Genomic DNA, 72,089 nt, shown 5'->3' on the forward strand with positions numbered 1-72,089 from the left:
CCAATTTAGAAGACTTGGTAGTTTCTTAAAAAGTTTAGAATTAATATACCATACAATCCAGTCATTATACCCCTGAGTATATACCAAGAGAAATGAAAACATGTTCTAATAAAGACATTTACATGAACATTCACAGCAGGACTATTTAGTAATTAAAAAGATCCATAGAAATAATCCAGATATCCATCAATCAGTGAATGGATGAACAAAATGTAATATATCTAAAGGATGGAATACAACTCATCAATAAAAACGGAAAAACTATTAATACATGCTACAAAAATGAACAAGTCATTAAATATGCCAAGTTTAAATAAAAAGCACAAAAGACCACATATTTTATGATTCAATACTTCTGTTCTGTTCAGGAAAGGCAAAGGGAAAATTCCTAGAAAAGAATATAAAGTAATAGTTTCCCAGTCCTGGAGAAAGGGAATAGAGACTAACTTGAGCATATGGGGTGGGAGCCTCAGTTGGTAAAGCGCTTGCCTCCCAAGTATGAGGACCAGAGTCTGATCCCAAAGAATGGACAAATGCCAAGCATTATGGCGGGCACCTGTAATTCCAGAGCATGAAGGTGGGAGACAGGAGGGTCACTTGAGAGCCTCACATACATGGATTCATGCCCATATACGTACACATACAAAGTACATACACATACACAAAAAAGAATCTTACTGAAGTTTGAAAACTATGTTTCAAATGTTGTAATATTATGTTATGGCAATGGTTTCATAATTCAGGAGTTATAAAAAAATCATATAAGCCTTAAGTGGAAATATGTTATTTAACGTAAATTATATCTCATAAAAGCTGATGATAGTTCCCTGAAAAACATGAAGGACTAAAGACATAACTGGGAGAGAAATCATGAATCCTGACTGGATCCTAAGACAAGAGAAAAACAGCTATTAAAGCATTAGGAGACAACCGAGAATATGAATTTGCATTATTTGCAAATGAGATAGCAGACAGTACTGTGGAAGCATTACTTTCTTAGGCTTTAGAATACAGTAGTTATTTAGAAACTGCCTTTATGCTCAAAAGGAAATTTACCTTGAAGTCACATTTATAATTCTTATAATAAAGCATTCTCGGCATTTGACCTTATGCTAAGACAAATAAGAAAATAAATAATATGCAAAAATAAAGATTATTTTATACACACAGAATTGCTTAGACAAAGTATCCTAGCAGATGAGAAAATATAGAAATTATACCTATTACAAAGGCTACCAGCAAAAAGTTGGACAATAAAGTGCTTATACATATGGAATAAAATTGGAAAGACTGCTAGTTCTTCCATATCTTCAACAAAAGAAACAGGTAACTTAGGAGCTACTTTGTTAAGTCAGCAGATACATTTCAGTGTTAAGACATTAACATAAGCCCCTAAGCATAAGCACTCAATTATTAATCAATTAATGAATAGATAAAGCATGGCATGGTCACACAATGGATTGTTCAACCATATGAAAGGAAATATTCACATATGTTACAATGCAGTGAACGCTGAAAATCAAAGATACAAAAGAGCACCTATGGAATCCAGGAACATCAGAATAGGCAAATCTGTAGACATGAAGTACGGCAGCCAAGGGCTGCAAGGCAGGATAAATCTGCAAAGACAGCCAGCAAGTCAGAGCTGCTTTCTCCTTAAGGGCAATGTTCTAGAATGAGTGGTGAAGGTAACACATCTCTTTGACTATACTAATATGAAATGTTAAAAAGAATGAGTTCATGGTAGTTGAACTACATTTTAATAATGGTTTAAAAAAAAAAGAATTAGCCCTTTCATTGCAGAAAGTGGGAAAAAAGAATGGAAAAGCACAAGTTACAGAAAAGCAAAGCATATACAAATCTCAAGCAACTTTAACAAGACATATATAGGCTTAAAAAAAACAAATACAGGACTAAATTTTCTGAACTGAAAAAACAGCAAGAATAAGAAGAGATCAGTTTTTCATTTATTTGGGACTAAATAAACAACAAATAATAAAAGTAGAAGTAATAACATACAAGGTGAGAGACAGAGTGAATTATCCTAATTGTGGCACACGGAATCGGGAGACCTGGGAGACGAGTAGGGCCGTGGGAAAGGCAGCAATTATCTAAGCACGAAGTGAGCAGGGCTAATGTCCCAGAAACCTAAAGCCTCGGCAGACAGAGATTTTCTTTCACAGACCGAATGCCTTAGGCAAAAAAGATGAGTGGAGCCAAGAGAGGTGATGCATAGCAGAGGCAGGGACCACAAATTCCAGGCCAGATGTTCTTGAAAAACAAAAGGGTCATCCACTTTGAAAAAAAAAAAAGAAAAAAAAAAAAGAAAGAAAGAAAGAAAGAAAAAGAAAAAAGGAAGAAGAAAGAAAGCAAGGAAAAGTAAAAACAGATTTCTCTGGCTAGAAAGCAGTGAAGAGGAAGATAAAAAAGAAAAAGAGAAAACAATTTACTCCAAACTCTGTACTAGGACAGCAACATGTGTCAAAGAGTGACATCTGAGGTTCTTCAACCCCATCCAAGTGAAATCCAGGCCAGTGAGGCAGGCAGTACAATGCAGAGAAAATGACTACACAGGTCACAGGAGAGCAGAGGCACAGCAGGACATGGACTAAGATGTTTGCCAAGATGCTTTCAACCTAGAACACTAAGAGATTATTAACACCCTGACAGCATTCCTAAGGACAGTAAAGATAATACAGGCCAGTGCAGATATATCTAGGGATAAGCTGTGCAGACCAAGGTCCAAGAAAATAACTGCCTACCACTTAGCACTCCTGGGAAAGGAAAGATTTAAACTAAAATGGGATATGGTCTGAACACTCACACATGGACTTACATAATCTTGAAATTGTAAGAATCTATATACCTCAGTGATAGAGCACCTGCCTAGCATATACTAGGTCCTAGATTCAATCCCAATTACCACACAAAGTTATTCTGGTGAAACATAGTGGTGTATATCCCAGTATTTGTGATGTGGTAGCAGGATAAGAAGTTCAAGGTCATCCTTAACTCCATAGTAATACCAGGGGCATGTTTTCTGTATGAATTATACAGCAGTGAAATAACTCTCTTCTGGCCTTGGAAGACTGAGCATTGGTGTGTACTGCCTACTGTTATAGCTATACATCATTCCAGGCAGACGACTGGGCCTGCATAAATAAACTGAAGAAAGGTTAACCTCAAAGCCAGGTGATGCAGGTCCTTGGATAATCCTGTCTAGAACTACCCCATAGTTGTTACTCTAGGTTATCCCTAGATACACTCATTGGATTACACATCAGCTTTGCTATATGCCCTAGAGAACCAATGATGCAAGCCAGAGTCACAGCAGGATAAAGGGAGCTTCAGCTTAAGAGGCTGAGAGAAGATAACATCAAGTCTAGAAGAATGCCAGAGAGAAGCTAGAAGAAAACAGGATCCATTTGTAACTGGGAAACCACCAAGCAATCCTAGCCTTACTCACCATTGTATTCTGTTGCTCCCCTCACCCCAGAACCCAACCTTTATGACATCTCAACATATGTATGTCTCTAGTTAAGTCTCTCTTAAAGAGAGTAGAGAACTGCAATCATTAAAAGGCATATCCATAACTAAATCAATATTGTTACAATGTAAGCATCTGTATACCAACTTAATATTGCTCTACAGAGATTAGCTGAAATAAGGAGAGAAGTTAACACACATAAATACAGAGAAGGAAGAAACTGTATTTACATGTGATGTAACAGTATCTGGAAAGTGTAAGAGAAAACAGTGTAAAATAACTTAGAATTCGGCAATGTATCAGGAAAATGAGCAGAAATCAACAGTATTTATTTGCATAAATAATAACCAGTTTGAAGATATATCTAAAAAAAGATAAAATATGACTAAATTTAATAAGAGCCATACAAAAGTTTTATTAAAAGGTTCTTTCTCAAAGACACGAAAATAAACAAGAAAATAATGGCATTACTTGCTCTCTGTTAATGTTAAAATGTCTCAATGCTATTAAGATGTCAACTGCTCCTAAGTAAACCCATAAATGTAATACAATTCCAATAAGAAAACTAACAGAGTCAGGCAAACCGATGCTAAAATTCACAAGGAAAAAAAACAGCAGAAGAGCAAGAGAAACGGTGAGGAGAAGCGCTGCAGTGGGGGCTACTCAGTCCAACAGCACACCACACCTCAGTGTGATATAGATCTCTATGACTAGGGTGTTGGTACTGGCATAGCACTGGCCAGAAAACCCAACAGAATAGCACACACCCATTTCCATATAGTGTGTGTCAAATGAGCAAATATTGGTTTTCATAAATGACACTGAATAACTATACCAATAGTTGGAAGTAGTAAATTAGATTCATTTAGGAAACCATGTATAGAAATATGCACCATATGGAACTAAACATGAGAAATGAAACTGTATAGTAAGTATGAATTTCTCTACAATATAAGGGCATAGAAAAGCTTTGTATGGTTAGAACTCCAGATGAAATAAGTTTAAGATGACTAAGTTGAATTAAGCAAACAAAGATTTTTTCATGGCAAAACCAAGATAAGCAACACCAAACAACACCAAAGGATGACTAAATATTTTAACATATGCCAGAATTAAAAAAGTAATGTTCTTAAATAAAAAAAAAGTTAAAAAGATGAAGGAACAATACCAAAGAAATGTAGAAAACCAGGCTAATAACTAATTAAATGGTTCTTAAGCATATTTTGAAAGTGTTCAACTCACTTGTAATAAGGGAAACCCAAAAGAAAACTACACTGAGTCAATCATGGTGGTATACACCTGGAACTCAGCCCTCAGGAGAGTACAGCAAAACTTGAAATAAGCTGACAAACTCACTCTTTACAGTGTAATGAGTACTGGAATAGAGGTCATAGAAACATAGACATCTACCCTGGTCCCCTAACCTAAGGCAGAGTTTCACTATTTACTCCAACTTACAGTCCTCCTGCCTTAGTTATTATAATTATCAGAATTATAGGTATGCCCATCTTACTATTTTGCCTAGTCTTGAAGATTTTTCTTTCTTTTAAGATACAGGTTCAGAAAAAGCAAGCAAGCAAGCAAACAAACAACAAAACCTAGCTACACACGGACATAATTCTTCGAAAAAGTGTAAACCAATGGGAACCTGAAGGGTGAGCAGTTTACTAGACTGGGAGAAGAGGGGTCAGGAATGGGGATGGGATCGCCCAAGTAAACACCGGGATTCTGGGTCACAGCACTGTTGGAACTGTGCTCGTGGAAAGGAATGGGGCCAGTAGTGAGTTTAGGTAAACAGTCCTTCTGAAGGTTCTATGTACCAGATTAAGAATAATGTTCAACATGAGTCACAGAGGATTTCAACCAGTGGGGTATGATGAATGTTTTAAATATGAGAAAAAGATCCTCAGGAGGCCAACTATGGGCTAAGCAGGGTCTCAGTAATCAGAATAAATCTAGCCAGCACTCACGAGTCATTGAGCCGCCTCCATATTCAATGAGTACCAATATAGCTATTTGACTGTGTTAAAAAATGACAGAGATCTTATGGGTTAGATGACTACCATCTGCAGCATCTTTGTGGGATTTCATCCATTTTACATAGCATCTGAAGTCAAGGTCATTTCATAACCTTTGAATGGACTGTCCACAATCACAGGCAGAAAGCAGCTCGGTTGTTGGACCGATAGCATCGTCCTTGCCATCTTTTAAACCAAGTGATGACAAGTCCTCTATCCATTACTTTTTAAGCCCATAAAAAGGCAACTGAACCTGTAAGAGCTGAGTTCTGCAACTCTTGTCTTTTTTTTTTTTTTTAAACATTCTTCCCACTGTCCTACATTGGTCACACCTACATCAGTGAAAGAAAGAAGGAAACAAATATGATTTTAAACAGGGCTGGCTCAAACCGGTGCTGCAGTAGTAAAAAGCCATTAAAGACACCTACAAGACCAATATTTGACCAGTTTTCATCTTGGCACACAACAGACTGTATGTAGGAGCACAGCTACCTTGTATTTGCAAGCACCCTGGAAACAAAGATGTCTGCAGCTCACTTGAAGCCCCTTGGCTAGTCACTGGTGCCTCCAGGCCATACTTCAGGACTAAGAGTGATAAGCATAGTATCTTTTCTGGAAGCTCAGGTCAGTGAGAATCACTTTCCCCTTGACTTTTAGGATTAGCTGCAATTTTCAGTGCTCTTGGAGATTGTTACTGTACTTTTAAATCCTAGCTCTACTACATGCTAGCTTGTGAGCTGGGCCTCTGGCCAAATACCTTCACTTAGTGTTGGGGAAGACCACCCATCCTGCAGAGCTAGTGTGGAGATTGTCCTCAGCACAGTGCTTGACGGACAATCAATATAACTTCTATATAGTACTGTTACAAGACCAAAGGCTTTGCTTTCTTTAATCTAAGAATTATAGTATTTTATAAAACAATGGAAACTGTCTCCTTCCTCTTCAAGATCATGGTCTCTTCCCTGGTTAACATTCTCAACTTCCAGTATTTGATTGCTCTTTCACTCATTTATAAAAGAATAAATATACAAGAACCTATTAGTTTGGCAGACCCATATACAAGAAGTGATACTGGTACATTTATTTGTGCTCTGTAAAAAAAAACACTGCTTAGAAAGTCAGTGCACAAGCACCATATACTAGAAGACAAAAATATGTGCAGCTTGTTCGTGTTTGGACATCCCTAAACTGAGAATAATGCAACCATGTATAATCAAAACATTCCCTTAAAAATGGTAAGCATTCTTTCCTAAAATTCTTTCCTATGATTAGTTTCCCCCACCCTGAATGCCCTGAGAAAAAGAGTTGTAATGAAATACCACTTCAAAATAAACGCTGCACTTGCACACTCAGTGGAGAGAGAAGCATGTGGGTCTCCAAACATGAAAGTGCCTGCTGATCAAAGATGCCACGGTCACATCAGGTATCAGAAGATTTCATGTATCCATGACAAAAAAATGAGCCAGTCTGAGGAATCCCACTTTTCACCTTATTTCTAAACAGCATCAATTCATAACTTCCTCTTTTTTATTAAGATTGGGTACAGTTATCAACTCCAAGCATACACTTGCTCTCTTTTGCCAGGAAATCTCTTCCTTCTAACTCTGGATATACTCTAGAAGTAAACAGAAAACAGTAAAATATGTCATCTCATCATAATCCCTAAATATTTTTTAACCTTTCCCCCGTAGAGTTGTGAAAATGAAATTCTTCCTGAGTAGTTCCTTGATCTTTTGGAGAACAAAAAAAAAGACAAAGCAAAATTTTTACACTCCAAGAATCTCAAAGGAACAAAACTGCTCTTAACAAAATTGTTTGGGGGCCATGCTACAGATGGAAACTAGTACCCTTTGCTTGGTAGGCAACTACTGTCATTCAGCTATACCCTCAGCCAAAATCAGTTGCTTCTGACAAGTGACTATTCCATCAACTGTACACATTCACAGTCATTCATTCAGTAAAAAAATTCGGGGAGTTCTGAGCACTTTACATGATAACAGAGAGGAAGATGAAAAGGCTCCTCCTCTGAAAAAAACTAAGCTGTAGAAACATCTTAGGGGTCACAAGAGTCATTTACAAGAATATTGTATCAACAGATACAAACAGCAAAGACTAATAGGATACTCTGAGACATATTAACAAGCAGAAGTCAAAGGAATCCTTCTACACTGTAATAAACATTACCCAATTTTGGAAACGTAATTAAAGTTGTAATTTATTTACAGGAAATAATTTACAGAAATAAAGGTTCTCCCAGCACACATACCCAAATTGTTTGTAAACTGGGTGCTTTCTGGCTTGACAGGTAGGGCGTGGCACCAGAGTTCTCACAGTAGCTCAAAGACACTTGGATGAGCTCTCACGAGTCTGGACATTCTGGTTTCCAAGCAAAGGCCAGTTAATTCTTTAATTCCTCCTAAGTCCCTCAACAACACAACCACCTCAGCGCCACCACATCCGCCCACTCAAACACACATATGCCCAGCTAAAGCACACAAATCGTATCTTCTACTCCTTGCCATCTTTCAAGGAACCAAACGCGGAAGATACCCCCGTCATACAAAATACCTATATTCCCTTCCTCTTCTAGAGGCTAAACCTATACAAGAAGAGCCTATGAGCTTTCAGCTGGACGCGAAGCGTCTAAAGACTAGTCTGAAAAAGCCATTCCTTTAACTGGCACCAAAGACTGGCAGAGAAGCTCGAAAAGCAGCTGCTCTGTACCGGCAAGGAGTGGATTGAAAGCGAGGGAGGTGGAGTGCGGCGCAGGGACTGCGGCGGCGGCCCCAGGTTGTGGGCACCGCCCGGGTACAGCCCTGGGCGCCACCGGAGCGATGCAGGTGACCTTCCGGAGACGCCGCCCGCTGTCGGGGCGCAGTCGGGTCCCAGTACAGGCGGCAGGCGGGACGTGCAATCTCGGCGGCCACAGGCCTGGCCGGTCGGACACACCCCCGCCGCGGCCCGGCCTCCCCAGCCGGCAAGCGCTCACCTGCACCGCGAGCCGCTCGCCCCGCGGGCTCTTGAACCTCGGCTGCGCCGATCGGACCGCGCTCGGAGTCCCGCGCGGGGCGCGGCAGGAGGAATCGTGAGGGCGGCGGCGGCCTGGGCGGCGGCGGAGGGGGAGGACTCCGGCGCTCCGCTCTAGGGAGACCCACCCTCCTCCGGGCCGCTCTGCAGCAGCCGCCGCAGATCACTTCCGGGGCGCGAGGGAACGGGGCGGGGCGCCAGCCGGCACTTCCTGTCCTCGGGGCCGAATACTCTGGCGGCCGCGAACAAAGGCTCTCCGGGCGTGGGGGAGGCGCAGTGATATAGCCTCCAGGCGGACCCAGGACGAGCTACCGGGTTCTCAAGGCGCAATCACCTCCTACGGCCGGGCCGGGGTTCCCGTGTCTCGGTGTTTTCGTCTCCCCAGGACATGGAGAGGCTCCTGGAGAAAGAAGGGGAGGGGGAGGCCGCCATCTTGCTTCTGGGGGCTGCTAGGTTCTCTGGCAAGCGTTTTCCAGCGTGTAGCCTGCAACGTGGCTTGTCGCAGATCAAGTCCTGGGAGGTTGATTGGTCGCCTGTCCTGGTTGGAGGGTCTCGGTAGCTGGCTGAGTGGAGAACTAGCCTCTGCATATGGGCTTCAGGTTCCTTTTGAAGGAGTATTCCCTTTCGGCACTAGATAAGGCGACAGCTTCCGTGGCACACTGATTTAATGTCTTAAATTAGTAGTTGTTTTCTTTAAATCTGCCTACAAGTTTGAGATAGTTTGCCCAGCATCTGATAGCTGCCACACATTCTTCCCTGGACTTTAAAATTCTCTTCCTTTGGCCCCGAATTAAGAACCAAGGGCTTTGTTGGCATGACTACTTAAAAGAATGAATGTCCACTCAGTCAAGTTTGCAATCAAGAAACCAAATACTTGCATTTGAAAGTATGAATGGAGGGAAGACTTGATGACTTTACTAACTGTAGTTAGAGTTTTAATTTAAGATATTTTTTCCAGTATGAAAAGAAGTTGGTAAATCGGATCCAAATAAAGGAAGTTACCTCAGAGCAGGGATCAGTTGTTCATAGGGAAGACTGAGTACCATTTATCTGTCTTAAAAGTTCTTCCAGGGCTGATGAGAAAGATGAGGCTGCAGAAGGAGGCAGGAGGCAGATCATGGCCGACGTTTCTGCTGTCTATTAAATTTTGGAAGTAGAATGGCTAAGTTGTTTGTAAGTGGAGGACGGATTATTGGGGGTGTTAGGCAGTATAGCAAGCTGAGAGTAGATAGTGAACTATTGCAGAAGAGGAAGGAGAAAGATCTTTGTAACAGTGCCGGTAACCATCTTAAAGAGATGATTTCCCAAATGATGAAGCCACATAAGCTTCATAAGCCAAATAAGAATTGTTTGCTGAGCAACTAGAGGTTAAGAGAATTGGAAGTGAATGTTTTGCTTTTGCAGGGTAAAAGTGTATACTCTGTGTGTGTGTGGTGTTGTCCTGGCCATGTAACTAAGGATAACCTTATACTTCAGACTCTCCTATCTCCGTCTCCTAAGTGCTGGTAATAGAGACCTGCACCATCATATCTATTTATGCTGGAGTTAGAACCCTGGGTTTCATGTCTAGTCAGCACCCACTCTGCTCCTAGAGCTGTATCCATTGCATGATGGTGTACTTTACTGAAGAGGTAAAGGAGAACGGACATAATTTATGGGAGAAGGGTTTCTTCTTTTTTTCTGAAGTGAGTGGTGTTATCTAGTGGTAATTGCTGTGTGCTGCATTCTGAGCTCTGGAGAGGGCAGGAGGAGCTGAAGTTAGGCACACCATAGGTTTATATTACCACATTCAAGCAGATGCAGTCTCACTTTGTTGAGCATAGTTTCAAAACCTTTTCTCCTTTGTGCTTTACTTGAGAGAAATTTTTAAAATACTATATTAATACACCTTACTATCCATAGCCATTCTAATATTATTCTAATACCTAGTGGTCTGCATGAAGATATATGTGGAGGTCTCCACAAGAGACAGGGGGAACTGAAATCCAAAACACAGATTGAAAAATGTCCTCTTACTGTAAAAAAGAAAGAAGGCCTAAATAATGAATATGGTCAATAAGTTAGCTTCATTATATTCAATAACATGCATCCTTGATTTTTGAGTGTATTCTTATAACAAACTATGTAATACGTTATAAAAAGAAAGCAACACATTTTATTCAAGTGTCCTATTTATTATTATTTTTCTTGACTTCCAAGACTCAAACTGCCTGTGTATTAGGGACATTTTGGGACATTTTTTCCCCCTAAGGTACAGGGTCTGAAATACATTAATTAAACTGTGACCTTATCCCCCTTCCTTGACTCTGAGCTTACACAGCTGCTTCCTCTCTAGCAGCATTTGGTTCTTCCGGCTTCTCTGATCTAGTTTAATTCACTGTCTGATTGTTCCACCCGGGTTGTATAAATACTCTCTCTACTGCTCTGTCCTTATTTCTGCACTTCTCTGGGAAAAACCAATCTGTTTATAAAATAGCTCATTTTAACAAGGGTCATTTAAATTAAATTAGAACTCTGCATGAAGATATGATAATATTCTGTTGACATATATATATCCATACCCATACAAGAACAACTAGGAACTGAGGCTAAGATATGATAATAGCCCTGGAAAATAATGTAAAATTTAACAAAGCTAAAGGGGATCTCAGTTTTAATTCTCACAGATGCTATTCAAAGGTCATTGTTATACTATGTCAATATATCAAAGAGCACTTTAAAACACTAATTTGGGTTCATTTCTGGTGATAAAATGCATAATTTTATTTATAACTAATAAGCATAAAATCTGTTATGAAAAGACTGAAGAATTTTGCAGGGAATCAAACAGAATCAAGTGTATCATCCCATGTAAGGGAAATATTTCATTTGGGTGGTCACTACAACCAGATTATGGTTTCTAAATCATACAGTTATAAAAGGATAATGTAAAATACCTTATGACTAACTATATAGTAAAAGTACAAAATACCACACAACTATAGATCAAAAATTTTATATTATTAACATTTTTCATAATAGATCAAAAAATGGGACACTAGGTACAGTGGTGAATGCCTATGATTTCAGCAGTAGGAAGTTGGAAACAGATCAGGATTTCATGGCCATCCTTGGCTACACGGTGAGTTCAAGGCTATTCTGGACTGCATGGGAACCTGTATACAAACACACTCATAATCATCTCAAAAATTCAAATCAGAGCATTTTAAAATAAGCAATACAAAATATCTTCATCTATGTCAAAGCTTCCACAACAAGAAGGACTATTAGCATCTTTATACAATTTTTCTATACAAAAAAAGTTAATATTTGATGAAATTTTACCTGATTTAACCCAGAGCAAAGTAACTTCTAGAACAAGCAAATGAAAACTTGTGTTTGTCTTTCTTATCCTTACCACAGTCCAGCTATGGTTCTAGGAATTCTACAGATGTTATTGCATTAATTCTTAACATTATACAACAGAATTTGCTAAAAAATGAAATTTGCAAGAAAAAATTTCTTTTTGTCTCACCTCTCCATTCTGCATTATCATGCAATCACTAAGAAGGTGGCCAAGCCTGGTTAGAGTAATTTACCTGAGACTTATGAGGCTTGGGGCAGTTATTGGCTCTATTTGGTGCTCTGTGCAATGTTGGACTTTATTGGAACCAGAGCTTCCCAAACCTACTCATTCCTCAGAGTCTGAGGGAGCAAATGCCTTCTAGTTTATCTAACAAATCTATTTGGTGGCAATGAAGAAGTCCGAATTTCTGTAACCCTGATGTTACACTGCTTTCCCTTTAACTGTATAGAAAGTTCAAAAATGTGTGGTCCACTAGAGTAATGTCTAAAGTTGTCAGAACTCTGTTCTTTCTGTTCTTACTAGTGTAGCCACATCGATGAGGCCATCTAGATACATTCATATTGGCATTATACACATAGTATCTGTCCTTAGCCCCTACTTAAGCTTACCTCTCTCCATGGCAAGCTATCAGCTTAAAGTATAAAACAACAAACCTGTTCTGGCTTTTGTTTTGTTATTGATTTTGTTTTGTTGTTAACTTAACAGAAGTTAGTCATCCAGGGAGGAACCCTCAATTGAAAAAAGTGCCTCAACCAAATTGTTCTGTGGGCAAGCCTCAGGGGTGTTTTCTTGAGTAATGACTCATGTGGGTGGGACTAACTCATTGTGGTTGATGCCACTTCTGGGCAGGCCATCTAGAGTTGTATCAAAAAGCTGAGCAATCCATGGGAAACAAGTCATTAAGCATCATTATCCCAAGGCCTTGAGTTCCTATATAATGAACTGTGGAAAGTATAAGCTGAAATAAACCCATTCCATGAGAATGCACCCTATGGGCCTTATATATTTACATACTCAGTCCCAGTTGACCTGCTTGGAAGGATTGGTATTCAAATCCTTGTTGGAGGAGATGTGGCATTAGGAAGGTTTCAAAAAAGCCCAGACTAAGCTTACTTAGTCTTGTGTGTATCTTTAGCCACGTTGCCTAAGTTCTAGAAATGGGCCATGCTACCAGCCCCCACCCAGCTTCCCTTGAATCCATGGATAAAAGACACAATTGTTCCTTTTCAATTTGCCTTTGGACACAATTGTTGGGCAGTACTCTCTCCCTCCTGGAAAAGCATGCTCTTAACAATATGCTTTATCTCTGCAACTAAACCCTAAATCTCCCCCTACTCTAGATACATCTACCCACCTATAGGAGTGGCCACAAGTCCCTGCTCCTCCCAAGACTTCACATGGCTGCTTGGTTCTCTCTCTAAAGCTTGGCAAACCTTTTTCCTTCCTTGTGACTGTCTCTTCCTCCAGGGACCCAGAAGTCCTGCCTATTCCTTCCACCCAGAAATTGGCCCATGGTTTCTTTACTGACAGATCAAGAAGCAATTGGGGAACAGGACCTTAGCATCAGAACCACCCCTACAAGTCTCTTTTTGCCTGCTGTCAGGAGATCAGGATGTAAAACTGTAAGCTACTTCTGCAACAACATGCCTGCCTGCCTGTTGCTAGTTTAGTGGCAGACTAATCCTCTGAAAGTATAAACAAGTTCTTCTGTCCTACCTTATGCTTTCTTTTATAAGAGTTGCCTTGGTCATGATGTCTCTTCACAGCAATAGAACAGTAACTAAGATTTTTGATCATGGCATTTTATCACAGCAATAGGAAAATCTTTACCTCAATGTGCAGAAAATCTGCACACAGATATGCCCCTTGAAGTTTCTAAAGTAAAATTGGGGTTTTCTTTCCCATTCAACTAAATACAATATGCTTTTTATTTATTATTAATGTTATTTCTGAGTACTTATGAAGTGTACCATGAAGTACTATGAAGAGTACAAAGATAAGTAAAACAGATAAAGCCAAAACATACAATCATAGTCTAAGTTTAAAAAATGTAAGTTTTGCTGAATTTTAGAGATTCTGTAAGCATTCAGTAATAAGATAGAAATACTCAAATGATAAAATCTCATGTAACCGTCATATCTAACTGAACGTGAAAGTATTAGAAGGAACAATGCAATTGATAGTCTCAGAGGCATTAGTTGGATTTTCTAGGCATTGGTAGCCTGGAAGGTTCCTGGAAAGCCTGATCCTTAGTCAATGGTGGAAGATTGGAAATGTGTGGTTGTGAATTTTTTTATGTATTAAGTTTTTGTCCTTATTTTTGGGAATTTTATGTTTAATCTGCAATAAAACATGTATCACGTTCTCCACCTCCAACTTCTTTCATACTCCCCCAACCTGCCTCCTCCCTCTCTCTCTCTCTCTCTCTCTCTCTCTCTCTCTCTCTCTCTAATAAATTACTAAGCTTAATTAAGTGCTGTTTGTATGTACAGGTGTGGGGTTGTCTACTAGAACATAGGAATTCTATCAGTTGGTCATATTTTCAAAAAAGAAAGATTCTGTCTCAGAAACTATTGGCCGTCAATAGATCCACGGTAATAGATGAAGCTTGGATATCATCTAAACAAGAATTTTGGTTGGCTTGATCTCATGCCAGTCTCACGAATGTAACTTCAGCTTCTGTGACTTCATAAGTCAGATATCATGCTATGTCCAGAAGCTGTTGTGTGTGTGATATAAAGGTCCCATTTAGAGTCAAGCACTTAGACTCATTCTCAAGACTTTGATTGAATATACATCTCCCCATTGACTAGTGTCCACTGCAAAATGAAGTTTTTCTGACAAATGTTGGGAGAAGCCCAGGTCTTTGTGTAGTGTATAAACAAATACAGTTTGACAGCATGGTCATTTAGCAAACTAAATAGCAGGTTCTATCTTAAGGCCTATGATCTCCTTAGACGTGGGCATTTGACTAGAATTACAATACTAGGCAAGAAATTCCTCACGTTGAAAGAGCCAGAGTTGGGGCCAATCTGGGACCAGTGGCAAAATTCCCACCACAAACCTCAGAGCACAAGGACCCCTCTCTTCCAGGAAGGAAAAAGCTGGTTTAGTTCCTGGAACAGCTGCAAGCCAAACTCACACAAAGCTACCTGGCTCCCAACTGAAATTCATGAACGACACACTCAGTCCGATCTGAAAGTTGCTTCGCTCCACCAAATGAGCATAGTACCCTGCCTCGTTAGCACTGTACAAATTCTGCACAGTTGTTTGCAAGGTCTATAATTCTCTTTTAGAGTCTGCTCAGGGTTGTCTCCCCTTGAAGTGGGATGACCCTGACATATCGGAATGATTAAACTCTTGTTTTTGCATTGATCACTGCCTGTGTGAGTCTCATTCAAGAGGTCCTGGAAGAGGTTCAATTTGGACTTCACAACATGGAGCAGGTTTCTCATCAGAAAACAACAGTCATGCCATTATTGCAACAGTGAGCACATCTTTCCTGGCAAATAAGTATTACAGCATGCAGAGTCAAGTTTGGATAAGTCTATTAATATTTTTTTCTCTCCCATCAACCTGAGTAGCACCTCTGACACCAGGAAAGCTAGATACCAGGGATGTTGTTTCCTGGTCACTTTGACAGTGATCTATGTCCTGCATCCAAAATGTATAGTGTCTTCAGCAACAGATCATCATGTAGTCATGGTGGTTAACCAGGGGCAATGGCAACAGCAGGTGTTTTGGAGGCTTCTGGCACCTTCATTACTAGTAACTCATTGAGAGGTTACTAGTTATTGCACTTAATAACCCATGTATTCTGGGGGTGACATTGTCCAACCATGCTAGGCACTTCTGTTAAAATTTATTAAGTTGTTATTTTTGAAATTAACTTATTAACTAATGGGATTTTATAAGACTATGTCATATATCCTTTGTTTTGATTAATGTACCCATTGTCCTATCTGTCCCCTCCCTCATCCCCTCATAATCCTTTACCCTGCAGTATTTTTCACCCATTTTTTTCATTTCATATGAATTCTATTCTCCCTCCAATTACTTTTTAAAACTGTGTCGTGAGGCTTCTATAGGGCATTGGTAAGCTTCATGCTCACATGTGCACTACCTATCTAATGTCTCTTGGGTATTTTAATGGCCATCAACTCAAACCCATAATGTTCAAACTAAATCACCAAACTCAGATGTGAAACTTTCCTTTGAATTTCTATTTCTTTAATATCCACTCAATTGCCAGATCTTCCCCACTGCTATCTCTTGAAGCCATTCATTTCACTGTTTCCGTAGTCATGTTCTTAATTCAACTGTAATCACCTCCCTATTATTTCTGATGTATAAGATCCAATCTTAGCCATGCAACCATCCAAGTCTGGGGAAAAATGTGATCTTACAATCCCTCTTCTTAAATTTCTTGAATACTTGCATTAATCTCAGATAGTTGGAGGTGTGTTCCTTGGGAGGACAAGAACTGCATGTTTTGTGTATTGCTATGATTACCATGTTGGTCCAGTACTGATTTTTGTCTAAGATGAATGAATCATAGGAAAAAAATTGAAAGCTAAGTTTCCACTATATTAAAATAAGCTGGGATATACTGCAGTGAGGGGAAAACTTAAAAATATGAGTGGTTTTAACCTCATGCTTGTACATAATACATGTATAGTTTGCTGGGTTTGTTTGTCACAATTAGAAACTCTGCCATTAGAGACACCACAATGCCTACAGAGGACCTTTCAAATGTTTCTCTGACTTTGAAATGGCATATTTCCACTCGTGTACTATTCTTGTTCAAACTACATGTCCATAGGGAGAGGGATACACATGTCTGTATGTAGCTCAGTGATAGGGTCTTCTCAGGGTGTCAATATAGTCACTTCTAGTTGCATATGATATGAATACAGCTCAGTCTGCTTAAAGGTGATGAGGAAAACATCCTTGGTTTAAAAAGAGAACATGAGCTCTTAAAATTGAAGTAATGATATCAATTAAAAAGCAGGAATGCATCTAGACCTCACCAATTGGGAGCCAAAACTGCCTAAGTCTTGTCTCTTGCTGTAGGTTTGCTTCAGTCTCTGTCACAGAATGACTGGCTGTCCTTAGCGCCCCTGATGCTTCCAAGTCTCATACTCCTTGCCAGAGAAGGCTAAATTTTTGTCATTCTTTTTTCAGTTTTCTTAATAAATCTGGGTCATAGAAGTTAGGTATACATTTCCAGACCACCAATTTGTGAACCAGTTAATACAGTCAAGAGAACAAATTCCATCACCCACCCCTCAAATACAGAGGTTGTGATGGCTAATTTTATGTGTCAGTGTGGCTAGACTAGCTAGTTCATAATCTAATCTAGATGTTTCTGTGAAGGCAATTTATATGTTTATATGTTGCTGTTTACAATTGGCACTTCAAGTAGATGGACAGATGTTGGCAATTTTATGCAAATCATTCCACAAAGTGTATCTTCAGTTATACAAAGATGACAAAGAATTATATCCCATAATTACGCAAAAATGTTGGATATTTTGATTATTTTAATGCTACTTTGGTATTTTATATGGGAAGTAAAGAGTTTTTTGGGTTTTTTTTTTTTTTGTTTTGGGGAGGTTTTTTTGTTTTGTTTTGGTTTGGTTTGGTTTTTTTTTTTTTTTTTTGTTTTTTTTTTTTTTTTTTTTTGGTTTTTTTTTGGTTTTGATTTTAGTTGTTTGTTTGGTTGTTTTTGTCCTTAAAATTAGATAGAAAATCTTGGGTGCACCCTCATGTGTATGCATGAGTCTTAACAGCTAAGATGTAGAGTGTATCCGACCATCTGCTGGGTTCCAACTCAGCAGACCAACCAGGGTGGAGTTGATTTGAGCTGCATGGAAGAACCTGTTTCATTTTTCCCTTCTGTTTTCCAAGGAACCACAGACTAATCACTGTCAAAGAGAAGGAGCTTAGTGTTCTATGCTACTTTTGTGTTTGCATGGGACTTCTAGCGATAAAGGGAATTTTAGCTGTAAGTGGGTGTTTAATGTACTAATACACTTCTGCTTGCCAAACATTTGTAAAATGGGAGTTAAAATATAAATCCAAATGTCTCTGTGATTTTTTTTTTTTGGTTCTTTTTTCGGAGCTGGGGACCGAACCCAGGGCCTTGTGCTTCCTAGGCAAGCGCTCTACCACTGAGCTAAATCCCCAACCCGTCTCTGTGATTTTTAAATGCATATTTAAAAATGTAATCTATATCTCCCACCCTTCTACTTCTGACTTGTGATAAAACTTTCTCTTTGGGGGCTTACGGTGGGCAAGGGAATAGAGGAAGAACTCACAAAGAAAAAAAATAAAAATAAAGCAACAAGTTGATATTATAATGAGGTTTTAAAATTTTAGACTTATGAAAAAGTATAGGTATGGAAAGTTTTCAAAGAATTTTGCCATGACCTCTGGCATTCTATCAGTTTTCCATTGAAAAGAGCATGGTGGTTATGAATGAATCAAAAAAGTGAAGTAAAACTAAATTGCAGCCATCCCTTTTCATCCCTTTTACCACCAAGTATGGCAACATAGCCTCTCTACCTGTGCGTGCCCAATCTATTCTAAAACAACAATAAAAGTAATGAGTTCTATTAATTTCTAAATGCAAAAAGAGTAATATAGAAGACATGTATCACTTACCTATAACAACTAAAGATTTGATTTACTTTGAGAGAAATTATTAGCCTATGTGTTAGGTTTCTCCCAAGAAACAGGACTGGTTTTGTATGGTTGTACATGTTGGGGAGGATGAGAAAGAGATTCATATGGTAATAACTGAAACCTCCAACTGAAGTCACAGGATAAAGTTCTAGTCTGAAATGTCCAAGTGTAAGTATGGAATAAGTTCACATCTTTGAGTTTGGTGTTTTGACAAAGGGTCTCATATAGCATGGCTGTCCTTGAAATGCTTCTCCTACTTCTACTCCCATGTTCTTGTATTAACCGGCTTTATGTTTTAAGTTTTTGAGCCAGTAGTCATTGCACCAATAAGAGCCAATATTTTAATAGAAGACCAAAGTCAAGAAGAAGGAAAAATTGTGGAAAAGATGGGCCACAACAAGAGAAGGTGTTTTTCTATGCCTGCCCCAGTTCCTGATTAATGACACAGAGACTATATTTATTTATAAACTTTTGGCTTTATAGCCAGGCATTGTTTCCAAGTAGCTTGTAACTCAAGTATCCCATTTATGCTGATCTACATCTGCCACATGGCTGGTTAGTTACCTCTCCTTCCTTCTCAGCCTGCTTCTTCCATGTTCAGCTGGCTGAATCTCCTGCCACTCTTTATTTCCCAGAGTTCCCTTCTTTCTCCAGAAGTCCCATCTTGCTATTCTGACTTTTGGATATAGGCCTTTTATTTTAATCAATCAGAAGGTGCCTCACAAAGGCAAGGAATGACAGAGACACATCTTCACACAGTGTACAAAAATATCACACATCCAAGAAGAGTGAGAGGTTAACTGGAGATGAACAAAATTCATTAGATACATGTATTGAATTATCAAAGAATTGTTAAACTTTAAACAAGGAGAAGGAGGGGAAAGGAGGGGGAGGGACAGAGAAGAGAGGGGAGAGAGAGAGAGAGAGAGAGAGAGAGAGAGAGAGAGAGATTTGAGATTCAGCTTTCAGCTCCAGGTCTAGAAAGAGGTGCTTCCTCTTCCCTGAGGAAGGTCAGCCCTTTTCTTTATTCTGTTAATTAGAAAAGAACCACACTTCATGATGGAAGTCAATCTGTTTCACTCATGACCCAATGTTAATCTTTTGTATAAACAACCCCAAACGTATATACATGCAATATCTATATATGACACACCTATTAATACAACATTCCTGAAACATAGTGTTTTTTTTGAGAGTCAATGTCAATGGCGGCCACACTGCACGCCCAGTAATCCCGAGTTTCTTAGGAATGCATTCCCCTTGTGATTCGGGTAATGATGACAGATCTGAATTCTCCAAAGTCTATGCCAAGGAGTTTCAGAATGAGAACATATTTTCCTGGCATGTGATCGGTTTAATGGTAAGGGTGTGGTAAAGATCTGTTCCATTATTAGATAAGAAAATCTGCTGGAGTTGTGTTTTAGGAAGACTTCCTTATCAAAGGAGATACCAATAAAGGGCCTTGGGATGCTCTGTGAATGTGTTGCTAGGCACTTTTATAAGCCATTTTTATATCAGCTTAAAATGTTAAGTGAACATATGAGAAAACCAAAGTCCTCTGTGTCAATCATCCTTCCATATCGCCTGTCCTTTCCCTATAAGCCCTGTGATATGAGATAATGACTCCTTTGTTATTTCAGACAAGTGATCACAAGGTTTTTATTACTGACCAAGGCATAACATAAATACACAAGTTCTATCCTTACATATTTCAAAATTAAGTTAATCCTTATCTAACAACTGGTAGGAAATCCAGTATTTCTTTTCATCCTTTCTGGCTGATTTTTCCAAAGCCATTTTGGTGATACTGAACTCTTGAGCACTAGGCTGATCTAGTCATAGGAGATTTCTTTGTTCAATTAAAAACCCACTTATGTTAGACATACAAAGTCTTTGTGTGTGTGTGTGAATATAACTTCACTGAGGACAACAGGTATGTTTGCATAATAATAGCATTAAGTTCCCACTGGTGCCTATGAACTCCATAGTCATCACTACTGCACCAGTGTACACATTTTGCCTGACAGGTTGGTATTGTAGTTCACAGGGTTCTCAACTGAGGAAGACTGCTGATTTTTCTACTTTAATAGCCTGTATTTTCATAGCACCCACTATGAAAGTTAGCCAATAGGGAAGAAGCTTCCAACTCAGTTCCAGCTGCATTTGTCTATGCCCTAATTCCAAAATATGTTGTGTCATCATAAGGTCTTACCATCTGGCTATGGTGGACGACAAAGATTAATGATAATAGCCTGTGTTATTTTGTTGGCCTCAGAACCTTCCTAACTAACAATTCATGGAAGCTATTCCATCAAGCACTGGGATTTTAATTTAATAACATGGCTTCTAGGGGCAGCATTATCCACTCATGCAGGCTATATCCATTAAAACTCTTGTTTTAATTACATTTTAAATTTTATTATATACTAGTTGATCCACATGATTTCACACATCTTTAGTTTTGGTTGTCCCTCCCCAATCTCTTTCTCTTTTCCATCACTGTACCTCCATTTCTGCTTAAGCTTTTCCATCCTCCTTGTTCTCTTTCTCTACTTTCTTGTCACAAATGTTCTACTATTTCCCAAGCAGAGGAAATTTCAAGCATCTCATCTTATAGCATGATTATTACTCTGTTAAAACCAACCACCAAATGGCTCCCGGAGGCCAGATCCTACACCCAAATCCCTTCTTTGTATTGACAGTGAGTTGATTCTCCTTTTGGAGTAAAAAAGCAAAATAATATTTCATAGGAGAACCAGAAACTGCCTCAGTGGGAACAGAAACTATTTACATTAAATAAAAAAACTCAGCTGCAGGCTGCGTCTGCACAGTGCAAAAGCACTCTGTGACTTGGAGACAACCCATGGAGACAGTTTATGACACTCGGGACCACAGAGTCGCACGTTTGCCACATGAGAGGAAAGCAGAGTCCAGAAAAGAGGAAGTGAGGGGGTGGGAGTGTTCTGGTTCACTTCTGGTTTCAGATCTAATTAGACAGCCAATCTAGTCCTTCATAGAGCCCATTCTCACTGGTGGCAAAGGTGGCCTGAATGTATCAGTTCCTGTGGCGTAGAAAGTGCAGCCCCAACTCATCTGTGATTTTGGCTGGGTTCATGGCATGGGGAGGTCCTGATTGTTAGAAACACCAAGAGAATGGCATCCCAGCACTCATTTCAGCTAGCATCTTCATGAGCTCTTCATGGTCCTCATTCACATGCTCTTTGTCATTGGTAAACCACTGTGAAGATAAAGGTTTGGGTGGTCTAGAAGTAGTGGTGCTACAGGGGCTGGATCTTGTCCTGGCTGCTCACATCCCAAACTTTGAAGCTTCAACTGTCTCCATGTTGAAAACCAATGGTGGGAATGGTAGTCACAATTTCGTCCAGTGTATATAGAATTGTTGCCTTCCCTGCAGCATCCAGCCCACTATGAGCATTTCTTTCCTTCTTTTTTCTTCCAAAAAGTCTCTTGAAGAGATTTGCAAAGATATTCCCCATGCTTGTAGACAGGTGGAAGCGATACTGGCCAGGGACCTCCGCACAGGCTGCTCCCAGCCAGGTGTAGGTTTCGCTCCCACAAGATGGCGGACCTTTAAGTCACTCTTGTCTGGTATATTTTCACAGTTATGAGAAACCTAATTAATTCATACACATAGAAATTTGGCTTATTAGTCTTGTAAACATGTTAAAAGTAGTTACAGAAAAATCAGCAAATGGAACTGTTACTGTCTCTGCCTGTTTACCGTATCTATTTAGCAATATACTACTCTTGACAGGAGGAGTTTTTCCCATGCGTAGGTAAATGGAAGAGTCCTTGACTCTGAAATTGGTTATGTTCCTGATTTCCTCTTGTCTTGGGGCCAGGAACTTGACCTGTTCCTATGCTTAACTGGAGAATGTGATGCTTATAACCCAGCCATCTTAGAGGAAGAGGCAGGAGGACTACAATTCAAGGCCAGCCTAGATTGCATAGCAATACCTTGTATCAACAAAACAAAATTAAATTAAACACTGAGAAGAGTTGCACCCACGAAACAATTTTGTCTTTTTATTTACCTTTGTTTTACCATTTAACCTTGTGCTTATATAAAATAATATCTGTTGAAGGTTCTCTTCAGAGCACATTCAATCCATCAAAGAATTATAGCATTTAGATAATGCTACTAATTTTCCTTATCAGGTTGCTAGGCTGTAAGAATAAAATACCACAAACTGAATGGCTTTAAGCAACAGAAATTTATCATTTCATAGTTCTTGAAGCTATAAGTATGAGATCACTGTGTTATTGAGGGTTTTTTTTTATTTTTTACATTTATGTGTGTGTGATTGTGAGAACACATGTACCATGGCAGAAGATGGAGGTCAGAGGCAAATTTGTGGGAATTGTTTCTCTCCTTCCACAATATGGCTTTGAAGAATTTAGCTCAAATCATCAAGCTTCTGGCAAGTGTTTATTCTTATCCACTGAGTTATTGAGTTTTGTTCTTCTGACACGGAATAAAATCTCTCTTCTAGATTCTGGATTCATGGAAATCTATCGTGTTCCTTGGACTGCAGAGGAAGTACCTCAGTATTAGTCATCATTCTCCCATGGTGGTCATGTCTGTTGTACTGGAGTAAGGGCCCATTCCATTTCAGTATGACTTTATCTTAGTTATATCAACAGTCTTATCACATAGGATCACATTGTGAAATATCAGAGGTGAAGAATTCAGCATGTGAATTTGGGGATAATATAATTCAATGCATGGCACTTGCAGCTAAAATTGTGTTTTATGCTAGTGATTGCTTTATATTACCAACCGATGTTTGCGTATGTGTCAAATATTATGGTGGTCATTGGGAATACAACAATAAATGAAATACAGTTATTGCTCTAAGGCAAGTTCATTTTATGGGTTTGTGCCTCTTCATTTACAGCTCATAACCCCTAAGGAAGAAGAAATAGGAGGAGCTTAAATGACTGGATTACTAAAAGGAATAACCATGCTCAATATTTGTTGAATGTCATTCAAGCATTGTGATGGTTTGTATACACTTGGTCCACTGAGTGGCACTATTAGGAAGTGTGGCCTTGTTGGAATAGGTGTGTCACTGTGAGTGTGGGCTTAAGACCCTCACTCTAATTGACTGGAAGTCAGTCTTCCACTAGCAGCCTTCAGAGGAAGATGTTGAACTCTGAGCTCCACCTGCACTATGCCTGCCTGCATACTTCCATGCTCCCGCCTTGGTGATAATGGACTGAACCTCTGAACCTGTAAGCCAGCCCCAATGTTAAATGTTGTCCTTATAAGAATTGTCTTGGTCATGGTGTCCGTTCACAGCAGTAAAACCCTAACTAAGACAGAAGTTGGAACCAGGGACTGGGATATTGCTGTGCTAGGCCTGACCATGCTTTTGTTTGGAAAAAAATGTAGATTTGGGGACTTTGGATTTGAAAAGCAGTAAAATGCTGTAAAAGGGGCTTAATGGGCTCTCCTAGTAGGGATATGAAAGACTTTGTTACCAAGAGTGATTTGAATTGTGCAGACCTGGCCCAAGAGGTTTCAGTGGAGAAGAACTTCAGTATGTGGCCTAGAGACTACTTTTTATAGTATTTTGATGAAGAAAGAACATGGCTGCTTTTTGCTCTTGTTTGAAGGGCCTGCCTGAGGCTAAGGTGAATAGACACAGATTAGTCGAATTGATAAAGGAAGTCTCAGAAACACCCATCATAGACTTTGTTTTCTGGTTAAGTCTCATGAAGAGTGTTTTGGATAAGCATAGCAAGCTCAGAAAGGAAAAATATAAAATATATAGTTCAAGTATTAAAGGGGCACCAGGAAGTGAAATGGAGCTGAATCCTGTGTTCAAGAATACTAACTTGAATTAAGGGAGTGGTGACCTTGGTGTAAGATCCTACCCAGCTAAATTTAAATCCAGGAAATTTAGTCTCAGGAAGTAAAGCCAGGCAGAATTCAGGGCCAGCCTGAGACACAACAAGTTCTAGGCGAAGAAAAGCTTAAATCAAGGCATGGTGGTACACACTTTTAATCCCAGGAGACAGGCAAGATCTGTAAGCAAGATCCATGACAGTCAAGTTTAGGCAGGGAAGGAGTTGGAAAAGAGGAAGCTAATAATAATGTAATAGAACAAGGGGGCAATGTTCCTGTTCCTGCAAGCAGCAGAACTGGGCAGCTTTGGCCACGTGGCTCTGGCTTTATAGTCAAGAGAAGGAGACTACTGGGACAATTGATGTTGGTCAGCTGGAGCTAAGAAATTGTGGTGATTAAGAAGAAACCAGCATCACTGAGGTGAAATCTTCTGGGAAGTATTTTCTGAGAGCACAAAGAAGCTTTGTTCTAGAGATAGCCAAGGTTGTACCTCATGCTGCAACTGGACTTAGTAAGATGTAAGAGCCTTACACAGTGAGAGGCTATGGAAGGCCATTGGTGAAGGTGCAGCCTCAGGTGTAGTTGATGGCCCAGGACTGAAGGGGTCATGCAAAGGATTTGAGGCTTAGCACTGTGAAAAGAGCCTATGAGAGGCTATTGGTGAAGCCTAGTTACAGCAGACATCCTCAGTATATTGGAGACGCAGGTACCATGGGATGTTAATCATCAAGAACAGCAGTGACAGTGGAGGGGATCAACCTGAGTTTAGAGTGCTACAGAGGGCAGAGCTGGAGAAGTGATGCCAGGCCTTTGGAGAAGCCCAGATTATCATGTATAGATCCCAGACATTGAAATAAGAATCTGTATCATTGAAGTTGCCTTGGGGACCTCAAGATTTTTGAGATGCCAGTCATAGGAGATTGCCTGAGGAATGCTGTTAACAGGGAGTGGAACCATCCCAGGAAAAGAAGTTTGTTGTGGTCAACAAAGACGAAAAAGGAGTTGGAGATCTGAGAACTGCTTTGACATCAAACATGGTGATGCACAGTTTGGAGTTTGCCCACCTGGTTTCCTGTTTTGCTTTGGAGATTACAGTTAAGTGACTGGATGGATCTCAGAAGAGATTTAGAACTTTGGACTTTTAACATTGTTGAGACTGCTGTAGACTATGGGGACTTTGGAAGTCGGACAAGATGTACTTTTTATTATGCTATGGCTAGATATGGCCCCCATAGACTCATGTGTTTGAACAAGCCTATGAGAGCCAGGGAATGGAATGTGATGGTTTATATATGCTTGTCCACTGAGTGGTACTATTAGGAGGCATGGCCTTGTTGGAGTAGGTGTGTCACTGTGGGTATGGGCTTAAGATTCTCACCATAGCTGCCTGGAAGTCAAGTCTTCTGCTAACAACTTTTAGAGGAAGATGTTGAACTCTCAGCTCCATCTACATGCTGTCTATCTGGATGCTGCCATGTTCCTGCCTTAGTGATAATGGATTGAACGTCTGAACCTTTAAGCCAGCCCCAATTAAATGTGGTCCTTAAAAGAGTTGCCTTGGTCATGGTGTCTGTTCACAGCAGTAAAACCATAACCATGATAAGCATCATCATATTTGTGATATATCTTATTTTTAAAGCAGCACTGCAAGGTGGGTACTTTTGTAGTCATTCCATCTACACATGAAGACACCAAGATTCTTAAGAAGTCTATCAAGGGGCAGATAGAGACTCTAAATGCAGCATCGTCTGCCTCTTAGCAAGTTTCTCCATGCTACACAATCACACAATATATTCCTTTCAGTGGTTGGAAGACTTGAAAAAAATCTTTCTTTTATGTGTGATGCATTTAAGGTAACCAATCAGCTAATTTCTTCTTTTCTTCTTCCCTTGCTGTTTTACTTGACAGCATCTGCAAATTCATTTACTACTTCTACCAAGTTTTAGTCCTAAGAAAAAAATGTTATCTTCTTTTTTCTCCCTCTCTACCCACACACTCGATTTCCTCCACAAAGCATGCTGGGTCTGGGGCTGTATCTCGGTGACAGAGCAGTTGCCCAGCCTTGGGTTCAATCCCAAGTAAAGGCACTGATGGGTCACAGTATCTTTACTGGGAGAGTGACTGGAAACAGGTTGTTTTACTAGTCTAGGATGGAAACATTTAGGTCTTCAGAGGAAAAGTCTTTGAAGTGTGGAGGGATGCAGTGAAGTACTCTTCAGAAGGAAAAGGATCCAGTTTAGGCCCTATCCACTGGTCCCACCCTGACACTGGATCGTTTTCCTTCCTGAAAAGCACTTCATTCCATCTCTTCATACTTCAAAAAATTGTTCTTACTTGAAGCTTAAACAAAAACATTACTCAGCTGCTTTTGCTTTGGATTCCAGTGTGTAGAAAGAACTCTGAGCAGCCAACAAGCTGCTCCAGCAATGGAAACATGTCAGTATTGACAACAGCTTAGTAAGGCCACCTCTGCAAGGAAACATGAAGTGTAAGGAGCCTAGGTGAGCAGCTTCTTGGAGTTTCTTCTCTAAAAGCAACCTTGGGATCAATTAAACAAGCTTCCAGACACACATTTCTGTCTTTCTTTTTAATAAGTGCCAGGGTTCTGGAAGGAAAAGTATTATGTTTGATTATTCAGTACACTATGAATAAGTACAGAAAGAGTATTTAAACTAAATATTCTCTTTTACGTAAGGATCCTTTTCATGTCAAAGAAGCTACAAATCAAAAATAGTCCATTAAAGGAGACAATACTTGCATTTCCATTCTGTTGAATGAAAGTGAATGGCTTGTTTTAGTGGTACAAATATATTTATGTATTTTTCTCTTATTGAACATAGATTTTTTTTCATAAAATATATTTATTACTGTTTCCTCTTTCCATATTCCTCCCCGTTCCTCCCCACCTTTCCTCCATTCTGGTTCCATGCTCCTACTATCTTGTTAGATGGCAAGCAGGCGCGCTCTCTTTTTCTGACTAGAACCATGGAAGCTGTACAGAGAAGAAAAAGAAGGTTGCTGCTGTGCCAGAAACCCTTAAAAAGCAAAGGAATTTTGCGGAGTCGAAGGTGAAGCAACTGAGGAAGAAGTTTGCCCTGAAGACACTGAAAGACAAGGAGGAAGTTCATCTATGAGAAGGCGAAGCACTATCACAAGGAGTATAGGCAGATGTCCCGGACTGAGAGTCACATGGCTAAGATAGATAGCAAGGAAAGCTGGGAACTTCTATGTGCCCGCAGAACCAAAACTGGCCTTTGTCACCAGGATCTGAGGTATCAGTGGAGTAAGCCCAAAGGTGTGCAAGGTACTGCAGCTGCTTCGTCTTCAGCAGCTCTTCAATGGCTCCTTTGTTAAGCTCAACAAGGCTTCAGTTAACACGCTGAAGGATTGTGGAATCATACATTGCATGGGAGAACCCCGACCTGAAGTCAGTAAATGTGCTCATCTACAAGCAAGAATGGCAAAATCAATAAAAAGCGGATTGCCTTGACAGATAATTCCTTGATTGCTCAATCTCTTGGTAAATTTGGCATCATTTGCATGGAAGATCTAATTCATGAGATCTATGTAGTTGGGAAATGTTCAAGGAAGCAAATAACTTCCTATGGCCCTTCAAACTATCTTCCCCATGAGGTGGAATGAAGAAAAAGACAACTCACTTTGTAGAAGGTGGAGATGCTGGCAACAGGGAAGGCCAGATAAACAGGCTTGTTAGGCAGATGAACTAAGGTTTTGACCATGGTATTTTTATAACCTGGTCAGTTAATAGTCACATCTTGGCAAAAAAAGAAAGAAAACAAACAGGCATCTAAGGAATAATAATAAATAAAATAAGATAAAACAAAACAAACCAATTAGAACAGGAAAAAGAACAAAGAAAAAAATGAACTAAAGAAACAGCACAAGAAACCCATAAAGATACAGAGACACATACATTTATAAACACAGGAACACCATAAAAGCACAAAACTTGAAATATATATATGAAAAGAATCTGTAAAGGAAAAAACCAAAGTAAAACTCTTGATAAAGAACCTTCAAACCCCAAAGATGCCATTGAGTGGCTTTTGGCTTTCTGTTGGCCATATACCGCTGAGAATGAGGCCTACTCTTAAGAGTGCTTTGATTCGGGCTGGAGAGATGGCTCAGCGGTTAAGAGCACTGACTGCTCTTCCAAAGGTCCTGAGTTCAAATCCCAGCAACCACATGGTGGCTCTGTCATAGGATCCGATGCCCTCTTCTGGTGTGTCTGAAGACAGCTACAGTGTACTCACATATAGTAAATAAATCTTAAAAAAAAAAAAAAAAAAAAAGAATGCTTTGATTCCCCATTGAGACTCCCTTGGAGAAAACTAATTTTTCATTTGCAAATGGCTATCAATTAGATATAGCTTCCGGATTAGGGATGGGATAATATGCCCACTTGTTTCAGCTCTAGAACCCCATCTGGTGCACACCTGTGTAAGCACCATGTATGCTGCCTCAAACTCTCTGAGTTCACACATGTCCAGCCCTGCTGTTTCTAAAAGACCTTGATTCCTTGGTGTCCTGCATCACCTTACATCTCTGTCTTACATTCTTTCTACATCTTCTTCCACAGAGTTCCTTCATCACTGAGAGGAGGCATTTGATGGGGACATCCCTTTTAAGGCTGAGTGTTCCAAGATCTCTTCTCCATTGTGTACTGCCTGACTGTGGGTCACTATATTTGTTACTTTCTGTATCAAGAAGAGCCTTCTCTGATGATGGCTGAGCAAGGCACTGATCTATGAGTATAGCAGAATGTCACAAGGCATCATTTAATTGTGATATCCCTACATCAGGATTTGTTTTTGTTTGTATTTGTTTTTTCCCTAGGTCTCTGATCTATCTAGTCTCAGGTTCTTGGCCACCCAAGAAGCATTGAGTACAGGTTCCATCTCATGGAGATGGCCCTAACTCACATCAGATATTGGTTGGTTACTTTAACAAGCTTGATGCCACTATTGCACCAACTTATCTGAAGCAGGTAGTCCTGGCTTCTTTAGAAGCACAGTTGTGCCATGTGGTGTTTTTCTGGACATTGTCTTGTGAGAGAATGTTTGACTGAAGCAGACACATGAGAAGGCATGTGAAGTTTTGCTGGAGGGGATGCTTCAGAGGACACATGATATTTGGAAAGAGTATAAATGAAACTCCATAAATAGTGAGAGGTCACTCTTGCATTGCAATACCATACTATGCTTTGCTGGTCTTTGATGGTCTTCACTTCATAGAGAGAAATGCATAAAAATTTTTGTCATGGTATTCTGGCTGATTCTGGTAATTTCCATTGACTCGTACTGATTTGACAGAGCCTCATGATTTCTGCTGGATCATGCCACTGCTACTGATTCATGCTTGGTGTTTGCCATTGAACTGGACAATTGGTATCCTGACAACAAAGAGCAAAATCTCCCCAAAGAGCTACTACAAAACAGGTCCACAACCCCCTTTTCCTATTAACCTTCTTTCTCTCCAACCTCTGGTCACTGGGCTAGAACAGAGGTTGAGGCATTTAAGAACCCTAAATAAAGTAGAGAAAAATCTAAGTCTATACTTACCTTTGAGGCAGGTCACCATTGTAGAAGGAAGAGTTTATAGCTGTGTTGGTATTCTTTCTCCTTTGGTAGCATGTGAAGTGTCTTCCAGTACCGTGAACTCATGGATATTAAGACTCTAGGTAGGAACCTTCTTGACTTTTCTGTGTTCAGCGATGCATGTATGATTATGCATCTTCAGCATTAGGGCCTTTCCATCAGTTTGTGGAGAACAAACAACAGCCCTGGGTTATTTGCAGGTTCCTAGGGGACCTCTTTCCCCAAGAACTAACTCCATTAGAAATGGCTTGTTACAGAGATATCTTTTGAAAGTCTGGAAAGAAATTGCCATTGGAAGCACAAACTGAAAAAGAAAGTCAGTTTTAACAACACAGACTCATATATGCTTCCAAAACCTTTCCCTTTAAGTTTTTATAGACATAGCTGGTTTATTTAATCTGGTGGTGTTACTCCTCCAGCACAGCCATTCATTTCTTCAGTAGGCATATGTTGAGTATCTGTTTATTCCAGGTAGTGACCTAAGGGCCCAGACACAAAGTTAAGAGCATATCCTCAGGAAGGAGGCCAGTGTGGCAGATGGTTAGGCCGACAGCAGTGTCAATACACCGTGGTAAACAATATCTGACACAAATATACGTGGGAGATGCACAAGGCAACCGGGAGGGAGAAGGAAACGCCGATGCCTCATGGTGAAAATCAACGTTATGAGTGACTTACAGATTGCTTCAGTTAGAAGGGCTCATTTTCTTCTCAAATGTTTCAGGATAAGTAGTGCCCTTTGCAAACTCTAAAAGAAACATTATTCTGATGATGACAAACTCAGTGGCACCTGATTGCCTATGCCTTGTACACACGGGCAGAGGTCATTTGACACTGTGCTTTTCATGTGCCTGGGCTTCAACTGAAACTTGTCATGATGCCAAGTGCAGTTTCCATCTATGATGTATCTCAATGCTCAAAAAAATTTAATTTGGAGCATTTAAGATTTCATATTCTGACTGGGGACACTGGGCCTGAATACCTTAATAAAGCTGATATTTTTCTTTTTTTTCCCTTACTGAGGTAGAGGCTTATATATACCATGGTGAACTTGCTGAAGATTACCTTGAAATTTCTGATCCTCCTGCCTTTACTTCTGAGGTGCTAGAATTATAGATATGCAGTACCACACCTGGCTTATGTGATTCCAGGGATAGAACCCAGGGTTCATGAAGGCTGGTCAAGCCACCTACAAACTGAGTTACATCCCCAGACCCAATAAAGCAGTTTAAAAAAAAGCTATGAACTGTCTATTCCAAAGGGTTTCCCTCAGCAAGCATGGCTTGTCACATACGCAGTTGTTGAACTGAGTTAACTCTATGGGTCTTCTGGTTCCTCTGCAGTGGTCTCATTGGCTCTAAGACATGTCTTACTGTGACAATTCTTTCTCTTTTCAAATAATACCACTGTACATGAGTTCCTTTAATTCAGAAACTTACTGTTCGAACTTCCAAAAGAACTGTATAAAATCTTCATTAATAAAAAGAGAATAATTGAATGGGATGCCTGGACATGTTCCCAGAAATGTCTGCAACCTTGAAAAAATAGCTTACATTTTTACTCAGCCACAGGAATAGAACTAAAGGGTAATTCAGGACAAGTAAAAGCTATGATATCATGTCATCTGCAAATGGGGATACTTTGGCTTATTCCTTCCCATTCACGTTATTTTAATGTCCTTGGTGCTCCAGCTACTGCTTTGAGCACAATATTGGAAAGGAGCGGGGGCAGTGCATATCTCCTTTCACCCCTGACTTCAGGGGGATGTTTCAAGTTTTTGTCCATGATGTTTTCTGTGGGTTTTCTCATATATAGCCTTTATTATGATGAACTATGTAGTCCTACTTCTCTGGGTCTTTTATCAAAGGCTTTTTGGATTTTTGTCAAAGATTTTTTTCTGCCTCTATTGAGATGTATTTTTTGTATTTAAGTCCATTCATGTAGTTCACCTTTATTACTGACTTGCATGTCTAAATTCATTTGCAGTCATTTTGTTTGAGCATTTCTTGAGTCTACATTTACCAGGGATATTGGCCTGGTAAGTGGTAGTTTTCTTTTTTTTTTTATCTATTTTTTTATCTATCTATCAGTAGTAGAATGATACTGGCTGCGTGGGAGGAATTTGGGAGTGTTCTCCTATTTCTATTTTGGAATAGGTTGAGAATTGACACAAACCTTTGAATATCTAGTGGAATTCTGTTGTGACTCCATCTGGACCTGGCTTTTTTTTAACTAAAAAATAAATTTTTACTACAATTTCAACTTCCTCATTTGTTATGGGTCTGTTTAGGTTGTTCACTTCTTCTTGGTTTAATTTTGGTAGTTTGGCTGAATCTAGAAATCCATTATTTCTTTTAGATTTCTCAGCTTAATAGAATACAGGTTTTTAAAATATTCCCTTATAGATAGTTTGAATTTCTTTGGAGTTGGTTGTAATGTTTTCATGTTCAATTCTGGTTCAATGAGTCTGGATCCCTGTCCTGGTTAGCTGGGGCACGGGTGTGTCAGTCTTGCTTACCTTCTCAAAGAACCAGCTCTTAGATTCATTGACTGTTCATATTGCTTTGTTTCTATTTTATTAATTTCTGCCATGATTTTAAATCTTGCTGTCTACTGGATTTGTTTTGTTCTTGTTTTTCTAAATTATGGAATTGCACCATTATCTCATTTATTTGTTCTTTTTCTGACTTTTCAATGTGGGCACATAGAGCTATAAATTTCCTTCACAGTGCTGCTTTCAGTGTACCAGAGCTTCTGTTGGGTTGTGTTTTCATTTTCAGTTAGCCCCATAAATCCGTGGATCTTTCTCTCTCTCTCTCCCTTCTCCCCTTCTCTCTCTCCTTCCTTCCTTTCTTCTTTTCTTTGTTTGTTTGTTTGTTTGTTTCTTTTTTCCTTCCTTTCTTGATTTTTTTCTTTGACCCATTCATCATTCAGTGAGGAGTTGTTTAATATCCATGATTCTGTGTAATTTTTTAAAAAAGATTGATTTATTTTATATCAGTATACTGTAGCTGTCTTCAGACACACCAGAAGAGGGCATCAGATCCCACAGATTGTTGTGAGCCACCATGTGGTTGCTGGGAATTGAACTCAGAATCTCTGGAAGAGCAGTCAGTGCTCTTAACCACTGAGCCATCTCTCCAGCCTCCAATTTTGTGTATTTAAAAAAATTTGTTTGCTGTCAATTTTAGGTTTGATTGTGTTGTCATTAGAAAGGATATAGGAAGTTACTTTAATCTTTTTTAATTTGCTTATTTATTTCGATATATTTTCATTTACAGCTGTGTGAATTTTTGTCTACATGGATAATTGTGTACTACATGCATGACTGATACTTACAGGAATCATACAAAGACATGGGATCCATGGAACTAGCGTTACAGATAGTTGTGAGCTGTTAGGTGGGGGCTGGGAATCTAACCCAAGCTCTCTACAAGAGCTTTTAACTTCTAAACTATCTCCCCAGCCTCTTACTTTATTTTAATATAATATTTTTGAATTATTAGATAATTTTATATATGTTTTATTACATTAACCCCCAACTCATACTCCATCTATCTTCCTTATTTTAGTTTTAATTGTGTGTGTTTCTGTGTGTGTGTATGTATGTGTGTTTAGAGATGTGTACACGTGAGTGAAGGTGGCCACAGAATATAAGAGGATGTTGGATTCCTTGAAGCTGGAGTTATAAGCAGTTGTGAGTTGTGAGTTGTGAGTAGCTGATTTTGCTCCCTAGCCTCTTGTTGATTTTTTTTTTTTTGGACCAGAAAAGCTAGATAGGGCTCACTAACATGTGAGCAGGTTCTTTTCAAGGGATTTGTATATGAAAAAAAAGGAAAAAAAAGTCAAACCATATGTAGATAGGGAAGCAACAGAATTCATTCACACACACACACACACACACACACACACACACACACACACACCAGGGATCTACATTTAAAAGTAGATTTATCTTTTAAAATGATGAATTGAGACACCCAAGCACCTGTCCCAGTCCTGGGCAGCCAGAAGAAAGACACCCAGGCACCTGACACAGTCACCACTACAGTGGACGAATGTGTGATGGACAGATGGGAAAGACAGAGTGAGTGGTACAAAGATGAGAGAAAAATGAAGCAAAGGGGTTTGTACACCATGGAGAAAGGTGGGACTGGAGACTAGATGGTGGTGAAGAACAGGTAGATATGTGGAGGCCATGGTGAGGTCCTGGCCCCAGCTGCAGCCAAGGGCCATGTCTGGGTTCATGGTCCTGTTGGCTAGGGTCTGTGCTGGTTTCTGGGGCTCAAATTACTACCAAAGGTCAAACAGACGTCCATGACCTGGGTTGCTATCTCTCAGGCTCAGACCTACAGCTTTGAGTTGGTCCACCCCAACATTTACCCCATCTATGAACTGCTGGATTGAGTGAAGGGGCTGGTCCTGCAGACCCAAAGCTACAGGATCTCCAAGACACAGAGCAACAAGAGAATATCCAAGAGGAGTCCCTGTGAAGATCCAGTGTTGATAGTGTAGCAGAAGCCAGAGGCCTCAAAACAGAACAGTGACATTGCAATGAACACTTGCAAGTAAAGAAGTGTGGACAAAGGGGTATACTGTGGGACAGACACACCGACACACTATAGCTTCCACGATGAGATTTTTTTCTTTTTATTTTATTTTTTAAGACTCTATTTTATGTTCTTTTCTTTTGAGGGGGAAGGTTGCAAGGGCACTGACTGCTCTTCCAGAGGTCCTGAGTTCAATTCCTAGCAATCACATGGTGTCTTAAAAACATCTGTAGTTGGACTCAATGCCCTCTTCTGATGTGTCCGAAGACAGCTACACTGTACTCAGATACATAAAATAAATAAACAATTCTTTTTTAAAAGAATAAAAAGGTTTAAAATGAATTTAATTTAAATAGATGATGAAGTATGATAGCAATAAAGAGGTGTTGGTCAGATCAACCGTTTCAGAAGGAGCACATAACTCTTGGACAAAATGCAAAAGTGAACTACACAAAAGCATTAAAAACAAGCAAACTGAGCAGGAAATGGACAGGAGCTAACCCCAGAAGAAAGCAGGGGTGATGCTAGCTTTTCATTTTCGTTGACTGAGCATAGTGTTCAACTTGCAAAGGGAATGTGAAATTCAGAAACTGTATTCTTACGGGTTACCTGTTAAGATTCATTCGGAGACAACAGAAACTGAACCATGAAGGAGAATGTTTCAGAAAGTAAGGAGTCCTAGGATGGAATCCTAGTAAGGAGGAAACAGGATGAATTCTGTTTTGAAAATTCCAGCTCTACATAATATAGGCAAGGCAAAGTAAGCAACCCACATAAGGCTAAAACCCGAGTAGAGAACACGTGGAGTTTGGAGGTCCAGGTCCATCATTCCAGCTGTTTACCACTAAAACAAAGGCCATATTCTTGAGAGCACAAACAAAGCTTGGAATTTCCACAACATAGTGTCATTTACTATGTCCAGAATATTCCCCAAATTACTAGACATAGGAGGCAGCAAAGGTCCTAACATATGTGTAATTAGTTCTAGAAGGGAAAGGAGGGAGAAGATAGGACATTTGAAGCAATAATGGCCAAGATGCTTTCAAAATAGGTGAAATGTCCAAGATATTGGCAAGTTCATAATGAGATAAGTATGAAGAGAGCCACACTTATGTACATTATGATTAAACTATTGAAGACCGAGATTAAAGAAAGACCTTTAAAGAGAGAGCAAGCAGCTAGCAAGAAAGGTAACAACGGTCACTGACTTACTTGGAGGCATTACATGCAGCCCAAAGGTGGGAAAATGAGTTTTATATGGATTTTGAAGCCAGGAAAGGTTTGCAGAATATTATATCTTGGAAAAATATCCTCTCCTGCACGGAAAATAAAGTGAGATACCCGCATCCATCAGTTCGGATGGCCCACATGACAGAGGGCACCGAACCATAGGAAAAGGCTCATCCTGCTGGTGGGACTGCAAAATTGTGACTGTCTTGAGAAAACAGTTTGGCAATTTCTTAGAAAACAAAATACCTGATCTAGCAGTTGTACTTCTTGGAAATTACCTAAAGGTGGTAAACACAAAAACAAAAACAAAACACGCACCTAGGCATTTATAGTATGTATAATTGTCATAACCCGAGGACACCAGGGTGCTCTTCATTGGTTGCACATAAAAAACACCTGTGATGCATAAAGAACAGGACAGGGCCATGAAAAGATGGGGGAGGGCACTTGATAAAAGGCTGCATACCCTATGATTCCAAATATATGACAGTCCAAAAACTTAAAACTGTGAAGACAGCAAATAGGTTTTGATTGCCAGGTGAGGGGGAAAGGATAAATAGTGTTATTTCAGGGCTGTGAAAAATCAGAAATGAAAAGAGAGACATAACAACAGAAACTGAGGAAATTAAAAACTTATCAGATCCTACTACAAAAGCCTATACTCAACAAAACTGGAAAATCTGGATGAAATGGACAATTTTCCAGACAGATACCAGGTACCATGGTTTAATCAGGATCATCTAAACAGTCCCTAACTCCTAAAGAAATAGAAGCAGTTATTAAAAGTCTCCCAACCAAAAAAATCCAGGACCAGAGGGGTTTAGTGTAGAATTCCATCAGATCTTCATAGAAGATCTAATACCAATATCTTCAAACTATTCTACAAAATAGAAACAGAAGGAACACTACCCAACTCTTTCTATGAAGCTGCAATTACACTTATACCTAAACCACACAAAGACCCTACAAAGAAAGAGAACTTCAGACCAATTTCACTTATGAATATCGATGCAAAAATACTCAATAAAATTCTTGCAAACTGAATCCAAGAACATATCAAAACAATCATTCACCATGATAAAATAGACTTCATCCCAGGGAGGCAGGGATCGTTCAATATACAGAAATCTATCAATGTAATCCACTATATAAACAAACTCAAGGAACAAAGCCGCATGATCATCTCATTATATACTGAGAAAGAATTTGACAAAATTCAACACCCCTTCATGATAAAAGTCTTGGAAAGATCATGAATTCAAGGCCCATACCTAAACATGGTCAAAGCAATATACAGCAAACCAGTAGCCAACATCAAACTAAATGGAGAGAAACTTGAAGCAATCCCACTAAAATCAGGGACTAGACAAGGCTGCCCACTCTCTCCCTACTTATTCAATATAGTTCTTGAAGTCCTAGCCAGAGCAATCAGACAACAAAAAGAGGCCAAAGGGATACAAATGGAAAGGAAGAAGTCAAAATATCATTATTTGCAGATGATATGATGGTATACATAAGTGATGTTTTGGTAATTATTTAATAGTTGAATCTTTGATTCCACACTAGTGCGGGTACCATAGGGCTGCATGGCATTAGCAGGTAAATTCATCTCAGTGGCAGCCAGCTCTAGAGCACCACTCCGTGCTACCTCTAGTTATCTTTTAGTCCTAGCAGTCTCTCTGCCCCCATAGCTAGCTGCCCTCTCCCGGCTGTCTTCCTGTCAACTGGGTACTCTCTGGTTCCAGCAACCGGTAAAATCAAGACTCAAAAAACTTAAAATTTAGTAATCAGATTTATATGTTAAATTCCCAATCCACAATATGTCCACACAATATACTCAGAGCCAATTGAATAATGATGTAAACTGTCCACCTAAATAAGATAAAGATTGACCTATAAAAATCTAACCCTTAAGAAATATTCATAACTACCTCTGTTATTTAAGGCCACACGGATCTGGGTCATCATCCTCTGCCTCCATCTTGGTTTTTCCTTTTTTTCTTCTCCTTTGCCTTCCAAAAACTTTATTTCTGCCTTACTTTTCAGTGTCTAATTACAGGCCTCCCCTTAACTTGTGCCAGCCCTCACCTACATATGGACAGTAACCTACACATCCCCCTTTCTGTCTAATTAAAAAAACTTTTCTGTCAAATGTAAGCTGAGCACAACTATTATCATTTTGTAATTTATAAAGTATAAAAATACCTAACACCCAGTCCACCATTTTTGTCAATAAAATAGAACATTTTGTTATCTATCCTAGTTTAAGAAAGGATTAAAATTTATATATGTCTTGGCTAGCTTGTATACTATCTGAAAACTATCCAATTAAACATACATTTTCAATGTTAAATAGCCTGGGTGGGCTATGAGACTATAACTAGTTTTCAACCCCGTCAGAAATCTGAGAATGACCAATATTATCTGAAAATATAGGAAGTCTCAATATGAACTTCCCGAACTGAGGCAAGCTGAAGAGATAACTGTCTACCAGTAAAGTCTGCTGTCAGCAACATATAAGAGCATCGATCTTCAGCCTTCTGGCCCAGTATCATCTGACAGCAGTCATATTATCAGACGACTATTCTGCAAGTGTGTCCTTTTCTGGATGAAATAGGCAAATTTTGCCCAGTGGCTACCTAGCTATAATATATTACCTCACTTGGAAGTAGAGACACTCAATTTCTTCTTTGAATCCACAAAAGGGGAGCTGCTAGGAGCAGATGTGTCTCAACAACAAAAGTATAAATAATATTAAATGTCACATTTTTGTGGATTTCTGATTATTTTTGAAAACCATGGATTGTTGTCCATTAACTACTCTTAATAAATTATATTGAAAACATCCCGGCAGTAAACTTAGAACCATGCATTTGCTATCTAGCCTTTAACTTACATGTCTAATCATCTCAGATTAATTTTTTAACAGCAGAAAAGATTGGGTATTTTTGTAGTGTTGTATAAGCACAATGACTATATGTAAGCAACAATATTAATCTCAGTTTTAAATCAATAAGAAATTTATACCAATGAAAATCTTAAACTTGTATCAAATAAATTCTGTACCAATGTAAAAGATTATAATTTCAGCTTAGTAATATAAGGATTTCTACCAAATGAAATTATGGCTGTACAATCAATTTGAGCTAGTTCCTCCCCGTTAAATTATGGCCATTTCTAAATTTTCCAGAAACATCACATTGGAATAACCAGTTTCAGACTCCCAAAGTTTAGGGAATTGGGGCAATGATTCTTCAATAACTTCTTCAAGCTGTATACGGGCATTGAGATATCTTTGGTGGGGAGGTAGGGAAAATGGGGGAGTTGTTTGACTTTAAGAAGGCCACTCAATGGTTGTTGTAACCTCTGATGCCTGTCCTGACTGGATCCGGCTGAAAGTCCCTGAGATCAGGAGTCCAAGCAGGCCAGTGTAGCATTCTGAAAATGAAACTCACCAAAGTTGTACATTCTGCAAGATATAAATCTCAAAACAAAATTTCAGTATCATCAAGATATCTTTTTGTTTGTTTGATTCTCTTGAATCTAGTTTTTAGGAGGCCAACCTCTATCAAATCTGATCCATATAGCTCTGGAAGGTGTCCAGAGCCTAGTCACCCTTTTTAAAAGCACAAAGACAAAACCTTTCTCCTAAAATAGGGTGTCCTTTAGCCAGCAATCAGAAAAGTTTGTATCTTGCACTCTCTCCCAGAGAAATACTATAACAACAAGACTCAAAATCACACTCTTTATGAAAATTAAAACAATTTTAAAAAATGAAGTACACTAAACAAACTTTTATGAGCCTGTTTAGGCTCCTCTAATCTGCCATGCCAGGAAATCAACCCAAACTTCCCATGGAGCCCACATTAAGAGAATATGAGCCTCCTGCTGTGGTAAATATTAAAAATAACCACAGACTCTCGCTAGCCAGCATCATCAAACCACATGGCACTAGCAGGGTAATTCATAAAAACAATTTTATAACACTTTTATTAATACCTATCGATAAGAAGCAGGCAACTCGTCAAATCAGGATTTTAACATAAAATTCTCATGGAGCCCACGTTAGAGAGAATCTGAGTGTCCTGTAGACCAGCATATACCATCTATCTGTTAAGCTCTCTACAGGTTCTTCCATTTTTTTTCTCTCCTGCCTTTCAAAAACTTTGTCCCTACCTTACTTTTTTACTGTCCAATTACAGGCCTCATTTTGACTTATGCCAGCCCTCATCTGCATATACACATCAACCTACAATTATACTTAAGTGACCACAAAAATTGCACCAAAGAACTCCTAAACTTGATAAACAACTTCAGCAAAGTGGCTGGTTATAAAATTAACTTAAAGAAATCAGTAACCTTCCTCTACTCAAAGGATAAACAGAAATTAGAAAGAAATTAGGGAAATAACATCTTTTACAATAGTCACAAATAATATAAAATATCTTGGTGTTACTCTAACCAAGCAAGTGAAAGATCTGTATGACAAGAACTTCAAGTCTCTGAAGAAAGAAATCAAAGATCTCAGAAGATGGAAAGATCTCCCATGCTCATGGATTGGCAGGATTAAAATAGGAAAAATGGCCATCTTGCCAAAAGCAATCTACAGATTCAATGAAATTCCCATCAAAATTCCAACACAATTCTTCACAGAATTAAGCAATTTGAAAATTCATTTGGAATAACAACAACAACAACAACAACAACTACAAAAACCAGGAGAGCAAAAACTACTCTCAACAATAAAAGAACTTCTTGGGGAGTCACTATCCCTGACCTCAAGCTGTATAACAGAGCAATCATGATAAAAACTGCATGGTATTGGTACAGAGACAGGCAGGTAGATCAGTGGAACAGAACTGAAGACCCTACAATGAAATAAACACCTATGGTCACTTGATCTTTGACAAAGGAGCTAAAACTATCCAATGGAAAAAAGACAGCATTTTCCACAAATGGTGCTGGTTCAACTGGAGGTCAGCACGTAGAAGAATGCAAATTGATCCATTCCTATCTCCTTGTACAAAGCTCAAGTCGAAGTGATCAAAAACCTCCATATAAAACCAGACATACTGAAACTAATAGAAGGGAAAGTGGGGAACAGCCTTAAAAACATAGGCACAGAAGAAATTTTCCTGAACAGAACACCAGTGGCTTATGTTCTAAGATCAAAAATTGACAAATGGGACCTCATAAAATTACATAGCTTCTGTAAGGCAAAGGGCACTGTCAATCTGACAAAATGGCAACCAAAAGATTGGGAAAAGATCTTTACCAATCCTACATCTGATAGAGGGCTAATATCTAATATATACAAAGAACTTAGACTCCACAGAACAAAACTATCCTATTAAAAATGGGATAGAGTGCTAAACAAAGAATTCTCAGCTGCAGAATATCGAATGACTGAGAAATGTTCAACAACCTTAGTCATCAGGAAAATGCAAATCAAAACAACTTTGAGATACTACCTTACACCAGATAGAATGGCTAAGATCAAAATCTCAGGTGACAGCAGATGTTGGTGAGGATGTGGAGAAAGAGGAACATTCCTCCATTGTTGGTGGGATTGCAGACTTGTACAACCATTCTGGAAATCAGTCTGGAGGTTCCTCAGAAAATTGGACATAGTACTACCTGAGCACACAGCTATACCTCTCCTGGGCATATACCCAAAAGATGCTCCAACATATAATAAGGACACATGCTCCACTATGTTCATAGCAGCCTTATTTATAATAGCCAGAAGCTGGAAAGAACCCAGATGCCCTTCAACAGAGGAACGGATACAGAAAATGTGGTACATTTACTCAGCTATTAAAAACAGTAACTACATGAAATGCTTTGGCAAATTGATGGAACTAGAAAATATCTAGTTACCGCATAAGGTAACAAAGTCACAAAAGAACACACATGGTATGCATTCACTGATAAATGGATATCATCCCAAAAGCTTGGAATACTTAGGAAAAAATTCACAGACCACATGAAGCTCAAGAAGCAGGAAGACCAAGATGTGGATGCTTCAGTCCTTAGAAGGGAGAATAAAATATTCAAGGGAGGAAATATAGTGACAAATGGTATAGCAGGGACTGAAGGAACCCAGAGACTGCCCCACCTGGGGATCTATTCTCTATGCAGTCACCAAACCCAGACACTATTTTGGATGCAGCCATCAAACCCAATCACTTTTGCTGATGCCAATAAGTGCTTGCTGACAGCCTGAAATGATGTCTCTGTCAAAGCCTTAGTGATATTGATGAGTATGCTTGCAACTAACCATTGGATTGAGCAATTGGGGACCCAATGGAGGAGTTAGAGAAAGGACTGAAGGAACTGAAGGGGTTTGCAACCCTGTGGGAAGAACAACAATATCTACCAACCAGAACCCCCAGAGCTCCTGGGGACTAAACCACTAACCATTGAGTACACATGGAGGTACCTATGGCTCCAGCCGCATATGTAGCAGAGGATGGCATTGTCTGGCATCAATAGGAGGAGAAGCCCTTGGTCCTGTGAAGGTTCGTTTCCCTGGTATAGGGGAATGCCAGAGTGTTGAGGTAGGAGAAGGTGGATGGGAGTGGGTAGATGTGAGTGGGAACATCTTCACAGAAGCAGGGTTGGGGAGGTGGTATGGGGGAGGAGGGAAAGGGGATAACATTTGAAATGTAAATACATAAAGTATAAAAAAGATAGTATTCTGGATAATGTAATGGGGGTTACATTCCCTTACATATTTGTTCAAATCCTCAGAACAAATGTACACCACCAAGTGTGAGCCCTTATGTAATGAAGTGTCTATATAGGTTTAAAAAATGTACTTCAATGCTTACTAGAGGATATTGAGAAATGGGGAATCTCTGTATACATAATGTATGTGAGAAGACAACATTTTGTACCTACTGTTTAATTTTGCAGCAAACCTAAAGTCTGCTTTACAAAAGGATATCAGTCTAATCCTAGCACTCAGGAAGTTGGAGTGGGGAAGATCAGGAGGTCAAGGCCAGCCTTTGCTACACAGGAAGTTAGAGGTCAGCCTGGGCTGTATGAGATGCTGTCTAAAAACTAAAAACTAACAAATGAACGGTTTGGAGGGCTGGGGTGACGGTTCTGGGGTCAGGAATGCTTGCTGTAAAATCCCAAAGACTGGAATGGAGATTCCAGCCTGAGTATAAGAAGTGGAGCATCCTGCAGACATCTGTAACTCTATCCCATACCCTCTTCTGGCCTCCACCAATGTTAAGGCAGGCACATCCGTACACACAAGTGCAAACACTCACACACGCACACACACACACAAATAAAAATAAAAGCTAAAAGTTAAAAAACACAACATAAAGGCCATTAAAGCTCTTTTAAAAAATAGAGAATTTAATGTCAGCAGAGCAATAGTTTTTATAAATCGCACATTTTGTACAATGAATTAGACAATATCCTTTCTTCCTTCCTGTTTTGTGTCACGATTTATGTCTACTAAAGCTAAACCAGAAATAAAGTTTCAAGCAAAGTGATTTATTAGATTGGTGCTGTGGGTTGAATTTTGTCCCTAAATTTATATTAATTTCGTCTCACTAAATTTATTTGTTGAAGTTCTAATGCCATCCCAAACTGGAATCATACTGGAGCTGAGGTGCTTTTGCAGGACGAGGTATTGAGGGTGGGTCTTAATCAAATACAAATAGTGTCATTATAAAAAGAAAAAAAATACCCATTTCTTTTGTTTAAAGAGAACTCAGTTTTCTCAGTTTTACATTTTATTTGTGTGTGTGTGTGTGTGTGTGTGTGTGTGAGTGTGTGTGTGTGTGTGTGTGTCTTTTGGATGGAACTTGGGTCTAAAGGCACTTGCCACCAAACCTGATGACCAGGCACATGGGTACTGACACAAGAGCATCTTCAAGTTGGAGCAGCGGCTTCTGCAGCAGCCAGTCAATGTCTTGATCTTGGACTCCTAGTCCTTATAGCTCTGGGGAAAATGTATGTCTGTTGTGTATACCACACAAACAAGTGTGTGTGTTTGGGAAGTCACAGCAAAACCGTGGAATGACTGCAAAAATAAGAAGGAGTGGGGAGGGACAGCTGAGAACAGAGTGCCGCCATCCTCTGTGGGAAGCAGCCATGTGCACAGTTTTGTAAGACTGCAGGGTTTTAGACAGCTCTTTTGGAGTGCAGTAGATAGAGATTCATTCTGATGATTGTCTGTAAAATAGAGATAACTTCCTATGGTCCTATGAGAAGAATATAGTCCTTCTGAAGCCGCTAACCTGTGCTTCATGTATTTTCAAGTGTTCAATACGTACCTTTTCTTTCCTTTTTACATTTTACTTCATTTCAGGAAATCTCTAAAATTAGTGTCAATGATAATTTGCTTAAAAGAATCTCCGCAGATGAAGAGACAGGTAAGGCATGCACTGCTTTCGCTGAGAACCTGAGTTTGATTCCCAGCATTTGAGTCAGGCAGTTCACAACTGCCTCTAACTAGCTAGCTGCAGGGGATCCAACGCCTTTGGCCTCTGAGAGTGCCTGTTCTTACCTGCACATCACACACACACACACACACACACACACACACACACACACACACACACACACACACACACAGACACACACACACACATACACACACATACATACACACTCACACACACAGAGACAACACACACACATACATACACACACACATACATACACACTCACACACACAGAGACAACACACACACACACACACACACACACACAGAGACAACATACACACACACACAGAAAGACAACACACTCACACACACATACACACACTCACACACACACACAGAGACAACACACACACAGACAACATACACACACACAGAGACAACACACTCACACACAGACAACACACACACATACACTCACACGGACAACACACACACACACACACACGCACACACTTAAAATTTATAAAAATCTTTAAAAGTATCTCTAGTAATTAAAATGATTAACATTTGAGTTAAGCTGGCTATCTTAACTATATTAGCCTGGCATATTGTATTAATGCAGAGGCTTAATAAATATTTAATATACAAAATACTTAAATCTTTAGTATTATTCAATAATCATTGATCTATATAAATATATGACTTTCTTGCTTATGGGACTATATAGAAATCACATTAGGTTTACTCTGAATTTCTGTTTTTACAATCACAAACCACAAATCAGAACACATCCATCTTTCCACTAGGTGCTTTCCCTGTCTGAGTCATAAGGTTTGGTGAGGGACTTTTAGTGAGTCATGTTGAGTCTGTGGTGGTAAGCGACCTTGGCCTTGGTCTTGCCTCTAAGTGCTACTTCCTGAAATATGACTTCACTTCCTGGGCAGGCTGACTGGTCACAGTGGCTTGGTGATGTGCTTTCCTGGGAGTTTCCTTTAATAGGCCTCCTGGGAAACAGGAACTTGTTTGGTAATGGAGACATTGGGCACTTAAGTAAATTGCCTTTAATTATGGAAAACATAAACACTTGAAACAGAGTAAGTGATCAAAACGAATGGCCCCCTGTTAGCAGTAGCTAAGAGGAATGTACATTTAAACACAGAAGCCCTGTCTTCACAATAGTATGAAAAAAGTCATAGATTGCATATTTAGTCTGAAAGAGCCAATGTTTAACCTGTTTAAGAATGCCCTTCCAAAACAAATAATGAATAGCTTCAGTTTTAGATTTAATATTCTAAAATACATGTATTCATATTACAGCTGAAATACTTGTACAGAAAGTTACATCACAGGAATTTTATCTACTGCCATCAGTTTTCAAAAGTCATCATTTTGTAAGTTAGTTGTCACACCTAAAACAACAGTGTAAGGTATTCTATAAAAATAGCCTTCTGCGGTTGGGGATTTAGCTCAGTGGTAGAGCGCTTGCCTAGCAAGCGCAAGGCCCTGGGTTCGGTCCTCAGCTCTGAAAAAAAAAATAGCCTTCTGTGCTATGGAACATGTAATAGTAGCTCAGTCTACTTGCAAATACTTCACTGAGACACCAGCAGTCCAGTTCGGTGCAGTTGGGAGAGCAAACACAAATCAGCAGTATTGCCACTACCTCACAAAGACAGCCAGGCCTCAGCCTCTGCCTCAGCACAGGAGGGACCAGGAGGAACACCAGGAGTTCTCAGCTGTGTCTCTCATCGAAGCCAACAAGTGTTGCACAGCTAGTTCTATAAGCCAGCCAAGCTCAGCCTCTCTCACTGTCCATCACGTCCTTTTTATACTCCCTCCAAACATCACGTGTCCTCCACGGGTCTTGCTTCAGCGTGTGTCTGTGTTAGTTGACATCACTCTGCCAATCAGCCTGAATCTGAGGAAGTGGCAAGAAACTGCAGCACACCACCAGTGTTTTTTTGGTGCATTTCTCTTTATGGGTTCCCAACAAATAGAGCTCAGCTACACAGTGTAAGGTGGACCAATACATGTGTGCTGTTAGCAAAGAATCCCTCATCATGTGTCCTTTCATGTGCTTATTTGAGTAGAACATCCTTTCTTCTGTGTCTGTTTCAGGAAAACACCCCTTCACATGTTTGTCCTAGCAAAGCACCATCCAACAGACTTTCCATAGAAACCTTAAGTTTCCACTTCAGGTGGGTTTCTTCTTCTCTTGCTTGATTGTTACCTTATCTGTACAGGACAGTTTTAAGTTTTATAAGGATTACAGATTGGTATAGCTACTTTGTAAATTGATAAGATTTTTGAAGAATTTTCAAAAATCTAAAAAATCTTTTTAGCATTCCTTCTAGGCTTCGTCCCTGGCAATAGACAGGTATGCCTGACTCACTATAAAAGGTGCTGTTTTCCCTCTCCTCACTCTCTTACCCCCCTTACTCTCTTACCCTTTCTGTCCCTTCTCTCCCCACTCCCCTACCCCCTCTCTCCACATGTTCCTGGCTGGCCTCTCCCCCTCCCTCCCCTCCCCCCCCTCTGCCTTTCTCTACCGCTTCTCCCTCAACTCCATTCCTCATGCCCTAAATAAACTCTATTTTATACTATATCTGTGGTATGGCTGGTACCTCAGGGGGAGGGTACCTCTACCAACCATATCCTGGAAATTTCTTTCTTGATTATAAAAGACAACAAATCTACTATATGACAAATCTATACCATTCTGTGACACATAAGACTCAACATCCCACTCCTCAGAGTAGTTTGCAGCCATGTACATTGCTGCTCTATTCAAATAACCAGGGAATGCAAGTGATATGCTTGCTCTTCAACACATAAATGGATATGAAAGTACTACATATGCACTATGGAATACTATTTAGTGGTCAAGAAAAACAAAATTACAAAATTTATGTGTAACTAGATGAACCTAGAAAAGATTGTATTGAATGAGGCGACCTAGACTGAAAAGGAGCAAAGGTGCATGTTCTTTCTGATCTGCAGTTCTAGGTCCATATCTTCAGATGTTGATTATACGACATGGAGTAACCACAGAAGCAGGGAATGTATAAAGGGATCATAAATGGGACAGGGGCTTGAGAAGGGACAGCAAGACACCAGGAATTATAATGGGGAGTGTAATAAATGGGAAAGGGGACTGAGTCCAACTGAGGAGGAAGGGGGTCAATACAGAAAGAGAAGCAGGGTGAGGGACAAATAACACCAAGGTTATTTGGTAAACCCTCAAGAAGTAGTGCTACCTTACATGTGCCCTGTTTTCTTCCTTTTTCCTTCCTTCCTTCCTTCCTCCCTTCCTTCCTTCTTTCTTTTCTTTTTTTTTTTTAAAGATTTATTTTATTTATTATATACAAGTACACTGTAGCTGTCTTCAGATACACCAGAAGAGGGCATCAGATCCCATTACAGATGGTTGTGAGCCACCATGTGGTTGCTGGGATTTGAACTCAGGACCTCTGGAAGAGCAGTCGGAGCTCTTAACCACTGAGACATCTCTCCAGCCCTCTTTCTTTCTTTCTTTCTTTCTTTCTTTCTTTCTTTCTTTCTTTCTTTCTTTCTTTCTTTCTTTCTTTCTTCTAATCTGTCTGCCTTCTGTCTGCCGTTAGGAATATGTATCAACCTGATTTGCGGGGAAATGGCAAAGTAATTGGGAAAGAAGAAAGGGAGAGGTAAAAGTGATGAAATTCTACTTCAATTCAAATCATATTCAAGTTTTTTAATTAAAAAATTCTTAGGAAAAAGCTGTGATTGTGAAGGGTGACTGAATGATTAGAATTTCATAGATGTGGAGATTTGACAATGTTGCAAAATCAGAGTTAAATCATTTTGGACCAAGATAGGCCCTTCCGTAACCACTTCTCTCCCTCTATTGCATGTGAGCTGACGTCTTTGTGAACATCAGGTAAAAATTTTGCAATGTACAAATAAGCCCCCCTAATTTTTACCAACCAAAAGGCTAAAAATGCTGACACATAGCATCCAAGGCCTATCCAGATTTCTTTCCTATTGGCTGTAGCCCACCTGCCTGATGTTTCCAACACTACTTTAAAAGGGCCTTGATTTCTGACTTTCTTTTTCTGTTACTGTAAAACTGCTGCCACATAGGAACATGGAATTGAGGGTAACCTGAATCTGAGTTCTCAGACCATGAGCATATCATTCCTAGGTCTTTGAGGTGAGGACTGTGTTTTTTGCATTGACAATTATGGCGCCCAACATGGAGGCCCAAGAATAATTCACTTTTCACTAGAGTTATCACCTGGATGGACACCAGTCACCAGGAGAATGGCCCCTGTGTCCCAACCATAAAATGCTGTTTCCTCTGGTGGGTTTTAGCTTCTGGAGCTCAGACATACTGAGTTTTGGTCACAGATCCATTTGTGGTCATTCACAGTCTATTATGTAAAATCGTATTGTTGGATCCTTGGTCTTCTATTTACTCCCTTTGGCTTGCTTTCAAAAATTCGGGTTAAGGTATCTGTTTTGTTTGCTTTCAAGAATTTTTTTCTTTTAGTGCTTTAACTGTGTTTTGGCTTCTGGCTGTTTTGTTTGTTAATTGGCTGGCAGTTTTTTTCTTTGGACATTCCTCCCATATCTTATCTAGGAAAAGGGGAAATGTTTGAAGAAAAGCAAATTTAATATTCAGCCAGTGGCCAGTTTTATGTTTGATAAATATGTTAATTCAACTTGCAAGTATTAAGAAAAAAGGGGGAGATGGTCAAAGAGAACGTGGATTTATGTTTCCCTCAATGGAGAGCAGCTGTGATCTCTAAATTGGTTTATTTTGCAATGTTTAACTGGAAGTGCTAGGCAATAAAATCCCCACCCCCACACACATAAATTAGCAGCCAGCTTTAATTGGAATTTAAAGTTATCTTTAAAAAAGTAAAAAGAAAATTGGTAAATTACAAAAATTTATAGGGATGTGGTATATATATTCATTCTACAAGTTCTGTCCCTCTAGAGAACCCTGACTAATACAGAGGTGATTCTCCAAATGTCCTAAGCTGTTCTCTTGCTTCTAAAACAGCAGCCAAAGACCAAGTGGAGAGCTATGTACCTCAAGGCCTTGCCTTCCTCAATGACATACTGACTCCAACAAGGCTTAATCCTTTTCAAATAATGCCACTCTTGAATGATTAAACATTCAAATATATGAGGCTATGGAGACAATTCTTATTCAAACCACCACAATATTAATTAAAAAATATTTAATTGTTATTATTCTGTGGAATAATACTCCAAGAAACCATAGGTTGACAAATAAAAAGCCCAGTGCCTGGTGTGGGATAACTTCCCTTAAGTTACTGGTCAGGGATGTCTTGGAGACCTCCAAAACAATAGAAGCTATTGTTTTTGCTCTTGATTGCCCACCAAAACTTGATGGTAAGATCATATATTTCTGGAGACACCATACTCATTGGTGGTAATGATCATGGAGTATTCTCTTTTGCTGGCAAGATTTCATAGTTCCAGATTGTGCTATGCAAGCTACTGGGACCTGGGGCTTCAACTACAGTCTTACCTAGCTCTGAGTTACAGCAATAACCCAGATGGCAAGAAATACACATGGGTGTGGTAGTGGCACAAATGTAACAGGAATAACCAATTGCTTATTGATTGGATTTAAGGCCTGTTCTACATGAGGAAATATTTACCTGGTATATAAATTTTGCCAAGAACCCATAATTGGAGAGTCCATAGGCTCCAGGGCTGAACTATCATTTCTGCTAAGTATATCAAACCACCCTCCAAATTAGTATCTCTATACTATTGATTGCTGCAGTCTCAGACCCCATCAAAGAAGTTTCATTATGCATGAGTGCAATTAATGAAGACATTCAGAACTGGCCATAGTACATTTTGCCAGGTGAAGCATCTCATTGGGTTGATCTTGAACTCCTGAACCTCCCTTCTGCTTCTACTTTGCAAGTACTAGGATTACAAGAACACGCCACTACTCCAAAATCACCTTTATTGTGGTTTAGAATTGGAGGTTTCAACCCATGGTCAGTAGATTTTTTGTCTTATTTTGGTCTGGTGTAGGGCAGAATGTTATGTGGTGGAAGAAGAGAGTGACAGAGAAAAGTTGTTCAAATTATGGCTGGGAAAGTGGGGTTGGAGCTTAGCTGCCTATCACAGTGGAGTCCAGGGAGCAGCATCTCGGAGCAAGTGATTTTTGATGTCTGCGTATTTCCTTCAAGCAAATGCTTCCAGGAACATAGATTCCTCCCACTATGTCCCATCTTCTAAATAGTCTATCAGTCCTCAATAGTACTTAGATGTTGAGGTCCAAATGATTTTTACATTTGGGAGACATTTGTGACCCAAACAATAACACTATTAAATTTTAAGACATAAACTTAAGATTTTGATGTAATTGAAAAAAAAAAAAAAACAAAAACACAACCCAAAACTCCTCCTAACTCCTGATTCAATATTTTAAAGTAAATGTGTTTGCTTTTCTTCCAGATCATCCTAGGCAAGCCTTGAACTCAAGACCTCTTGCCTCCCGTTTTTGAGTTTTGGTATACAGGCATGAGCCATTAATACTGGCCTTTCTTCCCTTACTATAAAAACAGTGCATTAAAGTTCATTCTGATAAACCAAGCCCTATAATCTCACTACACTACAGGGTGACCATATTTAAGAATGGTTGAGATTTATCTACAAAATACACATAAATCATTGGACATAAAGCATCTATGTTCTTATATAACATTTTACAGTGACTTATATTTAAATGTATACCCCAAACTTTTTGTTTCTATTATTGCTGTAATGATAACTTGTAATGTGTATCTGTAGCATTTCATCTGGTATAGGTTATAACAATACTTTTTTGAGACTTTTTTTTTTCATATCTGTCCTAAGCTGGCCCCAAACTTATAATCCTACTGCTCCAGACTAATAATTTTTAAATTGCTGATCTCTTAGTGTGTTTCTCATGTTTTTCCATTATAGGGAACATGATAACAAATTATATTTGTTCTAATATTTTAAATCTCTAAATTACTCCCTTCAACCTAATTCCCAGAGTTAGGATTTCTCAGCAAATGTATTATTACTTCTGGTTCAATACATATTCTTCCATACCAAATTAAAAAAAAATTGATTTCTAGAATGTTCTTTTGTCCCCTTCTCTAGTCATTCTTGTCACCAATGTACATTGATGCAGGATATTTGAACTGTGAATCCCAACAGTGTGCTATGTATTGGAAAAACCTGTTTCTAGTTGTGGTATGGCTCAGTCCTAACACACACCTTTAATCCAAGAGCTTTCTGTTTACAGTAAATAGATCAAGAGTAGAGCAAGTAACCAGTTGACAAGGAAAAAAAAAATGGGACGAAACCATAGAGAATCAGAGGGAGTCAGGAATTAGGGTAGAGAGACGTACAGGGAGTAGAAGGTGAACATTCAGTTTGAGGGTTTTCTGAGAAGGTGCAGAGAGCTTTTCTTTCCTTTTGGGACGCTGGCAGAGGAGGAACGTCAGCTGGGTGCTTTCTCTGCCTCTCTGCGCTGGCTTTGACTGCAGCATCTGGCTCCCGAATTTTTATTGGTAAAATCAAATGTTTGAGATTTGGTTAAAAACAACAAACAGTACTCTCTATCATCAACAGCTTCTTTTGTCCAACTTTCTTGAATTATTCCTCGGTTGCACACTTGAGACAAAGCAGCCTGTGACATGGCCAAAAGTGTCATGGTCACCTTGGAGAGACAGAGGCCTCAGAGCCCCTAAGAAAACCGCACCCTGCCTCTGCTGCTGCCAACTCTTATGAAGGATGCCTTTGTTCCATAACAGGTACAAATGCTCTTGTAGCTGACAAATATGTGACTTGTGATAGACTTAGTGCCAATTTCTAGACATCAAATGACCCTGATATTGGCACACCAACAACACATTATTTAGCAACTTGTTGTACAATAAGTATTTTGCAGTATCTCTGAATAACAAAAAATGTATTTTTCAACATCATAGTATAGTTTTGCATTAAAGGCAAGGGCTGTCAATACTGTTGTCAAACCAATCTCATTTTATTGTAAAATTTTGATAAAATGTTTAAAAATGTATACAGAATCATATGCTTAAACAAAAAGTGTTGGGGTCTAGAAGGATGGCTCAGCTGGTAAAGGCACATGTCACTAAGACTGAGGACCCGAGTTTGATCCCCAATCACATATGGTGAGAGAGAAGAAAGCTGACTCCAGCAAGTTGTCCCCTGATCTTCACACTCAGGCCATGGCACCCCATATCCCCAATAAATGTAAGAGAAGAGACTGCTGCGAACAATGTGATTAAAAAAATACACATCAGAGAACATCTATAATGCTGACTGGCAATTTCTAAGTGAACAGCTTAGTTACTGGAAAGACCTATACTTTATGTGGTTGTGGATTTGTTGAGAAATACTAGAGTGGGTGAAAAAAGTTGTCTACTACTACCTTTACGTTATAAAAAGTTGTTTGTATGAGTAAGAGAAAAGTAGGACCAGAGCTAGGGAACGTGAGATGGCTTAGACATGTATGAAAACATTGGTCTTGCCCACATGTAGACTCTTTGTGCAAAAAAAAATACGTCTTCACACAGTCTCTCTGTGAAGGCTCTATGCTTCGGGGTCTAGCTGTTCCTTTAGGTCTTGGTTTGGGAGAATAAAAGGTACTTTTTTGGAAAGGGTCTTGACATAGGTTGGGTACGGGATAATTTTGATACCAGGGCTACGCTAATTTTGATTTAGAAAAACTCTCAACTTAGAAGTAGGCAGACATACTAGTTTTTTGTTTGTTAATACAGTCTCCCTAAACATTCCCTACTCACCTAATCTTACTAATGATTCAACCATATAGCACAACTTAATCACTAGCTCCGTGTGAGAGAGGGTGCAGGCAAAGGAATGGGGCACAGCAAGGTGAACCCGCGCCACCCAGTGGCTGTGTACTAATTCAACAGCTTCTTGAAAACAGACTCCAAAGGCCCTGGCCTCACTTGTGGACAGTGAATTGTATACAAACAACACCTAAGATAGGACAAGAAGGTGGAGTATTCCAGAGTTGAAAGTCTTGGTTCTTTTTGGAAAAAGCAGTCTAACATGTTGTACAAACATCCCCTTTTGGAAACAATTGGTTTTTATGTGTATGTGTGTAGCCTGTTTTTCTTTATAACAGATGCCAGAACAGGGTTACTGGATCCCTTAGAGTCAGTTATAGGCAGTTGTGAGCCAACCACATGGGTTCTGAAAACTGAACTTCAATGCTTTGATCATGGAGCTGTGGCTTCAGCCTCTAATAGTCACAGTTTAATATATAAAAAGCAAGACTCATTATCACAAAACATCAACCAGACTTTAGTTCCTACATATGCTAAACATGATTTGCCACAGCACTTCAGAGGTGATCAATATTTTCTCCTTCAAGTGGGAAATGGTATTTTTTTTCTTTTTAAAATGTGTAGCACATTTCTGAGAAACTTTCATTTCTTTTAATTATCATTCACATTATCAAAACGATATTTTATTGTGTTTTCTGTGATGGTCAATTCTGTCAGCTTCACTGGATCTAGAGTCAAGGAAGAGATGTGCCTCTGGGCAGGCCTATGAGGGCATTCCCAAGAATTAATTGGGGGAGAAGACTCCCCAAGAGTAGGTGGCACCCCAGATACAAGTCTGAAGAAAAAGCAGCATTGCCTGCCTTCACTTCTCATTGGAGACTGCGTTACCAACACCCTGAACTAGCATCAGGACCCAGCTTCTGGAGTGAACTAACGGCCAGCAGGCTCTTAGAGAATCTTCCAGGTCTCCAGTTGCTGTACCTGGACCACCGAGGCAGCCTTTTTAAGTTAGAGCAGCTACCAGTTTCTCAGCCTCTCCAATATGGAGAAAATCATTGTGGGCCTGCCAAGCCCCTACTGTGTAATCTCATACAATGAATCCTTTAATAACATACTTACCATATCAGGGCTGTTTCCTTTGAGAACCTTAGTGCAATTGCTTTCGGAGAAGACATGAAATGCAGACAGAAAACTTGGGGAAGAAAGAGCTCCTAGCTCCACTATTAAACACTGCCGCCACCGCCATGTAATTATTTAGTTAGCATCTATCTAGATCACAAACTGGGGGCCAAACTCATTTTACATTTCAGCTGGGCCTCGGGAGCTATGAGCTTGAGTTGCTCAGCTTGTTCCTTGCCTTACTTTTCTCATCTGTAGCATGGGGCTAATGTATGTCTCTCTGGTGGAGTTTTAATAAGGATGAAATAAATTAACCTATGTAAAGCTTTTAGAGTAGGGCCTGTGCATATTAACGTTGTATTCACTGTGACTTCTACTGCTGCTTCCTGATAATAAAACCATGTACAAGAATCCTGCTGTAGGCTAAGTATTTATTAAACTGTTTCTACCCAGTTTTGTGTAGTTTCTTTCTGTACTATAACGCCTGAAACTAGTAAATATATTTTTCCATTTTAAATTTACATTATAGTACACTGTTTATTTATCAGTACAACTTTTGGGTGGTACAGCAAAATAAACCTAGACCTCATATATGCTAGGCAAAGGCTCAGCTACTGAGTTACAGCCTAAACTCAGTATAATTCTTGAGGATTGGTTATGCTGTTGCTTGATGTTACTATTTATCCTGGTATAAGATTTCGGATATGTGGATTTTCATCATTAACATGGAAAAATAAAATTATCTTTAAAAAACTATGCATGTGTCTGTGTAGCAGGTGCATACCGTCCTATGGAGGCCAGGTGTAGGCATCGTATTCTCTAACTGGAGTTAGATTGTTGTGAGCTGTCATGTGAATACTTGAACTGACACTGGGCCCTGGGAGGAGCAAGCAGAGCTGTTAGGTGCTGAGCCATTTCTCCAGACCCAGCAACATCCTAAACAAGTATTCTGGAATGCCACGTCCCAAGTCCTATTTTCAGTTAGGCTAAAAGATTCACTCACACTTTCTTCTCTCATGCAGCAATCTGTGTATCTCTATACAGTGTACAATGCTAAGTGCTGGGCATTTAACCCTGAGTGAACAAGGCACTTTGATGTACTCTGAAGTTGAGGGACACTCCAAGTGATGAAACTGGGACAAACCTGAAACTGAAATTGCTGATTGGCATTTTCAGGGTATGATGGACAGGGATACTGTGCTCTGGGCAGGAGCTGAGAAGTAAAAGCAGAGGCTGAGAATAGGCTAGTATGTGCAGAATGACTACAGTCTTATCTGTAAATAAATATAAACTGCATGGTGGGAGGAGGCAGGCAGGGAAATCTGACTGACCATACTGCTTGGATCCAGAACTGAAACTTAGGCTTTTGGTACACTGGAAAACGGGAACCAGACAAGCCTTTTTCTAATAAACTGTGTAGGCAGGCAAAGTCCAACAAAAGACAGAAGTAGGGCTAGATTAGAAGTTATGACAGTGAGAGGCTGGTACGAAGGTTAATTAATATGTGATGAAGCCAGGTGTAAAGCCTGAATCCTGGCATTTGGGAGTTAGAGGCAGAATGATCATGAGTTCCAGGCCAGCCTAGGCCACAGCGGCTATTCAAAAACATATTCAGGAATAGGGAGACCTACTACAAATAAAACAAAAAATAAGAATGCAGAAAATAAAAAACAACAGAATTGAAAAAATAAGAAGAATCTATTTGAATGAAAGGCCAAGTCAAAACATTTTGAAGATATAAAAATACTCAGTGGAATCGAGTACAATGACAAAACAAACAATCCAGTGGAAGATATGGATTCCTAGCTTTGGATGAGCCCAGATGACATTAAGAGAATCAAAACATATACTGCAAAGTGAGTCAGGAAAGAGGAGAAAGGAATCGGCTGTCTGTCTAGACATGCTGTGTTAAGCCACTGAAATAGACGAGAAATTGGCAGGTGTAAGTTTAGCTCTGGAGCCTGGGATAAAGATGGGAGCTAAAATGTTAACATAGTACAGTGGGTACTACGGGAGGTGACATCACCTGGTTAGCGTCAAAACACCAAAAGGGGCCCAAGAATAAGACCTCCAGAGATTTAAAGAATGGACAAAAAGCAAAGTATTGGTAAACTGATAAACTGGTAACTAGGACAAGAATAAAGGCAAGCAAGCAGAGGGACTTACGGGAAGGGGTAGCTAACTGTCTGTGGACAGGCAAGTGGACAACATTTTAGGGATGGGGTAGCTGTGAACTTGCCTAACAGTGATCTTAACAGTGTGAAGAGGGTGTGAGTGGACAGCAAGCATTTGAGGCAGGAGCATTCAACCCTGTAAGTCTGTTAATCATGAAAGACATCTATGAGGGAGTAGCATCTTCACAGTGGGGGTTTGAGATGTCTGGACAGCAAAGTTTTTACTGGTAGGTAGTTTATGAACAGCTTACACTTATTTCATTTACTGGTCAAATTTGGGAATAATTAAAAAATAAGTTAAAGACTCCAATCTACATACACACATCCATTAACTATTTTCTCCTAGGTCTTAGACTAGAACACAAAGCAATAAGAGCTGTAACCTTACTTTGAATAGTGAGGAGGATCACAACTTGGCCTTTATCTGGGTTTACCACGAAAGCAGTTAGCAAACAGCGCCGCACAGTTATGTTTTAGTCAAAAATGAGGTTCAGACACAATATGGTCCCATACGGTCCTATCTCTTTGTGACATCATAAGCACCTTATATTTTTTAATATTTGTTCAATGGAACTCCCCGGGGTCATACTTCTCAAAATCCATCCCAACAAGTGGTGCATGGCTGCAAATGATGATGCTTGGAGAGTAATTTAGCTGTCTACTCAGTCTGCAAATCACAATGTGGTGGCCTTAGTAGTTCTAATGACTTATGTGCCAGGAAAGGGTCCCCCTTCCCCATTTGCTTAAAAAGATCTAGTTGTGTCAGTGCCAGAAGTAACTTACTTCAGATGCAATCCCTTGGCCATGAAACTCGTCACAGCCGCAGGGCTCTCTTGCCTTCCCCTTTACATTCACCTAGGGCCTTTTCATGAGACCTGGCTGGCTCAGCATGGAAAGCAAGGCTGAGTCAAGTAGCTTCCGTTACTGTTTCTGGTTGATCATACCATCTGTAGTCCAGGAGCTACTTAGAACTTTGGAAAAGCAAGAGTTCCCGCCTTCTGTGTGTGGTGTATGGGTATACGTCTTTGCATGCACACACAGAGGATAGAGGGCATCAGAGGTCCTCTTAGCAATCTCTATGTTGTAGAAATTATGTCTCAAGAGTTTTTATGTTGCCTTAGACCATTTTTTAATATAAAAACCACATATAATTTTCATATTTATAATAAGACTTAAACAGTATAAAAGCTGGGCAGTTGGTTATCTTCTATGTTAACATTTATTTATCGAAAACCCTGAGTTATTTATTAGGTCTTATTTGGGCTGCTTTTAACTTCAATCGGCCAGTCCTCAGGACCGAGCTTTTTTGCTCTCTCCTTCCCCTCACGGTTCTCTTCCAACACCAAGCCCGTGAAACCTAAACCCCATTTATGTTTCTTCTGCCCAGATATTGGCATCTTTATTTACCAATCAGATAACTTGAGGGCAGGGTAACTCGGCATTCTATAGACTCTCTCTGGGGCAAGCCAGCATGTACCTGCAATTCTTCATTATGTATGGGGTTAATGTATGCTTGGGACCATATTTAACTTTTAAGTGGATATTGGGTGTGTAGCAAATGCTTTTAACCACTGAACCACCTCTCTAGCTCCCCCAGCTAATACCTGACTTCATGTTCTGTGACTTTTAGTGTTAGGGCACTTTATGCAATTAATGACGGCAAGGGATCATCTATTTAGGGAATCTTATCAGGGTATGTCTAGATAAAACCTCAAGATTTATTACTCTCAAATCTTAGAATGGTTATACTGTTGGAGATGACTATGTCTATGGAAAATGCAGTATAGAGTAACACTGACACTTTAAAGACTTCTGTGGGTTTGAGATTTCAATATGGAAACTGATCATGAGGTCCTAGGTTCAAAGTCAAGTACCACAAAGTTTCAAAATAAAAACCCAGCCATCAAATGTTTCTTTAATTCTTAAGGCATGTATTAGTTTACCTACAACACTATTTCAAATTTTGCTACTCCAATTTCTTAATGTTCTGTGCATTTTAAACAGGGACTTAAGAAACTTGTAGAACATATTTTTCCTTTACAAGGTTCTCCAGCCAGTCTCTCATGAATGCATCTTTCGGCACAGCTAAATACTGGCTAGATAGCAACCGATGCTGTCAGTAAGGGACAATTATCTGGGCTGCTCTCAAGTCAGGCATTTCATAATAACTGCAGGTGGGAAAAAGTGATGAAAAATCTCCTTTCCTGATCCTGGGTCACGGAACAAAAATCTCATTGTGACTCTGTCTATTCTAGATTATATATTTCGTGTCAAAGCAGTAATGTTTTTTTAAATTCTAATGTAAATAACAAGCAAAGTTGCAGTTCAGACAGAAATAGCTTGTCACATTTTGAGAAAATATGGCCAAGTCCTCATTACCTAGAAAACTAAGTAGTTCCTTTTCTTTACAGTTTAGTACAAACTATATTTTTTTCTATTTTTCATGAAATTCAACATCTTTAGCTAATATGTAAATAAGGTGTTTTAGTACTTTGCTTTCTATTATTCATTCAATGACATAAATATTGTGTCAGTTTCTACAGTCTCTTGACTTTAACGTATAGCTATCTATAGATCTGCTTCTACTTATCTATGCTAGCCTCCAGGTTGTTTCTGGCAACTCTGGCTTACTTGCTGGTGAAGAGGTCCCAAACGACCCAATTCCAACAAAACCAGAAAGCAACATTAGGTTTTTTTTCTTGTTCTAAAATGTTTGGTTCTTGTTAGTACAAAAACGACTGATTTTGATTAGAAATTTGAAAATGACAATGAGGATTTCTGAGTGTATCTAAAACTAGACAATTTACCAATGACATAGACAAATGTCATTTCATTTACTAGTGTTAATTCCACACAGGAATTAATCAATCAGTGGTTACCTTATCTAGAACACAATGCTCTAAGTAATACTCCGAGCATTACTTCCTCTGGAAAGGGGGAGGTAATTTTACAGTTGTCTCAGGTGCTGTAATATGTCTACTGATATTCCCAGCTGTTTCACCAAGTTGGATGTCTGTTCCAGAATCCAAGTGAGGCTTGGCTTTTCCAAATGCGCATGCTCTTGTGTTCTGCAACATTCTGGATGTGAACAATCCATCCCATTCGGACTCCTGTCAGCATCTGTGCTAATGTCAGCACTAGTGTCACCTCTTGCTTCAACAGCCTTCTCAGGCGGGACTACATGACAAAGGTCCAGGTCCTCAATGGAGTCCAATAAATCTGTAATGCGTGGCGGTGACGTAACTGATTTCAGGTGTTTGAGCACACACTCTTCACACTGGCCAACTGCATCCAGAAGGTTATTTATCTTGCCAATCAGCGTTGAACTATTACCATGAAGGTGACACCAGGAAAGCAAAGCGCTGAGGGGAATATAGGAACAAGAGTTAAATAGGAAAAAACGAGTCACAGGCATTCAGAGTACTAAATACTACACGCCTTTCTTCCAGACAGTACCATGCAGAGATACTGAACTGATAATGCATGTCAAAATTAAGAAGTGATGATGTAAATAACACTAAATTTTAGACCCAGTGTATCTTAATATGTTAATCACTAGACTTAATATTATAGACGATTTATAAAGAATATCCCTTCATAGCACTGTATTTTTATTCTAAGATTCATTTATTTTAGGTATGTTACCGAGTGGTTGCTGGGAATCGAACTCAGGACCTCTGGAAGAGCAGTCAGTGCTGTTAACCACTGAGCTATCTCTCCAGCCCCATCTATTTTTATTTTACATTTTCTTGGCCATGTAACTTATGTGCAGTAAGATATTATTTATAGAAAGAACAAAAAAAGTTTCTTATTTTTCTTTCCTTTTAAAATAGAAAACCTAGACTTGTTAAATTATTAAAGACCAAAAAACATTATCCGGAGTATTTTAGAGTTCGTCCTGGGCAACAGCTTACCTTGTCAATGTGACCTCAAGTCACTGTTTTTATCTTGGCACTACTCAGTATTTAGCCTAAGGCATCAGGTAGTTGAAGCAAGCGTCCTAATCCTGACCTATAGCACCAGCCCCACTTTCTTCTTTAAGGATATCAAACAGCTTCTAAATCAGTCATTCTAAATTCGTCACACATTAGAATCACCAACAGAGTTTTAATATTCTTGAAAAGTGTTAAGAATTTGACTCCTAATATATTTCATTATTTTTGTTACTTTTCTAGTAGACCCACCTTCCTCCCTGCTTTTTCATATAATATAATAAAAAAACCCAGTTCTTTCTTTTCTTTTTTCGGTGGGTACTGAACCCAGGGCTGTGTGCATGCTGAGCAAACACCTGAGTTACAACACTCTTTGAAAATGCCATAGACGTAAAGTGTCAATGGATGGGAAACACTGGGCAGTAAGCTTCCTAAAGTCATAAACATGAAGTAAAGATGAACTCCTGGCCATCTTCCTCTTGTTCTAAACAATACACTCTACTGAATTTTCTAAAAGTCTCAACAAAATTTAAAACTTTTTTTCTTTTAAATGTAATTCTTTGCAGTAATTTATTTCTTTATAAGGATAGTCTAAAAAGTATCCCCATCAAAGAGGCCTGCCCAACTCTTAGTCACCTTGTGTGCCTGACCTTTTGGCTCTAGTTTCTGCCATTATTGCTATGGTATCCTACAGGTATTTAAAGTTCAGGACTCAAATAGGACCTCTTTCTATTAGTAAATACGGCTTTCCCCACAGACTTCTAGCTGACAGACCTTCCATACTGTACTCTACTACATGTGCAGGAAAAACAGCTTTATTTAGAAGCTGAAAACTCCATCATGAGTGATTAGTGCTAGTCTAAATGGCACTAAGGGAAACGCATTAGGCACACCTATTAAAATGGATGAACTGACAACTCTTAGAAAACTTTTTGAAAGTATCTTATGCTCTGAAGTCATGTATCCTACATCAGGAAAAACACTTTTAAACGTTTTATTTTTACATATTACCTCCATTAAAAACCACCATTAGAACCGAGGCTAAACGATTCATCACTTAAGATTTTAAAATTACCTCAATGTTCCCCTGAGTAGTCCGTAGTTTAAAATGACATCGGCACCCTCTTTATAGCCTTGATTGAAGCCCTGTTGAAGGGTTACTGCTTTGCCAGCATCTATCCCATCTCTGTAACCTTCCTAAAAGTAAGGAACCAGTTGTAACGGATGCCAAGGAAACCTTTTCAGGAAAAGCACAGAACCAATTTTGAAAACAAACTTAGGTTTTGATTATGTTAACTGAATTACGATGTGGCAGAGACATAAATAAATCCAAAGCAGAATGTTTCTCCCGAAACCTTATTATTGGTTTATCCTTCCTTATCACGTTTTATTTTTTAAAAATCTTACTTCCAGGCTGGCCTGGAACTCATTATCCCACTGCCTCACCCTCCGAAGTGATGACAGGCGTTATGACTCCATGTCACATGCTCAACTCACTTTGGAAACCTAGGATGATTGTGCAAACATTAAACATTAGGTGTTAGGGGATTTTTAAAAACTGTGTTAGAAAAGTATTCACAAAAATGGAAAAACTGCATGTCTAGTCTCTGGGTAACTGGTTAGAACAGGGCAGTTAAGGAGGCTGGCAAGGCCAGGAAGAGGGAACTATTTTAGGAGCAGTGCAGAGGAAGTCTGATTTTAGAAATCTAATCGGAACTGTGGAGTAGAGATTTGTCTCCTTATTATTGGTTTAGCCCCAGACGCCTAAGGCATTTTTGTAATGACATGATAGTTGCTGGACTCAACAAATATTAACTTACTGGAACACTAAATTAGGGTAGTCACAACTGCCCCTTTAAAAGGGTAATTTAATGGCTAATATACTGGGTAGATGCAGTGCTTATCTTTTGACTATTTACGTAACGTATGTTTACTTATTTTTCTGGAGGGAGGCATTTATTTACTTCATGCCATAGCTTGAGTGTGAAGGTCAGAAAGTAACTTCCAGAAACCCATTCTGTCCTTCCACGATGTGGGTTTCAGGGATCGAACGCAGATCGTTATACTCTGAATCCACTTCTATGTGGAGACAGATCTTAGCAAGTAGTTCTCACCCAGAAAAAGCGCCGATTCTCCCCAGATATTACTAAGAGAGTTTTAATGAGTGTTGAGACAGGTCCGGATCGAATAACGAATTTAACGTAAAGATGGAACAGTATTCCCTTCTCTACCTTCCCCTTACCGTCACAGTTCACCTTTCTCAAGCCTTTGTAACACCACGCCTAACTTTGGACTCTCCACCCACTGAACGCCTGCGAATCTGCTAGTGAGTGTGTATTTCTCCTCATCTCTTTTCCTCCCCAAACTGCAAACTCTTGAAGGACTGAATAAAGTTCACGTTAGTTGGTCAGTGCCTCTGCTCCAAACCCAGCTGGGACTCCGAAAGAACGCGCTTATTTAAAAGTTATCAACAACCAGAAAATCCTAAGACTGGGGCGACGTTGGGGCGCGCTCGGTCAGAGAGCCGCACTCGTCCGCCCAGGCTTCGGTCAGCGTGCCCCTGCCCGGGCGAGCCCGTGTCCCTCGAGGGAGTCCCTTTCCCCGTGCGTCCCAGGCCCCGCCCATTTACTTGGACTCGTTTCCTCATGTGATCCTGCCATTCCCGCTGCACTAACAGAGACTCGTCTGCTTCCTCATCAAACACGTCCTGGTCTCCAGGGCTCGGGATCTCGGGAGTCGCTCGAAACCAAGACATTGCCAGGAACACCAAGAGTCCGGGGTCACCGGAAACGCAGGCAAGTGCTTCCGGTTCGGGGGGCGGGAGGAAAGGGCTTAGGCGTGGGACGAAGGGGCGTGTGCGGCTCCCTGGGCAGCCAGGCGTCTCGGGGCTGGGTCTCCTCCTATGCGTCTGGGTGGGGCGGCGGGGAACGGGGTGGGTGCTGGAAGCTAAATCCCACCATTCCAGGGTTGAGACTCAGTTTCTGCGAGTGCTGAAGTCATTGGACACCCACGTGCAGCCAAGAACATTAGAATATGAAAGCTGATTCTAGTATCAATTTGAGATTGAGTAATGCGAACACATTTGTAAAACCTGACGTCTCCTCGGTGATTATGACACTTCAGGAATGTGGCTCAAGCATTAGCAACTGGCTCAGAGTACATGTTGAACTGAATACCAGCAGCGTTCTTGTTTTGTCATGTGGTAACTGAATTTTTCTGACAAGTTTTTTGGAATATCTATTTTGTATTAGTCATCATTTTAGGTCTTTGAGGGACAGGAATAAAAGTTCTCAGTGTCTATGGACTTCCCATTAGTGTAGAAATGGCCAGTTGGCCAACAATAATATATAACTAATAGTTTGAAGACTGTAAGTGATAGGGGAAAAATAACACTGCTGAGAGAAGAGGATACAGGTTACTGTTTTAGTTCATTTTACATTTTTGTCCTGAGGACTGAGCCACAAGCCTTGCAAATGAATATATGCTCTGTCAATAAGTTATCCCCTACAGTCCCATTATTATTTTATATCTTCAGAGAGAATTTTGTATCACATAAATATATGTATAAAACTAATTATAAAATGTGTTAAGGTGTAAGTATATAGACATCTTAATTAGAAACAAAATGGCAGAACGGGAAGTAATAGAGATAGTGATTGAAATGAGTAAAATAGAAAACCCAAAACTGCTTCTGTGAATTGGTTCAGTAGATAAAGCCCCAGGAACTGTGTCAATCGCCATGACTAATGTGATGGGAGGAGAGAATAAACTCCTACAAATTGTTCTCTGACCTCCACACATGTGCTGTAGCACACATGTACACTTATACACACACACACAGACACACCATATGAAAATAAATGAATAAAAAATACAACTCATCCCTTGTTTGATAAGCCCTAAGGGACAGGGTCTCAAGAGATGGTTTAGCAGTTAGGAATGCTTGCTAGTTTTTGGAGGATGCTAATCTGGTTCTGAGCATCTACATGCAGGTGGGTGGTGGCTCACAACTACCTGTAACTCCAACTCCAGGGAGTCTCAAGCCCTCTCTGGCCTCCAAATGTATACGCATACAAATACATACAGATACATATAAGTAAAAATAAATCTTAAAAAAGAAAACAGACAATCCTGTCCTGTCTCTTTCTCATTAAAAAAAAGTGAGAAAAAATTAAGCAAGACAGGAATTAGGAGGTAACCACCAATGGAGATGAAAAACTATAAATTATTCAAACCCAAGAGCAACACATTTAATCTTTTAAGACAAAGTCTTCCAAGGCCTGAAAACTAGGAGGGTGAGAATAATTTTGAACTTTGACTCTTCTGTCTCTAACTCCCGAGTGCTAGGATTACAGGTGTGCATCAGCATGCCCAGTTCGTGTGCTGCTGGGGATTGGATACAGGGCTTCCAGCATTCATTCCACACCCTTCAATGAATACATACCCTTTAAAGTTAAACTATCAGAGCTATAGTTTAGTCAGTAAAATGATTACATTGCAAGGACAAAAACATGAATTAGAACCCCATAACTCACATTAAAAAAAAGCCAGATGTAATAATGTATGTCTGTAATTCTAGATCTTGGTAGATAGAGACAAGTGGATTCCTTGGGCTTTCTGGTCAGCCAGAATAGTTTACTTGGTGAATAAATTCAGACCCCCTCGCCAAAGGTACATAGTACCTGAGGAATGATGCTGAAGTTGTCCTTTGACATGCACCCTAACATTACTGCACCTGAATACTCACACGAATGCATATGTGCATACACACACACACACACACACACACACACACACACACACACACACACACACACACACAAGTTGTCTTACTGCATTTTAAACCAGGTCTTTAACTTTCACTGCTGTGGCCATTCTGCTGCTGTTTAAAGATAAAAAAAAACAAAAAAAACAAAAAAAAACAAAAAAAAAAAAAAAAACAACAACAAAAAACCCAAAACCAAACACCAAAAACCCGACAGGAGCCAATCTGATGTAACTTATAGATAGCAGGGTCTTTATTTTATTCAGTCTAGCTTGGGCTCCTCACCACCGTCATGCAGGATGGTTTTGGTGGAGAGAGGAGCCCGGAATGTCTATCATGGCAGGGCTTTATAGTAAGCAGCAAGCAGGGGTGAGTGTGTAAGGATCTAATTGAAAAATAACGGTGGCCTTTAACATAATTGGCTGGTGCTAGGAGTCATATTATCAATTTAATTTCTGCTCCCCTCTGCATTGGTGGTCATTAAGCAGGGCTTAGGCTTGTAACCTGGCGGTGTAGGTTGTTGGGGGAATAATCTGGAGATGTTACTGGTCTTGTTGGGGGTGGTCCTAGAAACTGGAGCTAGGCTTGGGTTTTGTTGGGGGAATAACTTGGAAACTAATGTTAGATACCAACCTGATAGTTTACCTGAATTTGAGCCTAGGTCAAGTTTTCTAAAACATGAAGTCTGAATTTAAAAGATTTGGCCTTTCACTGTGGCCCCTTTCACTGAGAAATTTTCATACAACTGTTGCAAGATATTTGTTCACATTGTGAACCCCAAGATTGTGAACTGTAAAAAAAAAAAAAAACCCAAAACTGTTTCTAGGTGTGGTATAGCTCAGCCTTTGATGCTAGAGCTTTCTGTTTACTATAAACAAGTACCTGTATGCCTCAGCCTAGCATACACCTTTAATCCAAGAGCTAACTAAAGTCAACCCTAGGTTGAGGTTGAGATCTGGGTTGCTGACACTGTGTGGCATGATGGTGTATGCCGTGCACAGCATGCTTGGTGTGCTTAGATCTAGGCTGCATAAAGTGAAAAATACAATGTGAGCAACTGCTCCCAGATACACCCTTCATTCAGTACACATTTGATTGTGTGTATTTGATTGGTGCTTGTTCTGAGAACTTTGCTGTTGCTGAAGGTTTCACGACTTTCTCATACTCAGTTACATGACCCACTGAATAGAGAGGATCTCTCTCTCTCTCTCTCTCTCTCTCTCTCTCTCTCTGTATGTGTGTGTGTGTATGTGTCTGCACATGCATGTATGCAGCCTATCTGTATGCATTGTATGAGCAGATTTATATATATATGTATATACATATATATGTATATGTGTGTGTGTGTGTGTGTGTGTGTGTGTGTGTGTAGGCGGGGAGGGTTAATGTCTGTTGTCTTCTCAATCACTCTCCATCTTATATATATATATTTTTAGAATAAAATCTGTATTTTTTTGTGAGCATATGACTAATGGATTTAAATTCTTTTATTTATTTCCATCTTTATTAAATTGGGTATTTCTTATTTACATTTCAAATGTTATTCCTTTCCCGGTTTCCAGGCCAACATCCCCCTAACTTCCCCCTCCCTTCTCTGGGTGTTCCCCTCCCCATCCTTCCCCCATTGCCACCCTCCCCCCCAAGAATCCCGCTCACTGGGGGTCCAGCCTTGGCAGGACCAAGGGCTTCCCCTTCCACTGGTGCCCTTACTAGGCTATTCATTGCTACCTATGCAATTGGAGCCCAGGGTCAGTCCATGTATAGTCTTTGGGTAGTGGCTTAGTCCCTGGAAGCTCTAGTTGGTTGGCATTGTTGTTCATAAGGGGTCTCGAGCCCCTTCAAGCTGTTCCAGTCCTTTCTCTGATTCTTTCAACGGGGGTCCTGTTCTCAGTTCAGTGGTTTGCTGCTGGCATTTGCCTATGTATTTGCCTTATTCTGGCTGTGTCTCTCAGGAGAGATCTACACCCGGTTCTTATCAGCCTGCACTTCTTTGCTTCATCCATCTTGTCTAATTTGGTGGCTGTATATGTATGGGCCACATGTGGGGCAGGCTCTGAATGGGTGTTCCTTCTGCCTCTGTTTTAATCTTTGCCTCCCTATTCCCTGCCAAGGGTATTCTTGCTCCCCTTTTAAATAAGGAGTGAAGCATCCCCATTTTGGTCATCCTTCTTGAGTTTCATGTGTTCTGTGCATCTAGGGTAATTCAAGCATTTGGGCTAATATCCACTTATCAATGAGTGCATACCATGTGTGTGTTTTTCTGTGATTGGGTTAGCTCACTCAGGATGATATTTTCCGGTTCCCTCCATTTGCCTATGAATTTCATAAAGTCATTGTTTTGATAGCTGAGTAGTATTCCATTGTGTAGATGTACCACATTTTCCATATCCATTCCTCTGTTGAAGGGCGTCTGGGTTCTTTCCAGCTTCTGGCTATTATAAATAAGGCTGCTAGGAACATAGTGGAGCATGTATCTTTGTTATATGTTGGGGCATCCTTTGGGTATATGCCCAAGAGAGGTATGGCTGGGTCCTCAGGTAGTTCAATGTCCAATTTTCTGAGGAACCTCCAGACTGATTTCCAGAATGGTTGTACCAGTCTGTAATCCTACCAACAATGGAGGAGTGTTCCTCTTTCTCCACATCCTCGCCAGCATCTGCTGTCACCTGAGTTTTTGATCTTAGCCATTCTCACTGGTGTGAGGTGAAATCTCAGGGTTGTTCTGATTTGCATTTCCCTTATGACTAAAGATGTTGAACATTTCTTTAGGTGCTTCTCAGCCATTCAGCATTCTTCAGCTGTGAATTCTTTGTTTAGCTCTGAACCCCATTGTTTAATAGGGTTATTTGTCTCCCTGCAGTCTAACTTCATGAGTTCTTTGTATATTTTGGATATGAGCCCTCTATCATTTGTAGGATTGGTAAAGATCTTTTCCCAATCTGTTGGTTGCTGTTTCGTCCTAACAACAGTGTCCTTTGCCTTACAGAAGCTTTGTAGTTTCATGAGATCCCATTTGTCGATTCTTGATCTTAGAGCATTCCATCTTATATTTTAAGACAGTTTCTCACTGGCAGTCATGTGTGGGATAGGCGGACTGGCCAGTGAATTTGACCCACTGTCACCTAGCATCACCACACCTGGCTTTTATGTAGTTGCCATGGATCTGAACTCATGTCCTTAGCTTGTGCGACAGGCACTTTATCAAGTGATTCATGTCTCCAGCTACAGCTGCACTTTAAAAGTGTTCTGTATATTCTGAATATAAGACCCAAGTTAGGTTCATGTATGCAGTTTTATTCTGTCTGTTAATTATACCCATTAAGGAACAGGAATGCATGAGAACACTGGGATCGGGAACTAAGGCAAGGAGACATAGTCAGGCAAAGTAAGCTTTCAGAAAGTGATGCTAATCAGCTTCCGTGACAGGGAAGGGAGGCAGGATCGAAGCTCTGGGTTGCAGTGTGTATTTCATGATGTCTTAGCTAATGTATGAAGTGCTTTGCAGAAAAGAACAAGGCGAGTCATACATTTGGCGCATGTGGACGTGTCATGCTCCCTTGTCAGCTCAGTTATGCTGAGGACTGTCCGGGAAGAGTGCGGCCTTGGCTAGGAAACCACCGCAGATCTCATAAATACTCATGCCGTCAACAACCAGATGATCTTTCAATGTCCTTTTTATGCGTATTATTCTATTGTTTCCAAAATTGAATCCCCACTCTTTAAAGGGAAAAAAAATCTCATAAATAAGTATGACACTTGCATAAATTTTGATGTCATGACATGAGTTTACCCAGGAGGATTGAGGAACTGTATCTTGCTGCTCAGTTGGTTTCCTATAAACACAGTCTAATGGGGTCAGCCTTTAGGATTCGCCACATTTTTCTCCTCGGGCTCCCGGTTGTCATTCGTCTTTGTCTTTCAAAGACTCCAACAATTCTTCTTTATGTCTTTCTATTTCTCGTCTCCTGCTGAGTTTCATTCTTTATCTTTGTTTCCCACACTTCATACGTGCCTCTTGCAAAGTGCTCCTTGGTAGTTGACGTAATAAACTCCAAGAGGGCACAAACCTTTCTTGGAATCTCCGGAATTTCTGGCACCGGGCACTTAATCATTCAGCTTTGGTAACTAAGCAGCAGAAGATGTCTTTAAAACCAAGGAAACATGGTTTCCTGCTTTTTCCTCTTAAACTTTTGCAAATTCGTCTTTAGTGTTCAGTAATAGATTCCCGTATTAGCACATTGAGTGGCTTTTATCAAGTTGGTTCAAAGGTTATGCAACATGTACTAGAAAATTAATATGGGTGTGAAAATAGATGGGAGAGCATTAAAAACACAGCGACTGCAGAGAGAGGTTGATATGAGGATGGTATGAAGATTCTAGGCATCTGCCTCCTTTATTTTAGTTTGTCTGTGGGAAACTAAAGTCAAGCCAGCTATCAAAGAGAGGAGGAAAGGTACTTTTAAATTCAACCCAGGTCACTTGTTGAGCACTAGAAAAAAAGTGAAGGAGGAATGCCAGACAGGAGTCTATCTGTTCTTTCTAATAGCTTGCAGATGGGCTCTCTGTATGTGTATGTGTATGTGTATGTGTATGTGTATGTGTATGTGTATGTGTATGTGTATGTGTATGTGTATGTGTATGTGTATGTGTATGTGTATGTGTATGTTATGTGTATGTGTATATGTATATCTATCTTTTGGGGTTATTTCTTTATATCCCTCTTTCCCTGTACAACTGAGCCTCTTGAAAGTCCCTTGAAAGTCTGCACCTCTCACTTTTCACGTCCCTGGGATCTGGCTTCCAGTCCCGCTACACTGTTGAAATAAGCAGGGATCTGCAGGTAGAGGCACCTCAAGGTTATCTTCACATGACTTTCAGATCTGTGCTCTTGGGATAGGCTCTGGCTAACTGCCCTCAGGGTTTCTCTGCTGAAATTTACTACAGGAATTGCAATGTATCATGTGCCCTTATCTTTTCCTCTTTTAATGCTCTTGCTTCCCCTATGTTCTCTAGCGTCTTGCCGTTCATATGGAGGTGCCAACACCCATAACATCACATTACCTGGGAAGTTCGTCAGAAATGCAGAGTTTCTGGTTCCCAGCCTGAAGTACAGAATCACTATCTCTCCATCCTGGGTGATGGCTGCATAGCTAAGTCTGAGGACCTTCAGTGGCTCCACTGCCTCCCAATGCCCAAGCCAGGAGCGTGAATCCTCTTCCTCTCTCTGGACACATCACTGTGTCTTCAGCATTTACCATGTCTTAGAGACTGCTCATATGTACTCATTCTTCTGCATCCCCACCGACACTTCCCTAGACATTACAACAGCTGCCTTCGCCAATCTTCCTGCTTTGTGTCCCCGTTTCTCTAAGTCTGTCTTCCTACTCAGTCAGAGCATTATCTCTGAAGCAAAATCTGATAGAATTTCTTGCTTAATGTTGTCCAATACCTCCTGACCACTCTTAAGATAAAAGTATGACCTACGTGGCCAACCGTGTCAGGTGTGATCTGGTACCCATCAGTTTGCCACATGATGTTTCCTCTGTGTGGGAATGTATCTTCTTCTCCTAATGCTTTCTAGTTACGTTTGTGATTTTAGCTTAAATTTTCAATTCCATCTAGAAGGTTTTTTTCTGATCTGGAGGCCTGAAACAAACAGAGATGAATGCTGGTGCTAAGCTTTTTATGTGGTCCAGGGTATGATGGGACCCACTTTTTTAAGTGGGTCTTCCCACATCCATTAACTCAGTCAAGATAACCTCTTACAGGTAAAGCCAGAGACTATCCAGTCTAGGTAATTGCTCACTTACTTGAAGCAGAAAGACTGCTTTGGGAATGGAATTTGGAGTTTTTCCCCCCACCATTAGATATAGGAAAGACATCACTTAAACTGTTGCCTATCTCTGCTCTTCCTTCTGGTTCCCCATACAACTACCTGATTTGTTGGCACATGAGTAGGATATCCATGAGTAATTATGGCCATTGCTAGTAAGTGGCAATGATGCTCTTCACTTCCCAGCGTAGGTCTTGAACTCCTGCCCTACCCTACCCTGCCCCGCCCCAGGCAGTAATTCTGGTGGTCACATACTCTAAGAAACAGACAGGGATGGCTCATTTTCAGTATGAGGTGTGGTTAGCTTTGTGTCCTAAACCAATGAGATGGGCATTTGGGAAGGAGGTCTTGACTTATGGGAGAAAAGGACAGGAATTTCTCATAATTGGGGGATGTTTAACACCATCATCTTATGTCAGGTCAATACTCCAGACTTTTTGCTTTTTGTCTCTGCTCTGATGTCACTTTCTACAGAATGGTATATTTAAAATGTTTAGTTTTTTTTCTCCCTTCCTTGTTAGCATGCCTATTGATATTGTCATTGTTCAAACAGCCATTTCTAGGAGACCTAACCTCAAAGGAGACTTCCAGTTCCTCTGGCTCTTACAATCATTCCGTCCTCTCTTCCATGATGTTCCCTGAGCCCTAGGTGCAGGAACTGTGTTGTAGATGCACCCACTGAGGTTCTCCACTATCCATTAATTGTTACATTCTGTCCGGCTCTGGGTTTCTGTAACGGTCTCCATTTACAAAGAGAAGCTTCTCTAACGAAGCAGTGAGAGCTGCACTGACCTGTGGGTATAAGGATAAGTTTCAGAACGCGGTTAGGTTTATGCTGATCTAGGAAAGCAGTCACTAGTAGGTTCTTATCTGATCCCCATGAGCTACCTACTTCCAGATAGTTCGCTAGGTTTACAGTACCAGGAAGAATTTCCTCCGTGTTGAGTGCTTTCAGTCCAATCAGACAGCTCTTGGTTGCTTCCTTTAGGGGTACCTTGTCATGTTGGCCATTGGTGGTTCATATGTCACAACTGGATAGGACATTGATTGTTCTTCTCCCTTGGCATCTTACATAGTACTTTCTGGTACTATGAATTTAGATCAGAGACAGAAGTTTTTGGGTTATATCCAGCTCAGATAATCTGAATCCTATGTCCTAAGTGTGAGGCGTCTTCAGCTATAG

At 39.9% G+C, this 72,089-nt stretch overlaps 2 protein-coding genes and 2 pseudogenes across 2 annotated transcripts; 1 reads left to right on the forward strand and 3 right to left on the reverse strand.

Annotated features, from left to right (window-relative positions):
- Positions 1 to 5,819: 5,819 nt before the first annotated feature.
- On the reverse strand, positions 5,820 to 9,120 carry LOC116883192 (translation initiation factor IF-2-like). The gene is made up of 3 exons (XM_032884227.1): positions 8,874 to 9,120; positions 8,230 to 8,818; positions 5,820 to 7,120 (listed from the first exon to the last, which is right to left on the reverse strand). Exons 1-3 carry the CDS (start codon positions 9,118 to 9,120, stop codon positions 7,036 to 7,038), a joined length of 921 nt encoding a protein of 306 aa, XP_032740118.1. The 3' UTR covers positions 5,820 to 7,035.
- Positions 9,121 to 21,533: 12,413 nt separating this feature from the next.
- On the reverse strand, positions 21,534 to 22,062 carry LOC116883979 (annotated as a pseudogene).
- A 906-nt stretch (positions 22,063 to 22,968) lies between these two features.
- On the forward strand, positions 22,969 to 28,165 carry LOC116883193 (annotated as a pseudogene).
- Positions 28,166 to 56,571: 28,406 nt separating this feature from the next.
- On the reverse strand, positions 56,572 to 63,097 carry Yae1 (YAE1 maturation factor of ABCE1). The gene is made up of 3 exons (XM_032884781.1): positions 62,938 to 63,097; positions 61,384 to 61,505; positions 56,572 to 59,738 (listed from the first exon to the last, which is right to left on the reverse strand). The coding sequence occupies exons 1-3, from the start codon at positions 63,061 to 63,063 to the stop codon at positions 59,324 to 59,326; spliced, it is 663 nt and encodes a 220-aa protein (XP_032740672.1). The 5' UTR covers positions 63,064 to 63,097; the 3' UTR covers positions 56,572 to 59,323.
- Between the last annotated feature and the right edge of the window lie 8,992 nt (positions 63,098 to 72,089).

This window comes from Rattus rattus, chromosome 14, assembly GCF_011064425.1.
Source record: "Rattus rattus isolate New Zealand chromosome 14, Rrattus_CSIRO_v1, whole genome shotgun sequence".
NCBI lineage: Eukaryota > Metazoa > Chordata > Mammalia > Rodentia > Muridae > Rattus > Rattus rattus.

Coding starts and splice junctions, on each gene's coding strand:
- Yae1 (XM_032884781.1), bottom strand. CDS start 63,063: ATGTCTTGGTTTCGAGCGACTCCCGAGATCCCGAGCCCTGGAGACCAG. Junction 61,506..62,937: donor ACATGAGGAAACGAGTCCAA/GTAAATGGGCGG, acceptor CCTTACTTTTAG/GAAGGTTACAGAGATGGGAT. Junction 59,739..61,383: donor CTACTCAGGGGAACATTGAG/GTAATTTTAAAA, acceptor TATTCCCCTCAG/CGCTTTGCTTTCCTGGTGTC.
- LOC116883192 (XM_032884227.1), bottom strand. CDS start 9,120: ATGCAGAGGCTAGTTCTCCACTCAGCCAGCTACCGAGACCCTCCAACC. Junction 8,819..8,873: donor ACGGGAACCCCGGCCCGGCC/GTAGGAGGTGAT, acceptor GTCCGCCTGGAG/GCTATATCACTGCGCCTCCC. Junction 7,121..8,229: donor TTTCAATCCACTCCTTGCCG/GTACAGAGCAGC, acceptor GTTTACTTCTAG/AGTATATCCAGAGTTAGAAG.